General features: G+C 34.9%; 2 protein-coding genes and 1 long non-coding RNA gene across 7 annotated transcripts; 2 read left to right on the top strand and 1 right to left on the bottom strand.

Annotated features, from left to right (window-relative positions):
* The first annotated feature begins 22,160 nt into the window (after nt 1-22,160).
* LHCA4 (light-harvesting chlorophyll-protein complex I subunit A4) lies at nt 22,161-24,920 on the top strand. The gene is made up of 3 exons (XM_006827229.4): nt 22,161-22,447; nt 23,751-24,166; nt 24,512-24,920. The coding sequence occupies exons 1-3, from the start codon at nt 22,239-22,241 to the stop codon at nt 24,643-24,645; spliced, it is 759 nt and encodes a 252-aa protein (XP_006827292.1). The 5' UTR covers nt 22,161-22,238; the 3' UTR covers nt 24,646-24,920.
* Nucleotides 24,921-25,007: 87 nt separating this feature from the next.
* LOC18422009 (agamous-like MADS-box protein AGL65) lies at nt 25,008-32,491 on the bottom strand. 4 transcript variants are annotated; one of them, XM_088866158.1, is made up of 13 exons: nt 32,458-32,491; nt 31,780-31,839; nt 31,289-31,474; nt 29,375-29,434; nt 29,229-29,247; nt 29,029-29,093; nt 28,906-28,921; nt 28,728-28,789; nt 27,093-27,189; nt 26,700-26,750; nt 26,471-26,601; nt 25,724-26,069; nt 25,008-25,538 (listed from the first exon to the last, which is right to left on the bottom strand). In XM_088866158.1, the coding sequence occupies exons 3-13, from the start codon at nt 31,471-31,473 to the stop codon at nt 25,527-25,529; spliced, it is 1,044 nt and encodes a 347-aa protein (XP_088722284.1). In that variant the 5' UTR covers nt 31,474; nt 31,780-31,839; nt 32,458-32,491; the 3' UTR covers nt 25,008-25,526. The 4 variants fall into 4 exon arrangements, with proteins under 4 accessions (XP_088722284.1, XP_020521208.1, XP_088722283.1 ...); XM_020665549.2 differs by lacking the exon at nt 32,458-32,491 and adding an exon at nt 32,221-32,370; XM_088866157.1 differs by lacking the exon at nt 25,008-25,538 and having other exon boundaries at nt 25,647-26,069.
* Nucleotides 32,492-48,417: 15,926 nt separating this feature from the next.
* Nucleotides 48,418-49,526, top strand: LOC110006900 (uncharacterized). Of its 2 annotated transcripts, none has more exons than XR_002280272.2 (2): nt 48,418-48,622; nt 49,020-49,526. It is a non-coding gene; the product is annotated as an uncharacterized LOC110006900 (long non-coding RNA). The 2 variants fall into 2 exon arrangements; XR_002280271.2 differs by having other exon boundaries at nt 48,427-48,622; nt 49,135-49,526.
* Nucleotides 49,527-72,089: the final 22,563 nt, after the last annotated feature.

Here is a 72,089-nt window from a genome sequence, read left to right as displayed (position 1 = left end):
ATAAGCAAATATCATTCGCTTATTATGGTCTTCGAGGGACCACACTCCCACTGAGTTTATGTTTCACTATAATAAAAGAATTTCAATACACTCATAAGGCCTATAAAGGCCACATAAACCCAACAGTTGCAATCTTAAACAATCCAATTAAGGTGACTTGAGAATCTATTTTTCATCTCTAATTATAAAACTTTAAACTCTAAAAATGGTTCAAATCAAGTAAATCTAGAAGCACATGAAAATCTTCAAAATGGACGGTCTAGATAATGTGTTGCAATATACAATATTTCTCGGACTCGAAATATTTTTTTCTTTTCATATTCATACTTCTCTATATCGTAATTATAAATTCAAGGGTTTTCCAACATCAAAACAACCTTTTATGACATATTTTTGAGCTACACCTTTAGTTCTACATTTTAATGTTGCAACCTTATATAAACTTTTTTCTTAATTATTTGCCTCATGTATGACTACTATTACAGCTGCCAGATCTGAAAGCGGTCAGCTAGGAATATTCATTTTTGGACAACATTTGGAAAATATTTTTTCCAAACATCAAAGGCACAAAATGGTACACCCCCAATCGCCCAATTTCACATGTAGCTAGTGTTAAAAAATCAAACATGCCATGCTGGTTCCGAGTAATCGGTAAACTAGTCGATTCCACTAGCCTAACCGGTTTAAAAATAAGTGTTCAAATAATATAAAATATAAAAAATCTTAAAAATGGAAAAAACATATTTAATGCATGATTAAACAAAGCACAATCAAATGAAGTAGAAAATTAGTAAAAAAAAATTTTGATTTTTAAAAATTGATTTGTGTCTAGGGGTATTTTTGAAACTTTTTGAAAAAGATAGGAAAATGTAAAAACAAATAAATCTCTTAATTTTTGGGATGTCTTATATTTTTTTGACTTTTTTTTTTTAAAAACCTAGCCGAACCACCAAAACCGAATTGCAATTAGGTAGTTGTACGAGTATCATTAAACATAAAATTTAAATGAAAAATTCTTAAGCTTTGTGACTCATACTCAGCCATCTAATTGACATGTAATAAGTTTGGATAATTGTGAACTCTTTATATATAAAGTAAATTTATCAAATTCACTTCATTGTTTTTTTTTAGTTTGGGAGAAAAAAATGAAACAATTCATTGCTTTAGTTGATTCAGGGAGAAGATTTCAGTTTTTTTTTTTTAAAAAAAAAGTTAGTAGAAATAATTTAGATATTTATATATAAAAGTACATAAAAATAATAAAAAATTTAAAAACTCAAGAAAAGAAAACCTTTATATAGATATTTCTTTGTTTCAGCCAAAGAGGCTGAAGCTTCGGCTGCATCAACTCGAAGCTGGCCGAACGATCCTGAAGCTGATCGAAGCGACACCATAAGGCTTCTCTTTGCTTTGGTCTAAAATTCGAAGGCTTCGACATGTTTGACCGAATCAAAGGAAATCAGACAACACTACTTTGTATACAAACCCTATTATTATTTATTCATTTTAGTTGTCAAATTAAGATTAAATGAATGAATATCTTCATATTACAAATTCATTAATGTATAACATTATTCTCGGCTAAATAACACTTTTTCAACCATCTAATCAATATAAAACTATCATATTCATCATTGGAAATTTAATTAGTAAAAAGCGATGTTTTTAAAAGACTCAAGGTTGGATAAGAATCGTCCGACCCGACCTGAGGATTGGTGGAGCCGTCTTGGTTCCTTGAATAAATCACATGGTTCCGTTTAGGAACTAGTCGACTCTCTGACATAACAAGTCAGTTCTACCAAGGAGCCAGTCGATCCGGCCCCATATTATTTTTATTATTATTATAAGGGATTGTATACAATGTGACTATTTACCTTTGATACAAGATGGTCACAATTACTTACAACCATCCGATGTGAAATTTGATAGTTTGGATATGTCATAAAGTTTAAAAAAATTTGTTTCAAAGTTTGAGTTTGATCAATGAAATAATTGCAGCCACCCAATTTCATATCCAATGATCAAGATTAATGTGACTACCTTGTACCAAAAGTAAATAGTCTCATTATATACTTTCCCTTATTTTAGTTATCTATTTTGTTTTAAATTTTTAATTTTTTTGCTCAGCAAGATCGTCGATCCCAATTGGCAATTCGCCGACCTGAACCAGTTTTTTGGATGGCTGGTTCACCGAGCTGATCCGGATTTTTAAACATCGGTGAAAAAAGTATTCAACAGTTCGTATGATCATGTATCCCAATAGTAACTAGAGTTTAAATTGTAGTGAACATTAGTAACCCAAGTTAACATGCAAAAAGAGGCCGTACGCTTCTCTTCTGACCCACATTATTTTGACGTTCTCTATCTGACCCACTCTTTGACAGTCTAATCCTCAACGAGTTGTCGCTTTTGGTGCTAAAATCAAGAGGCTCTTTTTTCTCAAGTCTAGATTTGGAGGGTAGAGTCCTTTGAGTTAGAGACTTGAAGAGCCATTTAAATACCTCCATTTAATTTTGGAAATGTAGGTAAGGTTTTCCCTAACTACCACCGAAATCTCCCAAAGTTTCGGCAAATATTCCGCCGTTAATTCGTTGCCATGTCAGGGGTGCTTTGGTAATTATTTCAACCCAACCCCAAGTTCACTTTATCTTTATCAATCTTTGTAAAACATGGCTGAATGGGTAAGGGATGCCGTGGTAGCACCCACACACTCTAATCACCACATTATTGTGGTTTTTAGTTTTATTGACACTCTTACATTCTAGTCATCCCATTATTATGCTTTTTGGTCTCATTGACTGCACCCCCAAAGACTAACTACTAACTACTCGAAAAACACTGGTAGGAGCCTAATTTTCCTGAATAGTACCACAAGAGTTTGATCCCTTTGAGCATTGCCATCACCTCCCCACCTCCAAAGCCTAACTACTAAACTACTCGAAAAACATGGGTAGGGGCCTAATTTTCCTGAACAGTACCACAAGAGTTTGATCCCTTTGAGCATTGCCATTCGGACTCAGAATCATCTCACTCTGACCAAATTGGGAGGTTGGAGATACTGGGCCGAAAAACCAAAGAGCTGCATAGGTGTTCTATCATTTTTCTTATTTTCTTTTGTTAAATATAGCTGGGTCGAAGTTCGACACGCTCCAAAAAAAATAACCTAGAAAAACATGAGCAACTATCACACATGTGATAGTACAACAAGAGTGGGATCCCTCTAAGCTTTGCCGGTCGGACTCAAAATCATCTCACTCGGACCAAATTGGGAGGCTGCAATTTTTAGGCTGAAAAACCGAAGAGCCGCCAAGGTGTTCTATCATTTTCCTTATTTTCTTTTGTTAAATATAACTTGGTCCAACTTAGGCGGGCTCGACTTGGATAATCAGGGTCGGACCGGCCATTGAAATAGCAAAGGATTTGATCTAGTCAAAGTCAGTTTAATTATTAGTTAAATTAGTTGGATCAGATTTTTAAAAAAATGAAAAAAAAATAGATATAATAATTTAAAAATATAAAATTTAATTAACTTTATTTCATTGGTCGATAAAATTTAATTAACTTCATTTCGTTGGTCGAACCGATTTAAACCGGATGGTCCGACTCTACAAAAAACCAGCGGGTCAAGGTACCAAATGGAGGTCTGAATTGTCGGACAACTCAATTTGTTCGATCTTGATAACACTCATGCCGAGCTGGAGCCCGATTCCAATCTTTGTTTAAGCCAAAGATTGTGATCCATTAAGGGCAAAATTGTCACCAACTTTGATTAATTTATTGGATGAAATAATGGTCACTTGAAGCTTACAATTTTGAAGAGAAAACGAAAAAATTAAAAGAAGAGGGAAAGCCATGGTTCAAGTTTTTAAAAGAGAAAGGATAAAAGATTAAGAGAGAAGCCCATGGTGTACTTTTATATGGATCAAAAGCGTACATTTTTGCTTGGATTGTTTTTGCAACTATTGATTCCACTATTGGAATTCTTCATTTATGACGTACGGATCTGTAACATATTAAAACTTGTACAACCCACATCATTAAATTCAGGAAAAAGCTTATACGGGGATGTGACTTTAAACTACATCATTAATTACCCATAGATAAAAAAAAAAAAAGACTATAGCGTTAAAGCCCATCGCAAAAATCCATTGAAAAATTTATTTTAATATTATTTTTTTTTTAAATAAGTTATCTTGACATCGAAACGTGTGAAAAAGAAAAAACCAAAAAATACTGTATTTTGCAACATATTGTCTCGAATCTTCAATTTTTAAAATTTTTATGTGTGTATAGATCTATTTGTTTCATGTGTGTACAGATCTATTTGGTTTGAACATTTGGAGTTTAAAATTTTATAGTTAAAGATGAGAATAGATTAAAAATTTTTTCCGCTAAAATTATATCTTGTGATAAAATTTGAAGGTGTATCTTATTTTAATTGTTTAAGGTTGCAACCTTATGCAAACCATACCTTTGAATTAATTCATTTGATATAATTTTATTTTTATTACACTTTATTGTTAATTATGTAATTATTCTATTCATCCTTAGATGGTTATTTATGTAGGACAAAACTTCAAAATATTTGGTAAAGCTGCATCTCAAGTCCTCACGAGAAAATGTGGTCTCAACAATGTTCAAAAAGTCGGCTCAGGCCGATTACTTGGCCCATGCCCCAGCTGAGTGCTCGCCCGAGTTAACTCGGCTCGAGTAGGGCAGAGTACTGTAGCAGATGAAAACTATTAAAAAATAAAAAAATTACAAAAGTAAAAAAAATAGAAAAAATATATTTAAAATAAAATTTAACAAAACACAACTAATTGTGGTTAAAAAAATAGTGAAAAATAGATTTTAAAAAACAAGTTTGTTACCAGGGCTATTTTCAATTTTATTTAGAAAAGATGGAAAAATGTTAAAATAAGTATTCATAGCCAATATACTTTTCAATCTTTTCAAAAATTATGAAAATATAAATAAACATGTTACAAATATATTTCTTGGACCGAGCTCGAGTAACGCAGCCGAGTCGAAATAACACGACCGACATTTCGAACACTGGGTCTCAAGGCCACAAACCCTTGTTACGGCCAATAAGTCTATCCTAACCGTTGAGTAAAATAACTAAAGCTCTAAAATAGTGTAGATATGATACATTTGTGAGAAATCCATGATTCAAATAGATCCTTTATTGAGCTTGAAATCTTCTTTTTTTTTCTAGATCCATATCATCGAGGTCAAGATGATAGATTTGTAATATATTTCTTATTTTTTAGGAATTTTTATAATTTTTTTAAGATCCCTAAGTTGGACCTCCAACTCGGGACAACTCGGGCTCGGCAAGGACCCCGAGCTCGAGTAACGCAGCCAAGTCGAAATAACTCGGCTGACATTTCGAACACTGGGTCTCAAGGCCACAAACCCTTGTTACGGCCAACAAGTCCATTCTAACCCTTGAGGAAAATAACTAAAGCTCTAAAATAGTGCATATATGATAGATTTGTGAACTCTTGAAATCGATGATTCAAATATTATGCTAAAAGATAGATCATTTTAGGGTTTGAAATCTTTCTGTTTTTTTTTTCTAGATCCATATCATCAAGGTCAAGATGATAGATTTGTAGCTTTTTTATGCTAAAACTACATTTTTTTAGCCATATTTTTTTTTTATTTTTTTTAACCAGATTTGAATTGCTACCTTCTGGAACTATAGCCCTACGATTTTCTCTCTCACTCTTTTAATTTCACAAGGGCAATGTATGTATGGGTACATACTAGAATGGTATTTTGGCAAGAGGGTCATAATCATATAGATTGAAAAGAGTCGTGATATATATAGGAATTCTTTTGGTACAACAAGGAATTCTTTTAAAAAATGTCATAATCACATAGTCGTGATATATAAGAATTTTTTTGATACAAAAAGGTCATAATCATATAGATTAAAGTAGGTGGCTATCGGAAAATCATTGATTCTACAGAAAATTTGAGAATATTTTTCTTAAACTTTGGACAAAAAGATCACAACCTTGAGGAGTTGATTTCACATCTCACATCTAAAAGTAAGCATGAACTTTTCTCAATAAAAAAAGAAAGAAAAAAAAAAACAAATAACTTTAGACTATACAAACTCATTCTATATAAGTTGGGAGCATAGTGTACATCTACTCCCTCGATGAGAAGACCTACTTAGGTGGATTTTTTTCAGTATGAAATTTTGGCAACCACCTAAGAATCACTAGAGGATTTTTCTCAAAATGAAAATTTTAAATTTTGAGTTTTCTAGCACTAAGATCTAAGCCTCTAAATATTGGATGGTCTCTATTCAATATTGAAACATTAATTTTTTTTCACGTATACACCGGGGGCAAATATGAATTATTTTAGTTAACCTATTAGTTGAAGATGTTATATCTCTAAAATTTGAGATTCTAAAATTAATTTTAGATAGGGATTTACCGGAGGGAGTAGATACAGATAGGGATCTATCCGAGGGAGCATAATATCTTTTGGCATATATGTATGATGTTACAATAAATTATCAGTGTTCACGTTTCCTTTGGATTTGTGATAAGTTGGCTTTGGAGTACAGTCGACAGTAGTGGAAATTGGTTGCATGTGTTTCTCTGACTAGATGTGGCCCTCAAGGTATATGTTTCATGATCCTTGTCCTTATTTGTATACAAGAATAGACTCGTCACTGTTTTTTTTTGGGATAGTATGGGTTCTGACAGGGTTCCCCAGACAAACTATTTTATATATATATATATATATATATATATATATATATATATATATATATATATATATATATATATTTTTTTTTAAACTTATCTAATATCTTTTAATTTTCTTCTAAATCTCCACCCCATAAACCCCTAAAAAGCTAGGGACACGACTAGGCCAAGGTCGGGCAACCATGACTCGTGGGTAGGGCCGACCCTAAGCGAAGGCCTGTCGGATTATGCCTGGCCCTCTTTTTATTTGTTTTTTGTTTTGTTTTCTTGTCCCAATTTATTTGGCCCGGCCCAAACCCACCTCGCCCCAAACTTGACAGGGCTCCCAGGCTTGGGACACACGCTTTCTGGCCCGGTCAGGGCTGGGCCAGGCCTATGGGGAATAGGGCCAGGGGTGGCCCGACCCATTGCAACCACTACATGAAAGCATATATTGTGCTCTCATGGGAGCATACAGTACACTTACTCCCTCGGGTTAATGACTAACTTGGGAAGATTATTTTGATCCAAAAGTTTGGAAACCAACTGAAAATCCACTAGAAAATTATATTCAAAAGAAAAAAAAATTAGAGTTTGAGTTTTCACCCTTAAAAAATTGGACTATTCTCATTCAATCTTGAGGCATTATTTTGTCAACCCATAAAGAATTCAATTTGATAATTTAGCATATGGGTTGACGAGGTTACATTTCCAAAGTTTGGGGTCCTAAAAATACTCCTAGAACAACTTTTACCCAAAGAAGTAAATGGACAGTATGCTCCAAACGCAAGCACGAAATCTTTTGGCAACATTTGATCTAATGTGACCTTTTTATTGCTGATGCGCTTGAAAATGAATTTTCATGAGTTACTTCCTATTTAAATTATGAAACATGTTAACTTCTACCATTTGGCTATTTATACACACAATAACCTTGGCTCTGAAATCTTAATTGCATACCTTGGGAGCAAATCATAACTCTCGTGAATTTATTTGGGAAAGAGCTAAAAGAAAAAGGATTTGGTTTGTATAATGTTACAACCTTAAACAATCAAAGTAAAGCAAACATTTTAGTGTCAAACATTCGTAGGATGGCTTGAGAATTTATTTCAATTCTAATTATAAAATTTTAAACTCCAAATATGGATTAAATCAAGTAGATTTATAAATACTTGAAAATGGGCCATCCAGATAATATTTTGCAAGATACAAGTTTTAGGACTCAAATTTATTTTTTCATACGTATATAACTCGGTGTTGAGATGATCAATTAGAGAGGTTTTCGACATCAAAACAACCTTTTATGATGGATTTTGAGGTGCACTTTAAATCTACATTTTACAGTTGCAACTTTATATAAACTTTTTCTGAAAAAAAATGGGCAGCCATTTTTGGTGGGTGGGGAACATGGTAGTTGAGATTTGAATAGCGGAAGTGCATTTGGCCCTTGTGCCCTAACCACCAAACCAAGAGAGCAAACCCCAAGGAAGGCAAGTGAGCTACTAAAAGCTATGTGTCTTTTGAACGATGGACTATGTGATAATGTACGGAGTATATATTTAAATTTTTTTTTTTATTTCGCTAGCAAAATCACTCACAGTGACTAATTATAATTAAATTTCACTTGAAATAAATAAATAAAGAAAATAGGATATCATTGGCTACCATATAAAACAAAGCTTTTACCCAATAATAAAAAAGCTAGACTTTTTGCTTTAGGGGAAGAGGAGAACATAACATGAATAGACCTTAAAAAAAGTAAAATTGTTGTTGATTACTTCAACCGGGCTTAATACACCCCATGTCGAGTCTCGTCCTTCTGATGGTGCTCAGGATCTTTGATCGGTCTATAGATTTTTCCTTTTTATGGCATAACCCAATCAATGCACATGGATCTCAATTTAGAACCACCCACGTAAAGCCTCAATATTTTAGTCTAATTCAAGCCCTTTGGCTTGACTCTTATGAGAGATAGAAATCAAAGACATAAGAGAGAAAACTACTAGCTAAGGGAAGATTCCTTCGCTATCCAAAATCACAAACCAACTAGTGTCATCTAGAACCCATGAGAGAGAATCAAGCTAACCTAGGGTGAGACATGCTTCTTATAGAGGTTAGAGAGAGAGACAGCTTAATCTTAGAGAGAGAAGAGGTGTAAAGATCTTGAGAGAATGATCTCTTTTATAAATTTGTCATGCATTAGGGTTTGCCATAAAATCATAGGAGCAAATCTTGATCGTCGATCTAAGAAAACTTGTGAGGTGAGAGATGTGAGTCATCCATTCCCTAGATCCACCATCAAGATACTAAAGAAGGTGTAGATTCACCATCAAGATGCTAAAGAAAGTGCTAGAACCTTATCCTTCCCTTCCTAAACCTATTCCCATCAAATAAGTTAAATAAGAAAAATATTTCTTTACTTTCTCTAGTAGCAAATATTCATTCCTTATTCTTTAATCAAAACCTTCTTGTTCTATAAGACATTCTAAAACCATTTAATTTCATTCCTTTAATGCAAGTAGGTTTTATCCCACAAAAAGAATGCCAATTAGCATGAGATGTGTCTCACCATATTCAGTAAGAAGAAGCATCCCTTATGGGTGGGGCGTGCACCCTTTGGTGGCCACTCATGGGCTCAACCCTATTGTCCCATGTGTTAAAATGGGCCTCAAATAATTATGGAGGGTCTCACATATTTAAGAAAATATTATTTTTCATTTTAGGATTTTAAATCTCTTAGTTTATTGAAAACTTTAGAAATTGAATTTCTCTTGATTTATAAATCCAAATGACAAAATTAAAATATCAAAAAATTCACAAAATTCAAATAAACATTCTAAAATCAAATAACATACAATTAATTAAAATAAATCAATTTTAATGGGAATTAGATCTGAATAGGTCTAGGATTTAATCAACGTACATGAGCACTCCATCTTCAACTGTGGACCACGATCCACGCTAGCTTTCTTAAACTGGCCCAGTCATTCTCATGACCCACAGTCCACTGCAGGGGCATATGATTGGTCCACCAAAATCAATCAATGGGCTAAAAGATGTAATTCCAGTATGTGGATTTCATGTTCTCCCTTTGAGATAAACCATGATCCGCCAGACTATAATGCAAGCACGACTCTATGGTGCGTAGGGGTAATATATCGTGCATGTACACACTTCACCCTCAATGGTAGATTACTATCTCAGTACGACCATATATGTACATGTCATGTGATGATACAACGATGAAGTTTTGGTTTTGTCTTTATAGACTATTCATCACATACAAGGTCACACAGTCTCTCAACTCTCATCCGGGCATACTCCAACCTCATCAAGAGTAATCCACTAAACCCTCATCAGTTTTATCTCTATGCCCAGGTACCTCTTTTCCAACTTGGCTGGCCTAGCACGTCAAGCCAAGTTCGAGTATTAGCAAATTGCATTTGCCTAGTATGGTCCACGAGAGGATCACACTACCACTAAGTTTATGATTCATTTATTTAAGTGTTTATACAATTTGTCTTAAAGCCTTTAAAGGCCGCATATACCCAACATCCAGGCCCTAAGGACAAAAGTTGGAATATTCACTTCGTTTTTCCATCTTGATGGGCTGTGGCTAAGATAATTTAAATGCCCATAAGGTGGTCCAATAGTACCATATTGTACATTTGGTTTTGAGGGTGAAATATCTAGTTAGTGCGATTTTTATGATCTAAGTTTTTCAAAACGTCTTTGATTCAACTTGAGATTGGTTAAAAGAAGAAACAAACAATAAAATTTGAGACCTTAAAACCCTAGATATGGTTGACTATCAAGAATCGACCGTTCATTGTTCTTGCTTGTGGAACTCCAAAAAAAAGTTCACATTAGGTTTTAAAGATAGACCAATGCGTTATATATATATATATATATAAATTTCACCCTGTTTTTGTTATGACAAAGATCACTTACAAGTAGTCTTGTTACAATTGTAACAATTCTTGCTAAATAAACGTAAAACCAACAAATCCAAGGTCTTAAAACCTTGATGCAATTATACTAATTTTCTTTAAACAAAGAAAATAATCACAAATTCTCATGCTTGATAATGTAAAAACAATATAATTGGGAAGGCAAGAAATAAAAAGAAGAATGCGGGAGATTAACTAGACTTACTACACTCCATCCCGAGTCACCACTATCCGATGACACGGGATCAACGATCAACGATCAACGATCAACCTTCAATCTCAATGGGAAAGGAAGTTACAAGGCAAAACCCTCTAATAGAACCATGAACTCCCCTGAAATCACACAATTCAAACTTAGGTACAAACCCATAAAACCTAGTTCAAGCAAGATAGCATCTATTTACTACTACCCAACTCTTAGGTTCATCAAAGCAAGATGAGAGAGAGATGGAACACCATCTAGGTGGGGCGTGCCCCTAAGGTCAACCTAGAGAGAGATTTCTAGAGTTGGGCATGCCCTCTTTTTGCTATCAAAGGGAGACAAAATATTTAGAGAGGGGAGAAATTGGCGTGTTTTCAATTATGGGCCAGGGGTCCTCTTTTTATAGTGCAAAAAATCGAATAAGGGTTTCTTAGGATTTCTATGGCTTGCCTCTTCTTGTGGATTGAATATGAACAGTTAGTCATGAGTGACTTGTAGGGTGAGATATTTGAGCTCTTCATTCCATAAATGGGTCATTAACATGTTATGAAAGATGCTAGAATTTTTATTCCTCTTTTACTTTGACCATTATCGCATCAATATAAATTAAATAAGATAACATTAATCATAATATTTTGCTTTATCCAAAATATGCATGAACCTTATCAGGCCTTTTAAAGATTCATTCAAATCTTCGTCAAGATAAAAACACCTATCCAAATCTCATAATACCTTACACTCCAAGTCAAAGTTATTACTCTTATCAACTCAACCCTTCAAAATAGGAAAACCCTTTAAAAGTAGGCATGCCATCCATGGGAATAGGAAGCCCCTAAAATTGGGGCGTGCCACACATGTGGTGGCTTCGTTGGCCCACCAATTTAGGCCATGACGGGCCCATGTGCACAATGGCTCCTAATGTTATTTTTAAATATTTAAAAAAATAATAAAAGATTTTAAAATTAATTTGAATATTTAAAATATTGAAAAATCAATATCTCAGTTTTTATACATCCAAAATTTATAAATAAAATATCTAGAGATATAAAAAAAGTCAAATAATAATTCTAAAACCATATCATCATAAAATAAATACAATTAAATTCATTAGATGTGATAAGGATCCATATAGTTTGGAATAAACATTTTGGGGCACTCCACCTTCAACCATAGACTACGGACCACAATTACTTTATAAACCAACTCAGTGTTTCCCATGACCCACAGTCCATGCATGCGTTCATTAATAGGTAACCAAAGTTTGGTAGATGAGTCAATGGATCATAATCCCAGTTTGTAGATTTCAAGTTCTCCCCTAGAGACATATTAATGTCATCTAGACCTGATGGGATTACAACTCCAATGGTGCATAGGTGTATCTCTCGTATATGTATAAGCTTTATCCTAAAAGGTGATTTACTTTCCCGAAACGGCTATCATTATGCATGCCGTGTGATGGTACATAGATGAGGCTTTGGCACCTGTTGTTGAGGGCCACCATCACACACAAGCGTCACACAATCCATCGGCTTAATCATCCGCACATACTTCGACCTCATCAAGGATGACCTATCAGATAGTTTTCGATACCTATGTAATATAGGTTTTTCCCAACCGACTGGTCTAGATCGTCAAGCACAGTTCGGTATCAACATATGTTATTTGCTTAATATGGTCCATGAGGGACCACACTCCCATTGAGTTCATGTTCCTTTGACTATTATATCAAATGTTTCATTATAAACACTAATAAGGCCTTTAATGGCCACACTCACCCACCAAGGTTATCTTTGAAGAATTAAAACGAATGGTCCATAAAAAATTTCAAGATAGACCATATTTAAGGCTTAAATTCCTTCTTCTTATTTTATGTTTTGTATAAATAATAAAAATAACAATAGTAATCGTGCGTGTCAAGATGAGACCTATGAAATTTTGGATCAATCATGATTGTCGAGATGATATACTTGTGAAATTTTTGAGCGGTGGACTCACCGGATAGGTATGACCCGAGACTCAGCAAAACCTTCTTTAAATTGATCTTAGAGATTAAAATAAATTATTTAAGAGTTTTGGACCCCCTCTTAATTTGTATTTATCTATAATTATAAGGGGATTAAATGTGTCACATCCTAGAAATTCAATAGTATTATCTCTCTCTCTTTTGTTTGTGCGTGCGAGCGTCCAAATTATACCAAGGTAAAAAAAAAGAAAGAAAGAAGATCAAGCAATTAAGGAAGAAGACTAAGATTAAACAAGAAGCAATTGGAAGAAAACAAATATATGATCATCACGACCTCAAGATGCATGGACATGAGAAAAAATAGATTTCAAATCTTTGAAATAGTGCATCTTGTAATGCAATTTTAGACGGTCAATTTTCAAGATTTGCAAGTATTCATAAATCTGCTCGATCTACACCATTTTTTAAGCTTTAAATTTTATTATTAGAGAGGAAATAAATTTTCAGGCCATCACAAAAGATTTCTAGTATTGAAACAACATCTTTCGATACTATTTGAAGGTGTGCCTTACTTTAATTGTTTAAGGCCTCGGCCTTATACAAACCACACCTTTTATTTATTCATTTGAGTTTTTTTTTTTTAATTTTATTTTCAATATTTTCTTTTAATCATTTTTATTTATTTTTTATTTTTCCTCTTCGTAGGGTTCCATTTTTTTCTAAGCCTCTATTATCTTGTGCTTCTCTAGCTTTTGTCATTAGTTTTGCTAGTTTTTCTTTCTTTCCAGGGTTCTTGTTTTTATCTTCTTAAACTTCTTTTTATGAATTTGGTTTCATTTTCGCTTTTGATTGAATCATGGAAAGTTAAATTTACCTCCAACATAGGTAAAGGTATTCAAACTTCCACTACAACAAAAGTAGCTTTATAAATGATATTGGATCCATATATGTTCTTCTTTTTTTTTTAACCATATACTATATAGCAAAGGAAAATTCCCTCTCTAAAGTGATTGTGCATGGTTTGCTTTGTAGATTTTTCATCATTTAGGACTATTGAGAGTTCAGTGGTTTGCATATAGGAAGTAATGAAGTTGAAAAATATTTTATTTGATTGAGAAGATATCTATTTGGAGGGTTATATTATTGAGAGATGTGACAATAGATCTTTACATGCATAAATTTATCAAATTCCCTATAGAGATTAACTATTTAACACTTTACCCTTATATTTTGATTAAATTTTAAAAGAAAAAGTTTATATAAGGTTAAGGCTCTAAACAATCAAACTAAGGCGCACCTCAAAAATTCAATAGTAAGAAGTTGTTTCGATGCCACAAAAACTCTCAAATTCGATCATCTCGATCTTAAGATATATGGATATAAAAAAAATGGACTTTAAGTATTGGAAAGAATGCTTCTTGTAATGCATTATCTAAATTGTCAATTTTCAAGATTTTCAAGTGTTCATAGATCTGCTTGATCTACACTATTTTTTAAGCTTTAAATTTTATAATTAGATATGAAAATAAATTTCAGCCCATCATAAAGGTTTTCGGTACTGAACAGTGATTTTGTAACAATCATCACCATCCAAACTTCATCGCGTGGTCACAGTTGCTTGGTAGTGTTTTATTTTTCATTTTTTTATACAAATCCAAATTACTTGAAATTTGGAGTGTGTGTACATCTTAGTGAGACACACCTAATAAAAAATATGAAAAAATAAATTCACAAAATATAAATTGACCAAAATACACCATGAATTTATGGAAATATTTTGATCAATTTATATTTTACCAATTATTTTTTTCATATTTTTATTACGTGTGTCTTATTAAGATGTACATATGTTTCAAATTTCATATCATTCTGATTAGTGAAAAAAAACGAAACACTACCGGACAACTGTGACCGTGCGATGAAGTTGGATGGTGATGAAGGTAGGAGAAATCACTGTTCATTTTCACCGACAGGCATTCTGTAGTATATATATATATATATATATATGAAGCATCTACAAAGCGCTTATAGGTGAAGTTCTACAGTAATTCACCTACACCTCATCACCGTCCAAAGTTTATCACACGGTCACAGTTGTCTGATACTATTTAAATTTTTATAATTATTTTACTAATTAGATTTATCTAAAATTTAGGGCGTGTGTGTACATATGACCAATTCATACCAAATAAAATATTAAAAAAATAATAGACATAAAATAAAATGATGAAATTGCCCCTAAAACTTTATAGATATATTTTGCAAAATTTTTATCATTAAAATTATTTGTTTTATATTTTATTCATGTGCATCTCACTAAGGCGCACACACCTACAAAATTTCAGATCATTATGATTTGTAAACAAAATATTAAAATTCAAACACTATTAGACATCTATGACCATGTGATAAACTTTGAACGGTGATAAAACCATAGGTAAAGTACTGTAGAACTTCACCTATAGGCATTTTGTAGTGTTTTCCACATATATATATATATATATATATATATATATATATATATATATATATATATATATATATATATATATATATATATATATATATATATATAATGCGGTTTCTATAGAGCCGAGGCTCTAAATAATCAAATTAAAGCCCACCTTCAAATGGTGTCGAGAAATGTGGTTTCAATATGGGAAATATTTTTACTAGCCTTAAAATATATTAGCGCCATTAATTATAAAATTTAAATGTTAAAAAATAGTGTAGATCGAGCAGATCTATGAAAACTTGAATAACTTAATAATTGACGGTTCAAAAATGCATTACAAGATGCACTATTTCTAAAACTTGAAATCCATTGTTTTCTCAAGTCCATACATCTTGATGTCGAGATGATCAATTTGAGGATATTTGAGAATCAAAAGAACCTCTTCTAGTGAAATTTTTGCAGTAAGGTCAAATTTGATTGTTTAGAGCCCAGGCTCTATATAAACTTTTTCCATATATATATATATATATATATATATATAAAACCAACTTCGGCCAGGATCTACAGTACTGTCAGCTTGTCTCTTATATTTATTGTTTATAATTTTTGACTTAATATTTGTATCAAAATGTAAGTCTTATAATAAATAGGTAAATAGCAAACTGTTATATTTAATTATTTCTTGTAAAATCTTATAAAAGTTAAGGATGAATAAAACTATTCCTAGTAGAGGTAATGGTGAAATATCTATAACAATCCACTGAGCATAACTATGTTCTCCAATTTTAATATTGAACAAAATCTTAAATTGCATTATGACAGGTAAATATTATGACAGAAACACACATTGTATTAACAGAAACGTGTTACATAGAAACTTGATACAGAACTTTCACACTGTATTTTACAAAGATTACAGAAATAAAATATTACACCCTGATATTATGGCGATAGAAAGAAACTAATAGACAAAATAATAGTTCAAAAGTGGTTTGTCTATGTTAAAATAATTGTTGCTCCAGATTATAGTTTTGAAACAACAGCTTTAATAGATTCCGGAGCTGATTTAAACTGTATTAATGAAGGACTAGTACCTTCAAAATATTTCAGAATAGCCTATGGAAAATACTGGAAACCAATAACAGCTTTACCATATCATAAGAGACCTACACCTGTTGATATACAAATGGAAGAAGATGCCATACAACGGGCCGTATCATATTCAGGCAGATCAATAGTAAATTGGCAAATAGATGGATTATCTGAATTAAAAATATTGGATGTTATAAGACATATGACTATGTATGCTTCTGCAAATAAAATGGCAGGCAACCCTGATCAAGAGGTTACAAAAGCAATAGTAAATGGCTTTACTGGCTGGTTAAGAGGATGGTGGGATTTTTATGTAGATGATGACACCAAACAAAGAATCCTCAATAATACTAGGCAATGGACCGTCAGAAATGAACAAAACCAAGAAATAATATACACAGATAGTGATGCTGTCAACACTCTAATATATACCATTACACTTCATTTTGTAGGCAGTACAGCTTTACTAGCAGCAAGATCGGAAGATCTGTTATCTAATTTACGCTGTCCTACCTTATCACATTATAAATGGTATAAAGATGTATTTTTCTCAAGATTATTAATACGAAAAGATTGTCAGCTAGACCACTGGAAAGAAAAGTTTATAGCTGGTCTACCATATTTATTTGCTGAAAAAGTCAAAGAAAGACTAAGGAAAAAACATAATGGAATAATCGTCTATTCATCCTATACACTCGGAGAACTCTCCGCAGAAATATGTGCTGAAGGTCTAGCCTTGTGCACAGATATGAAATTAAAAAGACAATTAGATAAACAAAAGATCACTAAGCGAAAAGAGCTTGGTGACTTCTGTGAGCAATTTGGATATTACCTTGACAAAAATAATATGCCTGACAAGCCCTATAAGAAGAAGAAAAAATACAAAAAAGAAAAATACAAATCCAACAATAAGGCTAAAGACACAAAATATTATAAAAAATCTAAAAGAAAACTAATCAAAAAATTTTCTCCCAATACAAAGCGAAAAAAGAAATTACCAGTCTGTTATAAGTGTGGTAAAATAGGACATTATAAGTATAAGAGTTTTTTCAGGTGGATGTATACTAGTAGTGGTAGTACCATCTGTACTGATATAAGTTTTCTCTTCTATTGTTTGAATTTCATCAAAGGAGGAAGGAATATGAAGTTTTTGTTGGTAATTATCTATTGCCCATACAAAATATCCTTCTGTTTCCTTTTTCTTTTTAAGGAATTGATTATATTTAGCTTGTAATTTTTCTCTCAATGGTAATGGTATATTTGTAAGATACCATTGTCTGATATGTCTATTTTCAGGTGACATAAAGTCTTGCTTAATATAATTGTGATCAATTTTCTTCTTTTTTCTTTCTAATTTAGCGGCTAAGTATGCTGCTATATATTCTTCTTAATATTGATCATATTCTTCTACTTGTAAGGTTAATATTTGAAAATCTCGTAATTCTTCTATACTAGGTTCAGTAGTATTTGTAGTACTAGATTCAGGAGTATAAGTGGGAATAACAACATGATCTGTTGTTCTCCGTATTCCTTGAAATTGTAAGTCGGAACTAGGTATTGAAGATATCTGAGTAGGTGGTGGTAGTATTATCACATTTGGGTCAGCAGAGTAAGATTTTCTGCTTGGTATTTTATTTTTAATATTCCTTTTTCTATTTATATTAAGATCATCTTGAATTTGTATTTGTTGAAATTTAATTTCAATAAACATCAATGTAAATTAAAAAAGAAAATAGAATCATTAAATTTAGATGAATCAATAAAATCTAAATTATATAATATATTTGATTATGATTCTTCATTATCCACTCCCTCTGATTCTATTGATCAAATACAAGACGAAGATCTCATGTGGACAGACTCTTCTGACTCCACTGATGCTTCAGAAACACAATATATATATATATAATTCACATGAACATATGAGCCCAATAGTCTAGATTGAATATGTGCCGATCTGACGGTCATGACCTCATTTCGTTTTTGAATTTTAATTTTTTTTTTACTAATCCAAATCACTTGAAATTTTATATGTATGCTCTTCTCATCAAAGCACACATAATAAAAATATATATATAAATATATATTCACAAAAATGACCAAAATACCGGGGTATTTTGGTCAATTTATTTCATGTAAAATATTTTTTTGATATTTTTTCAAGATTTAACTATTTTTTATGAATACACTTCTAAAATTTCAAGTGATTTGAATTTGTAAAAAAAATAAAATAAAATTCAAGCACTACCGGACATCCGTGATCGTCAGATCGGCCCAGATTGAATATGAGCCGTTGGGCTCATATGTTCATATGAGCTAGTAGGCTAATCCCAACTTTATATATATATATATATATATATATATATATATCAATGATTTCATGCAACCGTTGTATAGTAATATGATGCAACAACCTTAAAAAATGATCTTATGTTGATTTGTTTGATTCAAAATTTAAAATATACACTCTTTTCATTCTAATGAACAATCTAAAAAATGATCTTATGTTGATTTGTTTGATTCAAAATTTAAAATATACACTCTTTTCATTCTAATGAACAATCACAAAGAAAGAAAAAATTGAAAACACAACCTATAAAGTATTTATTTAGCCCAATTAATATAGGTTATTCATTTTGGTGAGATGCTTAGATCTAAGCTTTAGAATGATCTTTTTCATTTCTAATTTTTTTGGATGGCTTTATTATCATTAGATGAACAATGTTAAAAAATAAAAAAATGATTTTGAGTTTATAAAGGTTAAGATCTTGAAATTCACAAAATAAATGGTCTAGATTCATTTTTGGAGGGGACTCATTTTGACCATATCTAGGGTTCAAATTGATTATTTTTTTTGGGGGGATTGATTATTGAGATGAAGAAAGTGTGTGTGGAAAATTTGAGGTCATACTAATACCACAAGCATGATTTTCTAGAAGTGTCGTTACATTATATTATGATACAACCGTTACATTGGATCATTGCTCATATATATATATATATATATAGGAAAAAGCTGAGATTAGCCCACTAGCTCATATGAACATATGAGCCCAATGGCCCAGATTGAATCTGGGGCCGATCTGACGATCATGGATGTCTATTAGTGCTTGAATTTTATTTTTTCTCTACAAATCCAAGTCACTTGAAATTTTAGGTGTGTGTTCTTCTCATATATATAATTTGGATTTTTTACAACTATTCGTGGGTTTATCTCCAACTATAAATCATTTTGCCTAAATTCACATTGTATATAAATTTTTGAAGTGCGTCTTAATTTCATTGTTTTGTGCCTCACCTTTATATAAACTTTATATATATATATATATATATATATATATATATATATATATATATATATATATATATATATATATATATATATATATATATATATATATATATATATATATAGGAAAAGTTTATATAATGTTGCAACCTTAAAATGTAGAATCACATATGCACCTCAAAAATCAATCATAAATGTTGTTTTAATGTTGAACAAGCCATCTAATCAATCATCTCGACATTGATATCTATAAATATGAAAAAAAAAAAGTTTTTGAATATCGGAAATAGTTCATCTTGGAACATATTATCTTAAACCGTCCAGTTTCAAGATTTTCATATATTTATAGATCTACTTGTTTTTAACCATTTTTGGAATAAAAATTTTCTAATTAGGAATCAAAATAGATTTTAAGATAACACTAAGATTTTTTTACAACAAAATTACATGTTATGATAAAATTTTAAGGTGCGCCTTAATTGGATTGTTTATGGTTGCAACCTTATAGAAACCGCACCCTATATATATATATATATATATATATATATATATATATATATGAAAAAGTTTATGTAGGGTTGCAACCTTCAAATGTAGAATTAAGGATGCACCTCAAAAATCCATCGAAAAAGGTTATTTTCACGTTCAAAAACCCTCTAATTGATCATCTCGACATCGAAATATATGAATATGGAAAGAAAAATAAATTTGTGTCCTAGAAATAGTGCATCTTGCAACACAATATATAAACTGTCCATTTTCAATATTTTCATTTGTTAATAGATCTAGTTGATTTTAACCATTTTTGGAGTTTAAAAATTTTATAATTAGATATGAAAATAGATTTTAAATAATCCTAATAATTTTTTACATCAAAATTATATGTTATGTTGAAATTTAGAGGTACGCATTAAATGGACTGTTTAATTTGCAGCCTTATAGAAACCACACCCATGGGTGAAAATGATCAATATTTTCATCGATAGGCTCGCTGTCTTTCGATTCTTTCGGACAGCATGGATTAAAAGATCACCACATACATAACATGTCTATTTGTAGGGTCTTTTCACGTAAAAAAACACGGGATTCCGCCACGACTGTCGTAGAGCCGCTGCGGTTTTTCAGTATAAACTGTAATGGACATGTTATATCCGGTGAACACTATTCAATACATATATATATATATATATATATATATGGGAAAAGATAGGATTAGCTCACTAGCTCATATGAACATATGAGCCCAACGGCCCAGATTGAATCTTGGCCGATCTGACGATCACAAATATCTGGTAGTGTTTGAATTTTATTTTATTTCTACAAATCTAAATCACTTAAAATTTTAGGTGTGTGTTCTTCTCATCAAGGGGCACCTAATAAAAATAAAAAAAAATTATTCAAAAAAATTAAATGACCAAAATACCTCCAAAACTTTTTGGGGGTATTTTGATCAATTTATTTCATATAAAATATCTTTTTGATATTTTTCAAAGATTCATGTATTTTTGATGAACACAGGTCTAAAATTTCAAATGATTTTGATTTCTTGAAAAAAAAATAAAATTGAAATACTACCAGATATCCGTGATTATCAGATCTGTCCAAAATCAATTTGGGACGTTAGGCTCATATGTCCATATGAGCTAGGTGGGCTAATCTCATCTTTTCCATATATATATATATATATATATATATATATATATATATATATATATCAAATAGTTTCGAGAAATGTGATTTTGTATAAAGTGCACCTTCAAATAGTGTCAAGAAATGTGATTTCAAACCTGAAAATCTTTATGCCAGCCTTAAGATATATTTCCATCTCTAATTATAAAATTTAAAGATTAAAAAATAGTGTAGATCGAGTAGATCTATGAAAACTTGAAAACCTTGAAAATTGTTGGTCCAAAAAAATGTTACAAGATGCAATATTTCTAGAACTTGAAATCAATTTTTTTTTCTCATGTCCGTGCATCTTGATATCGAGATAATCAATTTGAGGATATTTGGACGTCAAATCAACCTCTTTCTAATGGAATTTTTGAGGTCAGCTCTAATTTGATTGTTTAGAGCCTCGGCTCTATATAAACTTTTTCCACATTTATATATGCACTGGTGGCTAATATTTTTTTCGTCGTGCTTGCAATCTCGGCCGTATATCCCTTGCTATATAATCCGAAACCGTCCAAAAGAAAATCTCTTATTCCATGTGGCAAACACTTAGAAGAAAATCATCCGACATGGCAACCCCCATGGATTAAAGATTTTCCCTGTCCACATGGCCACAGGAGGCTAACTGTCCCCATTCTTACAAAGAAAATCTATGATCCAGATAAGAAGGGATAAACACCCGCTCTTCTGATTGGCCAATTCGGATGCTCCCCTATTTCAAGCCGTCCGATCTCCAAAACCCAATCCCAGGCCTCCATTCCATACACAAACCTCAACCACAAATGAACCCACAAAACCATATACAAAGAGTCTCAGTATCTCAATCACAAAAAACTCTAACCCCTCCAAAAATTTTACCAAATCTGCCATTCTCAACTGCATCAAAACTTCATCAATAGAATGGCAACAGTTACGATGCAGGCTTCTTTGGGGGCATTGAGACCATCCATTACCAAGTCAAGGTTCCTTAGTGGCTCCAATCCAAACAGGCTCACAGCCAGGGACATTTCGAGTCGGACCGCTTCTGCGCCTGGCAATTCTTTCAAAGTCGTCGCGAAGAAGGGTGAGTGGCTTCCGGGCTTGGCCTCTCCAGGGTATCTCACTGGAAGGTAAAATTTGACATTACACCCCACTTTTGTATCGTATACTGTGCTTCCTCCCAACCATACTTTTACTTCTACTCCATCGGTTAGAAGAAGATTTTTTCGATTAGAAATTTTGGGAACTACGTAAGAATTACTAGATGGATTGTTCTCCAAAAGAAAATTGAAATTTAAGTCTTTTAACACCTAGATCTCACCATCGATCGAAAAATTGGATGGTCTCTATTCAATTTTGAAATGTTATATTTTTCAAGTGCATAAAAGGTGCAATTAGGAAATTTTTTTTTACTAAGGTTAGCCTATGAGTTGAAAAAATAACCCCGAGAGTAAACCACCCCCACCCAAGTAGAATATCTTTTGGCTTTAATGAATTTTATGTTTTAGTGTACCATATGCCATCTGTGTGTATGCTAGTTATGGGCAATTTAGAATTCATCAACCATTGAGACTTAGTTTATATGGATACATCCAGCTCATATGTCAATTTGAAGGTGTTCTTTGTTATGATCTTTAGTCTTTTAGCTTTGGGTATAAACTAGAATAATCTATTTTTTTATTTATAAAACGACATATAGCTTAATCCGTACAACGTGAAAAAAGACCACACAAAAAGAAAAAAATGCTTAGAAGTAACTCAAACTCATGCACAAGGAATTATGGACCTCAAAACATGCATAAATTGTGCAAGTACTCTCAGGAGTTGGAATCTTGAAATAGTTCATGTTGTTTCTCTAAAGGAAAACTTATCAAACTACAAGAATTGAGTTATTTAGTATCTTATCCATATTTTTTACATAATTTCAAGTAACTAATCAAATGATACCTCAAAATGGGCTTTGAAATTTATCAAATTAAAATCAAGCTTGAGATATAGCATTGTAAATCTCAACTGATATCCGCTCAAGCCCAGGCCCAATTCCTAAATTTGTTTTTTCTAGTTGACAATTTATCACAGTTATTTAACTAAAAGGGAACCATCAGTAAATGATGTGGAAAATACCAAACTGAGGCTAAATTAGAAATGTAACGTTCCAAATACTTCATTAAGATAAAAAAATAAAAATAAAAAAATGAACCACTGGAGCAATTTCGGCTGGTGTGCTAGACACCAGCTTACTATTTTCTCAACCATTTTATTGGAATTTTTTTTGTTTAGTTAAGCTGGCTTGTAAAAAGCAACCTCAAGTTTGCAACAAGCACCTTCAAGTTGATCAATGGGCCTCATAGCCACCCATTCCCTTCACTTTCTATTGAGATTTCAATATTCTGGCAAATTCGATAATAGAGTCTCATCTCATGGAATCCACAGCCTCCCAGGAGACAACGGATTTGACCCACTTGGTCTTGCCGAGGACCCCGAGAACCTCAAGTGGTTTATCCAAGCCGAGCTGGTGAATAGTCGATGGGCCATGCTTGGAGTAGCTGGAATGATATTACCTGAAGTGTTCACTAAGATCGGTATCATCAATGTCCCCCAGTGGTATGATGCAGGAAAATCGGAGTACTTCGCCTCTTCTTCGACACTGTTTGTGATAGAGTTCATATTGTTTCACTATGTTGAAATAAGGAGATGGCAGGACATTAAGAACCCAGGGAGTGTGAACCAAGACCCCATCTTCAAGAACTACAGCCTTCCCCCCAACGAGGTCGGCTACCCAGGAGGCCCCTTCAACCCCCTCAATTTTGACCCGACTGAAGAGGCCAAGGAGAAGGAGCTTGCCAATGGTGAGAGAGAGAGAGAGAAAGAGAGAGATGCATGGGTGTGTGTCCATTTGAAGTTCTTTAGCTTCTTTTGCTGATACTACTGATGTCAATTTAGACTATAAAAACCATACTCCATTAGGGTCATGAAGGTCCAATGAAATGGAGAGAGAGGGGTCGACAACAACAGGACATGAACCCAATGATGGGTCCCTCTCTCTCTCTTCAGCACCATCGATCATTTCATAAGACAAATGAGACACCAGTAGACTGTTGTTTTCCATAGTCCTTAAGAATACAGTACAATCTCTACTTATCACTGATATATATTGTAGTTCACTCACTTGAGGCCTTTTGTGTTGTATGCAGGGAGACTAGCTATGCTTGCATTCTTGGGGTTCATTGTCCAATACAATGTTACTGGAAAGGGTCCATTTGAGAATCTACTCCAGCACCTATCAGACCCATGGCACAACACCATAGTCCAGACACTCAGGGGATAATGCAATAGTATTGATGGGTTAAGGGATTTATCTCTCTTGTTTTCTTTTTGTGTATGTGTGTGTGCGTGCGTGCGTGTGTGTGCCTGTTTGTGTGTGTGTGTTTGTATTCATGGGATAAATGGGCATAGAGAGCAATGAGCTTCAATCTTCCTTTCACACCTTGAATGTACAGGGCAACCACCAACCTCCATGGAATTGTATCAGTTTCATTGCACTCATGTTGTATAACTACCAAGTACAACAGCATTATTATCCTAATCCTGTTTATTTTTCAAGTTTCTTGTATATAAGATAAACCACACATACACACACACACACAATGAGAGAGAGAGAGAGAGAGAGAGAGAGAGATAGAGGCCTAATCCTTGAAAGTCTTGGAACTTCATTAAAGCTATAGTAAACTATCAAAACTATATGGAAACAATGGAGATACATGGATTTATTGACCTATGTATGTATAGTTTTACACATCAAGTCACAAACGAATTGCAGGAAACCCTTCTCCTATAAATCATTTCAATACATGCATGTGTATAGATCTGTATACCCCGAACCTCCATAATTTACACAAGTCTTGATGACGACTAATGGGAAGATGCATCGAAGCCTCATGCAGCTGATGCACTCCTCCCTCTAGGACACAAACAACAATCTTCAAATTTACCATCTATGAATATTGATGCAGCTCACTGTAAACTTAAAACCATAGTAACTGATACTTGAATGAAAGAGGAGGTTGACTTTTGTAGAACCACTCCTATTTAAATACTGCGAAGGTAAAAGGGGCTTGTCCATCTTAAGCTTGAAGCACATAACCTCCATTCTAAACTAGAGATGAAAACACTGAAAACACCACTTCTGAACACCACTTCCTCTCGAAATCAATTTGGTTGCTGCATATTTGAAACTTAAGTTAGAATAATTAATTAAACATCCAAAACAAAGTATTTCTAAAACCAATTTCACTGGGGTGGGGTGGGGTGGGGTGGGGTGGGGTGGGGGGAGAGAGAGAGAGAGAGAGAGAGAGAGAGGTAGGTGATATTCCAACCAATTACTGAGATAGTTCGCAAGGACAAACCTGAGGAAATGGGTGCTCATTGAACAAGGGTATGGCGCCATGGCCAGAGGTTGAAGCCCAATTATGAGGGTCCCCATTATAGCCAATTCGAGAACCCTCAAATCCATGAACTTGATAGTCCACAGGTGATCCCTGTAAATTCAATTCCATCTTCTTCTCTCCAAGAAAATTGTGATTGTAAGGCTGGTATGGAAACTGCCCACCAAGCTGAAGTCGTAAGCATGCATTCCTACTAAGCTCATTCAACGTCTCCTCCTGCCTTGAACTACCGATCTCCATCTGCCTGCCACTTCCAAAGAAACTTGAGAGAGATGAGATAGTGCCATCCTGGGGGCATTCCATATCCCTACACAACAAGGAAGCAATACACATGAGAATCCAATTCACCAATCAAGCTACAAAATGGTTTTTCACCTTTGGGGTGGGTAATCTGGGTTCAAGGGAATGAATGCTACAGAGCAATCGATGTGGAAAACCATAGTATTGTTGCAGTTATCACCATCAGATGCAATGCACAGCGAAGGGAAGAATGTAACCTGCCTGAACAGGAAATGACCCCATTGGCAGGCACCACTCTCTCCCCCATCGATATCCATTTCATTCAATAGTGATGACCCTGGTGGACTATGGTTTGTGCACTCAACATGCAGACAATTAGTGATTGTTGTTAAGCATAACTTGAGTGATATCTCTATGTATTGCTTGAATCAAACCATACAAGAACAAACATTGTTTTAAGAAAGCTACCTCTGAGATAGTGCCAAATTTGGATCCTCTTGTAGCATCAGATGGTGGCCATCATGATTGGGAACCCAAGAAAGGGGTTGAGTTTGCTGATCACCACTGATACCTAAGGGCAAATTAATCCCATTTTGATACTGCAAAATCAAAGATAAAGCGACCTTGTTTTGTAAATCACATAAAATATCAATCCAGGGAAGAGAAGTAATTAAGAGAAGATGACCAATCTGCTTACCTGGTGACTGCTGCAGGGCAACGTCAAGAACTGGTGCTTTGCAAAGCTTTCCTGTTAAAGGGGGATCATGTAAATATATGTAGGTCAAAGAAACATTCAGGAAAATAAATTCTCATCTCAAAATTAGCTCAAAACTAATTCAACATTCATTTTTCCATGAGATTGGAACATAAGCCTAGTTATGATATCTTTTGTAAATTTTATGACTGTAATTGTGAATTGTGAAGTGATGAAAGTCTGTTTCAATGAATGTGAATGAAGTGTTTGCTTAAGTAAAATGAAGAACACATCTCCGCCAACATCTCTGCCAACAAATTAACTATCCAAATCAAAACCATGCCACAAATGCAATGTACGGCAAATGTGAAGCTTCTAAAGTGAGAGCAGTACTACCTTTAGGGCTCGAACCCGAGTAAGAGATTCTTTGAGTGTCTCTGCCATAGCTATGATGCGGTCTGCATTATCAATCCTTTCTGGATCTGTCCAATAGCTGAGAACAATAAAATAAAGAAATATGAATTTTTTTAGCAGTAGAAGCCATAAGCAAATGCAACCATGCAAGAATATTCAAGCCATTCTGGTAAACAATGTAAACAAAGAATTTGGACTTCAAGTCCTCAAAGAATTTAAAGATGATATACCACCAACATTGACAGACACAGGATATCTCTAAGGAGGATCAGAACAAGTTACCTATTACATTCTTAGTTATGAAAGAGAATACAACAAAACTTTATCATGTGAAGTAAAACAGGCACTAGAAAAATGCTAAACATGGCATATATAAATATAGAAGACAACCACTGAGAAATTTCACCAGTATCTAATTGTTTCAAGTAGCATGATTTATTTCCAAATACAATGAAACTACAAAGTGTGAAGAAAAAATATCAAAAGAAATTTTCATTATACAATGTTCTAAACATCTCAGAAGGCCAGAGCAATCCTACTTGAGAAATGCATCTAAGCCAACCAAATTTAGTCCATCTAATTTATCTTAATTCACAGTGTCCTACATGGTTAACATACCAAAAAGATGACAAGTTCTCATAAAGTTGTTGAAATAAACCCCTAGATAAAGATTGACATTTGGTTTCTTTTCTAGGAAGGACTCTTCTTAGTCTTTTGCCTGCTCTTTCCTTCAAATAGCGTCACTTCACTACACCAGAAATCTCTCAAGAACGGGGCAACCAACACAACAAAAATCTTTCTACATTGGGGTTCTCAGAGAAGGATATGGCTAGGATTTGGTGTCCTAGTCTTATGGCAAGGACATGAGGGCCACAGCACAATGTTCCAACTTACCCCACACCCCATGAGAGTAAGCGAGGCAGGGTGGCTATTGACTACCATAATGACTTCTTTCCAATGAAATGCCACAAATTTCCAGTTAATCAAAATGGAACAAGTTCTAGATTATCAAAAAGAGAAAACGCAACAAGTTATAGCCATGTCAGTAACATGGTTGTCAAAAGCATGAGGTGCTAAAACTATACCTAACTACTTGGCTCAATAGAGCACCTGAGATACAGGCCCCACCCCATCCCAATGGAGAGAGATGCACATATCCAATGTCCAAGGCATAAGCCTCCAACCAAGTGACACACCGTCATTCCACTTATCCTTAGTAAATATGATAAGGCCTATAAGAATGAATTTAAAGTATTCTTCCCTTTTCTTGAAGACATGTGCACATGTGATTTCATGGTTGATCCACCATTCTATATGCAATTTTTTGGGGATTCTTCCATTCACAAGGCTATGCCTGTGGAGGTGCAAATTTTGTGTAGTCTCTACCCAAAAATTCTCTACACATGCTTACTTTTCCTAGACACGTAAATATGGGTTTTGCTGGCTCTTAAAGCTCCCAAAATAAGCTGCAAGAATGTTTAATACTGCAAAAGTTCAAGAGTGTTTTCCGTATAACTGGGAAAATGGGTTCAACAAATGTTACATTTTATGCTCATGACTGTGTGGATATAACAGACTAATGGTATCAAAACGCATTAAGGTTTCTTGAACTGATACCTCAGTCTCTTGTGTACTTCAGACAACTGTGCTTGTAGTTGCCTTATTTGGTTTTCAAGATCCTGTGAAGAAATTTAAGTCAACGTAGGTGGCTGAAAACATTTAGCTGAAAGTTAAATGCATAATTACAGACAATTATGAACAATATTTGAAAATAAATAAGTCCTCTGATGAATACCTCAACTATATGGGTGCTGCAATGGGAAAAAGAAAAAAGATATACAAAGTCAAATATTTTTCTCAAAAAAGATAATATACTAGAAAACTGAAAACAAACCATCCCAAAAAACGTTCCACATACCTTGAACCTAAAAATTCCTGTATATTGATTTCATGGTCCAATTTCTTGAATGTCTTCTTTAATGCCTAATATCCAAATTGAGAAAAAAAAGTCAAGATTTTTTTATGAACATTAAATAAGGAGTGACTGCCTGTCAATGTTGCCAATATATGAAATATTTTTTAGAGCAATATTTTTAAATGCAATCATAATTAACTTACTTCAAGGCTCTCAAGCTTCCTGTTTCAAAAGAAAAAGAGGTCATCTTTAGAACTAATGTCCATAATTATAATGAAAAATGAAAGAAAGTAATAACCGAATGTGAATGTTAAAGCAAACAACACTACGGAATACATGATTTCTGTACCTCTTAGCTCTCTCTTGAGGAGTCAACGATGCAAACCTATGAATAACATCCTCAATGTTGCTGCAAACATGAAAATGGAGAGCATTAGAGTATTGAGAGAAACACAATATAACTTCGGAAAAAAGAAATCCAGGGACAGCCTCATGCATTTCAAGCAAGAGTGAGCATGTAATAGTAATTATTTTGCATGCTTTCATGTTACAAAATCACATAGGAAGTAAGACAGCATCAGCTAGTATGATAAATGAATATAATTTTTATTTGTCTGGGTAGAACTAGTATTAGTAGTAGTAACAATAACAAAATAATAATAATGGATATAACGAAAATAAGAATTTTAGCAGAACTTGAAATCAAACTTGCTTCAAATTCACCAAGTAAAATACAAGAGAGAGAGAGAGAGAAGAAAAGCAATGTCAGCTAGATCCACTTTTGCCAGACATTGAAAAAAGAACTACAATCAGAGACTCTTCAAGCAAATTCAAATACAAGATGAAACCCTGTACAAAAAATAAGAGATGTAGAGCAAGAATTAACATGGCATCCTTTATCTCCAGTAATGATTTGATACTCTTACAAGGCGCTTCACCAAAGCCCTGTAACCTTTGATATATTCTAAATATTGCAAGATAAGAAGAGTAGCCAAGGGAACCTCATTACAATCACACAATAGGGCTTTTGAACATTTACATTAGATCTAAAGTTCCATAAGAAAAATTAAAATAATACAGCTTGAAATGAGCAACTAAAGGGGCTTACATGCAAGGAATACATAAAACATCTAAAAAACATGCATCTATACACTGCATATTGACTAAAAAATAAATACAAGAAATAGTATCACTGGGCTTCTATAAGTGTTCCTTCCAATTTCCTCTCATGACAAAAATGTTTCAAAGAACCAACTTCAAGAAGCTCATATTCTTCACTTAGACATCTTAAAGGACTTAAATTTAACAATTAATCACCCAAAATATTTCCAAATACAACCAGTATCTGGAGTTATTAATTCCCTTTGCTGGCAAATAATTGCGTGCATGCAAGATCATGAGCATAGCTGTAAAAAAAAAACAGAGGAACCTGGTCCCGAAGTTTTTCTCTTTGAAATCTTTTTGGGAACATAAAACTAAAATCAAGAGTACAAGAGGTCAAACAAATACGTAAAAAAACCTTTATTTATTGTATAAAGTAATAGGTAAATAAGAATCATGTAAGATAACAAATGAGGAGCCATACCAACCCAAAAATAGAAAAAAAAAATCCAGAGACTCTTTTTTTTCTTTTTCTTTTTTTAACAACTGGAAGATGAAAAAGCTTTCTAGGGGGTAAGAAAACTTTATAAAACACAATTTATAAAACACAATAGCCAAGAGCAAAATAAGCATACAAAATAATAATAATAATAAAATCCTTCTTCATGCACTGGTTAACCGGTACATGCCTTACAAGGCACATATTCTCTTTATATCCCAAACCGTGCATAACAATAATGAAAAGCTAAACCTACCCGAAAAGAGCAAAAAACAAATGAAGAGTACAAACTTCTCCTTTTCTGAATATTCCTTGAGCCCACTTGTTTTATCCTTGAGAAAAATGAATGCACATAATAACAAATGGGGAGGCACAAATATCTTATTACCATCACACTAATTATGCAACAATAACGAAAACCATGGACCCACTAATGCCTTTCAATACAGGTATGTGAGAGAGAGAGATACAGAGGGAGAGAGTATAATTACATAAGAGAGAGAGACAGAGAATAAATAAATACATAACAGAGAGAGAGACAGAGGGAGAGAGAAAGAGAGAGAGGGAGCGAGCATAAATACATAAAAGACAGAATAAATAAATACATGAGAGAGAGAGAGAGAGAACAAATAAGTACATAAAAAACAGAGAATGAATTTATACCTGCGTTCCCCTAAGCATAAGGTGGGCTTCCCAGTTGGTGAAAACATGAGCAATGCAATATCTATGTCACATAAAATGGAGAGCTCCCTTGCCTTCTTTAGAATGCCGGCCCTCCTCTTAGAGTATGTAACCTGTCTACCATTAGTGTTCTCTAACTTCTTGATCTTCAGCTTAACCCTCCCCATTCTGCAAACCCAACAAACAAACTTCTTTTGCAGTAACTCAAGAGATAAAACAAGCCTCTGCAATCTCTCTTTCTCTCTCTCCACAATAAATAAAAATAGTGAAATTAGCTCCATTTCCTCAAAAAAAAGAGAAAATGGACGCATATTTTCATTACTCAACAAATTTGATGTTTATTTTCCTCTCCTCCCCACTTTATACAATGAATCAAATAATAGAAAACTTGCAAAAAAAAAAAAAAATCTCCAACAGAATTGATTAATATGCTCAAAAACCAATGACCCAATGGCCAAAACTTATCAACCAACCTTAAAAAAGAGAAACACCCACTTCAGTGTTGGCGCTTACAGGACCCACCTCTTCAATCACTGTAAAAAAGAAAAAGAAAAGAAAAAAAAAGAATTATAAATCTTATGAGAGAAAGCCAAAAAGAAAAAATAATAATAAAAAAGCAAGAGAAATACTAAAATAAAAATGAGCCAAAAAAAAGTGAGAACTCTAAATTAACAACTCGAAATAGAACCCAGAAAAAAAGAAAGTCAACTACCATTAAAATAAGAAAAACAAAAAACAGAGACAATAAAAATCCAAATACAGAAAAACCAAAACCAAAACCAACAAAATCACAAAGATTTTCCAGGCCCACGGAAAACCAACAAGCAAGCAATGATAAAAAGAGAGGTGAGGACCCCAGTAACAAGGTAGAGAGCGAAAGCTGAGAGAGAGAGAGAGAGAGAGAGAGAGGAAACCTAAAGAAAGAGACAGGGCACGGAGAAATGGACTACAAACACCCAACAGGGGGGGCAATTGGACACAGAGGAGACCCCCACTTGAAGCTTATATAAACCCACAGGCCCCAATGGATAAGCACGACAATAATCAAAATTTCAGAGAGAGGCAGAGGAGAGAGAAAGACAAAAAGGGGAAATTAATGGGATTCCTGTCAACTAAGGAGGAGCAAGGGGGAAAGACAGAGAGAGGAATACGTGACTGGAGAAGCTGAAGCATCGGACTCGGCAAAAGACGGGCTAAAAGAAAATAAGAACGAGAACATTTTAGAGAGAGAAAGTGTAGAGAGAGAGAGAGAGTCCCAAAGATTACGTCAATAGATTGCGCCACCGTGGGTTGAGGAGAGAAAGGCCCACTCCACCAAAAGATTTGAACAGACTCAATGAACTGTGGCTCTCCGACAATACATTAATCTCTCTCTCTCTCTCTCTCTCTCTAGATTTTCATACTCACGCCACCGCATGCATTACCATGCAAAAATATTTGAGTCATTACTTTTCTCTCTCTACCAGTATCTTTCTCTCTCTCTCTCTATCAGAATCCACCATCTTTCTCTCTCTTCTTAAAAACCTAATGATAGTTTGCTCCTATAACTTTGGCCATTTATTAAGACATTAAACACCTTTCTTTATACTTATTTCCCTCCCTACCCCTCCTCTTTTTTTATTACTTTTCTCCCCTAACTTGCCTTAAACAAATCTATTTTTGACAAAAAATTATGAATTTATAAATATTTTTTCTTTCCAAATTTGAAACAAACCTTTTGGCCCCTTAGGCACTCCAAGGATAACAAACTACGAAGCTATTTCTTTGCAAAGTTGAATGTGAAATATGCAAATTCAAGTGGTGTATGAATCATTAACAGTTGAAGCAACTACACAAGATTTTTGTTTTTAGTATATCCTAATTTTGATAGAATTAAGGTTTGTATTGGAAGATAAATGTCAAATATAATGAGAAGTAGACTTCATCTCCCACCCTTATTTTCCTTTTTTTTTTTTTTTTTTTGTTGAATCAAGCTTTGCTTTCTAAGTAAGAGACCATTTAACGACTAATATGCAAATAAGTATATTAATCCTTGTCTCACTTGCTTCAAGGTAGAGATCAGTCAGCTACATGTACATCCTAAACAGTCATCATAAGAAAAGAAAGCAAAGATTTTTCTCAATTATCATAAATTTATTTATTTTTTATTTTATATGTAGATTTCACGAATAGAAATGCCATGTCGGATATATTAACAATTAAAGAAAGGACATTTTAGACATTTTTCCGGGCCATCGTATCTATCGGAAAGCGGTCAACGCGCATGCTCCCTCACGAGCATGCACGTGTCCTTGCACGATATATGTCTCAATCCATTTCTTGTCACTTCCTGCCGGGTATATTAAATGGACCGGAGGTGTATATTTCATTCATAACTCAAAATTAATTACAATATAAACTCTTTAATTTTACTAAGAAATTACTGCAGTCATTTTTTAACTAAGCAATTCCTACACGATGATTTTTGCTGTTTTCTCTAAGCAATTACTATGTCAAACTGGGGAGAAATGGCGGTATCCGAAGTACAACAAGTGTCAAAGAGCGACAGTGCTCTATGATGTGTGCATCTTCGGGGTTCAATCTTTGGCAATTGACAGTTGCCTGATGCCGATATAGCTAGCAATAAAGGTGTTTGATTTCATGACCATGGCTCGGTAACTCCATAATGCGGCCTCTATGTGGGCTTAAGCGCTACAAGGAAGAATGAGATTTTTCCAGTATGCGTGGTGAGGGCTCATATTAGGCCTTGCCAGTTGCTAGCTACTCGACACAAGTTCGAGGGGTGTTTGATGTAGCAATTCAGTCCCATTTACTTCAAAAAGTGGGCTAATGTGGGCTCGTCATAAGCGGAATGAGGATGACTAACTTTTTTAGGGCATGCACGATAAGGCCGTTAGGCCACCTCCACTTGCTTGCTACCGAACACATTACTCAAGAGGTGTTATATTTAGTAACCATGCCCAATTCCTTCATAAGCTGCAAGTAATATGGCCATAAAGTATGTTGCGACGAACACTCTTTAGGGCATTACAAATGCCATACCTTAGGCCCTAGCTAGTTGCTCACTGCTAACTGATCCACTAGTTAAAGTGGTTGTTGTATTTAGTAACTCTCGACTCGAATAGCTTTGTAGTGCGACATGGCCTGTTTTGCGAGTACAGTGAAGTAGAACCCTCATCAAGGAGTGCTTGATGAGGGCTCAACTTTAGCCACTGCCAGTTGCTTGCTGGCCTTTATACTAGTTTGAGGGGGGTCTTCTACTTAGTGACCATTGCTTAATTGTTTCAATAAGTGATTAGGGAGAAAGAGGGAGAAACAGCATTGTGAGGACAATCTTGAGCCCCTAGCAGTTGCTTGGAAGCTGGTGCACTGAGAGGAACAAGTTGATTTTACGAGTAAATGCGCTTAAATTCTAGGAGGAACAAGTTGATTTACTAGTAAATGTGCTTGAATTTCTCAAGTAAGATTAGGCCGAATACTCTTTGAAGTGTGCATAGATTAGCCCTAGCGATGGCTCATTCTTTAGCCATTGCTAGTTGATCCCTAACTGATGCACCAGTAAAGGGGATATTGATTTAGAGAAACTCTTAAAACACTTTGCAAAGTGGTATTTAGATATGCCTGGTTAGGAGTTAGGCCTCCCTCTCAACCATAGCTAGTTAATTGTTTCTTGAGTTGGTGACCCCGATCGGCCTCCCCAAAAACTTTCTCCAATTCACTTGAATGACTAGAGGGTTACTTTAATAATTATTCCTTATTTATTTGGAAGTTAGTTACGGTCTTCCTATTACATTGAAGGAAACTAAGCATATACAGCTTTTCAAGGGCATTTTGAGCATTACGGGAAATAGTGAGACCAGTCTAAGTAATTCGGTGACTTTGGGTGGAATGGCCATTTGATGAAAAAGGTTGGGATACTTTTTGCCTTTGAAATACAGGGGTAAAATGGGAACTTTTTTTTCTCATTGCAAAAAATTTGGAGCTGTTAAGATAAGCTTTGGGGCTTTTAATTGCATTTAAAGCTTTCTTACATATCTTTAATTACATTGTCAGTCTTCTAGTGTGCATGTCTGCCTCTCTGTCTTTTTTCCTATATTCACAGTAGCATGCATAGGATAGAGAAGCATATATTCCATTATTTTTACAAGAGCGTAGATGCCAAGTGTATTACATGCCTAAGCTCTGTTTTATAACACTGTGGGATCCCATGAGGCAAATATCATCGAGATTTTCTTATGCAAAAATGAAAGAGAAGCAAGAAAAGGAAGGTCATATTATGCATAAAATCTTTCCCCACAAGATATATATTAAAATTGACGTTAAGGATGATTGTAAATGTTTTGCACAAATTAATAGATGCATCTATCTTCCGAGAGTGGATGATTTATGTAAGGAATTAGTGAAGAAACACAATCCAATGAGAATACAGCAACTACACAATGTACATTACGCCATGACAATTTAAAAAAATTACCTTAGAGTTTATGAAGCCACCCACAGTTATAGATATTCAATGAATTGTTATTATGGACTGTGCACTCAATTTACTGCATTGCCTATAGATAGCATCTGTGCGTGCCAATAATTCATAAATAAATTTATATAATTAACAATTTAATATCTCTGGTAATATTTCTTGTTTCCTCCACCTTTTGCTAATGGTTAAGAGGCATTTGTGAGTTATAACAACCATGGGTTATGGATTGGTGTTAATAAATCTCTTTGCTTTTTGATAGCCTCTTTTTTCAAAAGAAAAAGTTTATTGAAGGTTGTAACCTTATTTGTAGAAATAAAATGGCAATAATCTATACCGTCTATTTTATTTGGGTTTTGTAGATTGGGCATTATTTTAAAAAAAATGCCATATATTGATATTGTATTAAGAAATGTGTCAAATTGTACCACTCAAATAAAATAGATGGTATAGAATATCACAACCTCTTTTCCACAAATAAAGTTACAACCTCATAACAACCACACCTTTTTTAAAGAAACAACTTTGTGACAACCTTTTTCATTGTTTGACAAAAGAACATCATAATTTTCATCCCAAATTCAAATTTCCCAATAAGCTACCCAATCGCGCTACAACACTTATAATTACCATTACAATGTCTAGCCAAAATGAGGTTGACAGCTTGGCCAAAAATTAAGTGTTCGTATCACGAGACTCTCGAGAGGATCTACTTAGGAAGATTTTCTCGATTTTAAATTATGAGATCTTTTTTAGAATCATTAGATGATTATTTTCTTTCAAAACATAAATACTTACGAGAAAAAAAACGTATAACCCCTCTCTAAAATCATAATCCGAAATAAGCCCCCAAGTTCATGGAAAGCCTATGAACCTCTTCCAAGTTAAATGAAACGGCCCCTCCATACTTTTTTATTATCCAAGTGGCAATATTTGTCCTCCATGTTTTTTCTAATAATTCTATCAAAACTATAGAAAAGCTCTCCCTTTCTTTTTCTTCTTTCTGTCCCTCCCTCCCTCCTCTCTCTCTCTCTTTCTCTTTCTCAGCCTCCCTTGAACCTTCACATCTCTCTCATCTTTTGAACTCCACATTAGATTAAAAGAGGCGTATCAAATTCCCACTTTATATGATGGGGTTATTACAAAAGAGAAAAAAGATAAATATTGTAATTTGGATAATAAAAAAGATCATAAAGGAGTTAAACATATTTTTCTTTTAACTTGAAACGGTTCTATGGGCCTTTCATGGCAGGGAGTAATTTTGGGATTATAATCTTAAAGAAGAGGCATGCATCTTTTTTCCAATGTTTATTACTAAACACAAAGGTCTGACCATACAAAATTTGGACAACCTCTATTCAATCGAGCACATATAGAGTGCATGTGGATTTTTTTTTCCCAGAGATTGTTCACTAGGTTGAGGAGGTTACATCCTCAAAATATTGGGTCCTAAGATATTCCGAGATAGTGTTTTACTCGAGGGAGTGAATGTAGAATGTGCCCCTATAAGATAATATGACCTTTTAAGAAAAAATAATTACCATGACTGAGGGGTTTCTATGACTTGATTATTGGGCCTAACTTTAAAGTCAGTAAAAACCAATCCGCACTTTTGTTCATCAAATTCAAACCTCTCAGTGGGTCGGGGTCTTGACCCGAACACAACCAGATGGGCTCCTGTCACACCCCAAGAATTTACAATACAAATATTATTGAGATGTGACAGTCCAAAACATATATACAACTCTTGATAGGACAAATTTACACTGGTGAAGTCTTACAAAGTAAATAAAGAAAGCTAGCACAACAACAATATCTTCCAAGGTTGATCTTGACTAGCAATCAAAATGAATCCGCAGTTATCCTGAAAAAATGTTTATCATAGTTTGATGAGTTTGGCTACTCAGTAAGTGATCATCATAATCCTAAAAATAATCATGATTGAAAGATATCAATATTTTCCAAAATGAGATCTATTAACAGAAATGCATCAACAGTTTCACTTTCAATAAATGCATAATTAAGTATAATCCGAGTAATTGAAATGCTTATAACACTTTTAACGGCAGTACATAATTCAAAGGATTTCACAAAATACCCTACTGGCGTCCCAAGTAGGTCACCTATATACCCCATCAGCGTCCTGATGGGTCCACTTAATCCCTATCGGCGTCCCAGATAGGTCCACTTAATCCCTGCAGGTCCACTTATACCTCACCGGGGTACTGGATGAGTCCACTTAATCCCTACCGGCGTCCCAGATAGGTCTACTTATACCTCACCGACAAACCGGATGAGTCCACTTGCATACTTAAATTATTTCTAAATCTCTTTAAACATTCGAAAGCAGCAATATCATGTACTCAACATATCACTGAAATCATTAATATGAATTTCACTTAAACCATTAATAACAGTCACTCTCTATAACATTTTAAAAACAACCAATCAAATATTTTGGGCTCAAATTTAGAAAGGTAGCAGTTTGTAAAGGCATTCTAGCATAATTGCCAATTTAATATGTATAGAAAAACTCTTATAAAAATTCAAGAATACGGAATTATCACAATTTATGGGATATCAATTCACAAATAAACATTTCACAACAATACTATAATCAATTGCAAAAATGTCAATTTTTTTAAATAAGAAGGCAGTCATTTGCACATGAATTTTACAATGTCTAAATATTCAAAACAGTAGAAAGAAATATTACAATTTTACTAAAAGCAGAAATATCACATTTATTTCTAACAATAAACAAGAAAAATAAATAAATTTATTTTTCTAATTTACAGCCTTTAAAATTTCTAACATAGATAAAATATCACAATTTTTATTAAAAAGATTATTTTTCAAGATAATGAGGTCACGTGCGCATAAAATTTATCGCGCCTAAAATTCATGATAATAAGTAGAAATAATTATTTCATTTCATTTTTAAAAAGAATGGATTATTTTTTGAGACAATGGGGTCACTTACACACAAAACTTATAAAATAAAGATCCTGAATGGAAATATCACTATTTATTAAAAACAGACTATTTTTCAGGAAGACGATGTCACTTACTCACAAATATTTGAGAGGGAGCTTCCGATAAAAATTCAGTTCGAGAGAGGAGTTCACTGTGTTTCGACCAGAGAGAGAGAGAGAGATCTCAAAATTTTCTAGGGTGAGAGTGCTCACCTCCCCTATTTAAATTCTTATAACGTATTATTATATTATTTTATTACACTCTACCTCATACCTGAGGTGTCGCGTTAAGAGGCTGCTTTTAACCTACGAAAACCACGTCCACTAAAGGACGTGGCAAGCAGCAAGCAGCAGCAGGCAAAAGCAGCAGCAAGCAAAAGCAGGCAAAAGCAGCAGGCAAAAGCAGCAAGCAAAAGTTTAAATCAAGTAAAAACTTTTGAAAATAGTGATGGTCCCCAAGGACCATCATACTCAAACAGACTATCACTTATTTAAAAGCATCTTTTCTCCTTTTTTTTTTTTTTTGAAATTTTAGCATTGTTACATTCTTTCCCCCTTAAAGAAATTTAGTCCTCTAAATTTGTGTACCTGATTACTGAAAAAGATAGGGGTATTTTTCTCTGATTTCGTCTTCTCGTTCTCAAGTCGACTCTTCTCTTGAATGGTACTGCCATAATACACGGACTAAAGGAATCTCCTTTTTGCGCAACACTTGTACCCTTTTATCCAGTATCAAAATTGGCTGCTCAATGAAGGATAGGTCATTCCTGATCGGTAAAGGTTCATATTTCAAGATATGAGATGGGCCGGGCTGATATTTTCGTAGTGAAGATACATGAAAGACATTATGGACATTTGCCAATTCGGGTGGTCAGGCAAGTCTATAAGCGACACCTTCGATTCTTTTCAGGATTTCAAATGGTCCGATGTAACGTGGGCTCAGCTTTCCTTTCTTGCCGAATCTCATAATGCCTTTTATTGGTGAGATTTTTAGGAAAACTCGATCACCTTCCTCAAATTCAAGATCTCTCCGTTGGTTATCGACATAACTCTTTTACCGACTCTGAGCTGTCTTGAGCTTTTCACGAATTAATGCTATTTTATCTGTGGTTATCTGAACAATTTCTGGCCCCAAAAACTTTCTTTCACCAACCTCGTCCCAACATATGGGTGACCTGCATTTCCTTCCATACAGGGCTTCATATGGTGCCATCTGAATACTGGCTTGGAAGCTATTATTATAAGCAAATTCAATCAGGGGTAAATGGTCATCCCAGCCTCCTGTAAGGTCAATAACACAGGCCCTCAGCATATCTTCCAAGGTTTGGATGGTCCTCTCCGATTGTCCATCAGTTTGGGGGTAAAAGGCAGTACTAAAGGTGAGTCTCGTCCCCATGGCTGACTGTAGTCTAGCCCAAAATTTAAAAGTAAACCGAGTATCCCTGTCCGATACAATACTGACAGGAACTCCATGCAACCGCACTATTTCCTAATGTACAACTGAGCCAGTCGATCCAAAGTGTACATCGTGCGAATCGGTAGAAAGTGGGCAGCTTTGGTTAACCGGTCCACAATGACCCAAATGCTATCATGTCCTGAATTTGTTCTAGGCAAGCCAGAGATAAAATCCATAGAGATGTGCTCCCACTTCCATTCTGGCACCGGTAAAGGCTGCAACAACCCAACGGGCCTTTGATGTTCAGCTTTTACTTGCTGGCATGTTAGGCATTTAGACACAAATAGTGCTACTTCTTTTTTCATATTATTCCACTAAAGGTTTTCTTCAGGTCCTGATACATTTTAATACTTTCGGGATGTATTGTATAACGAGAATGATGTGCTTCTTCTAAGATAGCTTTCTTTACACTCTCATCATTCGGGACACAAACCCGACCTTTGAATCTTAGCAAATCCTCACTACATATAGAGAATTCATCTCTCTTTCCTTGCTTCACCTCTTCTATAATTGTTATAAGCTGAGGGTCTTTCTTTTATGCCAATCGAATCTGTTGGATTAATTGGGGTTCCGCCTTAATATTGGCAATCATACTTACCACACTATTAATGGACGGAGTTGGATTTCAATCCACTATTTCATCTAACAATCGCATTTCTTGGATCATTAGATGAGCTAAGACTCCCGTAGATTTTCTACTTAGAGCGTCGGCCACAACGTTAGCTTTTCCTGAATGATAATGGATTGTACAATCATAATCTTTTAAGAAATCCATCAATCTTATCTACCGCATATTTAAATCCTTTTGAGAGAAAAGGTATTTCAAACTCTTATGATCCGTGTATATTACGAATTGCTCACCATATAGATAATGCCTCCATATTTTCAAAGCGAATACTATTGCAGCTAGCTCCAATTCATGAATTGGATATTTTTTCTCATATTCTTTCAACTGTCTGGATGCATATGCCACTACTTTCCCATATTGCATTAATACACTGCCCAAACCTTTAAGTGAAGCATCACTATAAATCACAAATCCCCCACTCCCCTCAGGAATACTTAAAATAAGTGCTGAAGTTAATCGAACTTTTAGTTCTTGAAAAATCTCCCCACATTCACTTGTCCACTCAAATTTGACATTTGTCTGTGTCAATCGAGTCAATGGGGTTGCGATTCGAGAAAATCCTTCTATAAATTTTCTGTAATATCCTATCAATCCCAAAAAGCTTAGAACTTTAGTCACATTACTTGGTTGTTTTCAATTAACAACGGCTTCAACCTTTGAAGGATCAACTGATAGACCTTCTTTTGATATGACATGTCCTAAAAATGTCACTTGTTCAAGCCAAAATTCACATTTACTAAGTTTGGCATACAATTTCTTCTCTCTTAATATTTGCAATACCATTATTACATGCTGCTCCTGTTCCTTCTGATTCTTGGAATAAATTAAAATATCATCGATGAATACCACAATAAATTTATTCAAAAATGGCTTAAAGATCCGATTCATCAAATCCATAAATGCAGCTGGTGCATTGGTTATTCCAAAAGGCATGACTAAAAATTCATAATGGCCATACCTTATTCTGAAAGCTGTCTTGAGTACATCTTCACTTTTAATCTTAAGCTGATGGTATCCAAATCTAAGATCAATTTTTGAAAACACTTGTGATCCTTATAATTGATCAAATAAATCATCAATTCTAGGTAATGGATACTTATTTTTCATTGTCACTTGGTTCAACTGTCTATAATCAATATACAATCTCATAGTCCCATCTCTCTTTTTGACAAACAGTACTGGAGCACCCCAAGGTGACACACTGGGTCTGATAAAACCTTTATCTAATAATTCTTCCAATTGTTGTTTCAGTTCTTTTAGTTCTGTAGGCGCCATTATGTAAGGTGCCTTAGAAATTGGTGCTACCCCTGGCAATAATTCAATGGAGAATTCAATTTCCCTGTCAGGCAGTAATCCTGGCAATTCTTCAGGAAAAACGTCGGGAAATTCTTGGATAACCGGAGTGGTATCCAAATTTATTTCTTCCTTCCTATCTTCTTTGATATATGCAAGAAAACCTTGACACCCTTTTCGAAGGAAGCGATTAGCTCGAATACAAGAGATTAAATATGATGAGGAGTCTTCTTTGACACCATTGAAGTAAAATACTGGTTGATTCGGAATACTAAAGGTAACAATTTTCTTATAACAATCAATACTTGTATGGTATGCAGAAAGCCAACCCATGCTTAAGATTACATCAAAATCTTGAACTTTCAGGAGTATTAAATCAACCAACAGTTTATTTTCTTCTATCTTTATTACACATGGTTTGTACATTATATTGGTGTTAATTGAATCTCCCATCGGTGTGGCTACCTCTAGAATGTATTCTAATTGTTCTGGTTCTACCTTTAAGTGGCATGCAAAGTGTTGTGACACAAATGAATGAGTAGATCCAAAATCAATCAAAACATGAGCTACTTTTTGGAAGATAGTAAGAGTACTTTGGATCACTGATTTTGAGGCCTGAGCGTCTTGCTCGGTAATCGCAAATACTCTTCCCTTCATCTGAGGCTTTGGAGCTATCTCTCCCTGCTTTGGAAGCTGTTGTGTCTGTAAGCTAGGACATTGTTTAATCTGGTGTCTCAATTTTCCACATTTAAAACAGGCTCCGATATTCCAATAACAAGGGCTTGATCCATGATTTTTCCCACATTTTCTATATGGTTCTATTGGGTTTTGAAATGGCGAGGGCCTTGGCTTTTTGTTTGGCCTTTCAAACTGTTGTCGATTAGATGATGTAGGTCTAACATGACTATTCTGATTTTTTGTCTTTTAGTAATCTTCAAAATGTTTTTCGATAATTTGGGCACGATCCACTATTTCAGCATAAGTTCTTAATTTCAAGATTGATATTCTGCTTCTAATAGTTGGCCTGAGACTCCTTTCAAATTTATTCACCTTTCTTGCCTCATTGTTAATCATATGTGGTGCAAACCTGGCCAATTCAGTAAACTTGGCCTCGTACTATGCTACTGTCATATTTCCGTGGATTAATTCTAGAAATTCCATTTCTTTTTGGTCTCGAATAAAATCTGGGAAATATTTTTCATTAAATGCCTCTAGAAATATTTCCCAAGTCAAGGTTTTATTTTCTTTGACCAATACTCCTTTTGCCATTCGCCACCAGTGTTGTGCCTCACCTTCTAACATAAAAACTGCCAAGGCCACCTTCCTATCATCAGGACATTCCATAACCTCGAATATTTTTTCCAATTGCATAATCCATCCCTCGGCTTCCAGTGGGTTTACAACACCCTTAAAAGAAGGTGGGTTTAATTTCTTAAATTGTTCGATATTACTCCCACCATTTCCTGTAACTGACTGCCTGGGTGGATTGTTGTTTTCCATCTGATGTTGCATTAGAGTAACCATATTTTCCAAGGCTTTGTGAATTTCTTCCATATCAGCCTCAGCTATTCTGGATCTTGACTTTGTCCCAGTCTGTACACACAATAAATGTGATTTTAAGTACATTCTTTTTAAATTTCCTAAGAGTCTTAAACCTATTGCTTTGATACCATAATTGTCACACCCCAAGAATTTACAATACAGATATTCTTGAGATATGACAGTCCAAAACATATATACAACTCTTGATAGGACAAATTTAGCGTGGCGAGGTCTTACAAAGTAAATAAAGAAAGCTAGCACAACAATAATATCTTCCAAGGTTGATCTTGACTAGCACTTAAAATGAATCCGCAGTTATCCTGAAAAAATGTTTACCATAGTTTGATGAGTTTGGCTACTCAGTAAGTGATCATCATAATCCTAAAAATAATCATAATTGAAAGATATCAATATTTTCCAAAATGAGATCTATTAACAGAAATGCGTCAACAGTTTCACTTTCAATAAATGCATAATTAAGTATAATCCGAGTAATTGAAATGCTTATAACACTTTTAACGGCAGTACATAATTCAAAGGATTTCACAAAATACCCTACTGGCATCCCAAGTAGGTCGCCTATATACCCCATCAGCGTCCTGATGGGTCCACTTAATCCCTATCGGCGTCCCAGATAGGTCCACTTAATCCCTACAGGTCCACTTATACCTCACTGGCGTACCGGATGAGTCCACTTAATCCCTACTGGCATCCCAGATAGGTCCACTTATACCTCACCGGCAAACCGGATGAGTCCACTTGCATACTTAAATTATTTCTAAATCTCTTTAAACATTCGAAAGCAGCAACATCATGTACTCAACATATCACTGAAATCATTAATATGAATTTCACTTAAACCATTAATAACAGTCACTCTCTATAACATTTAAAAAATAACCAATCAAATATTTTGGGCTCAAATTTAGAAAGGTAGCAGTTTGTAAAGGCATTTTAGCATAATTGCCAATTTAATATGTATAGAAAAACTCTTATAAAAATTCAAGAATACGGAATTATCACAATTTATGGGATATCAATCCACAAATAAACATTTCACAACAATACTATAATCAATTACAAAAATGTCAATTTTTAAAAATAATAAGGCAGTCATTTGCACATGAATTTTACAATGTCTAAATATTCAAAACAGTAGAAAGAAATATCACAATTTTACTAAAAGCAGAAATATCACATTTATTTCTAACAATAAACAAGAAAAATAAATAGATTTATTTTTCTAATTTACAACTTTCAAAATTTCTAACATAGATAAAATATCACAATTTTTATTAAAAAGATTATTTTTCAAGATAATGAGGTCACGTGCGTATAAAATTTATCGCGCCTAAAATTCATGATAATAAGCAGAAATAATTATTTCATTTCATTTTTAAAAGGAATGGATTATTTTTCGAAACAATGAGGTCACTTACACACAAAACTTATAAAATAAAGATCCTGGATGGAAATATCACTATTTATTAAAAACAGACTATTTTGCAGGAAGACGATGTCACTTACTCACAAATATTTGAGAGGGAGCTTACGATAAAAATTTAGTTCGAGAGAGGAGTTCACTGTGTTTCGACCAGAGAGAGAGAGAGATCTCAAAATTTTCTAGGGTGGGAGTGCTCACCTCCCCTATTTAAATTCTTATAACGTATTATTGTATTATTTTATTACTCTCTACCTCATACCTGAGGTGTCGCGTTAAGAGGCTGCTTTTAACATACGAAAACCACGTCCACTAAAGGACGTGGCAAGCAGCAAGCAGCAGCAGGCAAAAGCAGCAGCAAGCAAAAGCAGGCAAAAGCAGCAAGCAAAAGTTTAAACCGAGTAAATACTTTTGAAAATAGTGATGGTCCCTAAGGACCATCATACTCAAACAGACCATCACCTATTTAAAAGCATCTTTTCTCCTTTTATTTTTATTTATTTATTTTTTTTTTGAAATTTTAGAATTGTTACAGCTCCAGATTTGAGTGTGACCCAACTAGGTAGGGTCCCAAACCAACAGACTTGGACTCGGAGGTCCATCGGAACTTGATCGAGTCGAGCCGATCCATTTGGCATCCCTAGCTGAAAACCATGTATGGTTTCAAGATTGTAAAGTTTAGGGGTGTTTGATCAAGAAAACTTATCTAATTTAATAATCCACAGGTACCATGTGACTTCATGTAGTTTTATAAAAAGGGCGAGGTTTATATAAGGCGTTTTACTTTCAAAATCACAATAAGGTGCACTTTCAAACTCTACTAAAAGATGTAGTTTTGGTGCCTAGAATCTTATGAATAGAAAATCTATTTTTGCCCCTAATCATAAAAATTAAATCCCAAAAACGGGTGCAAATCAATGAGATGAACACATGAAATGAATGGTCAGGATAATTCGTAAAAGGATGCACTAGTTTGGGACTTTCAATTTTATCTTTTTTTTTTAATATTCATACATGTCAAGGTCAACATGATCCATTGAAACGATTTCTAATATTGAAATAACCTTTTCTTTTGAGTGGATTTTTTAGGTGTACTTTGCTTATGTAGTAAAAGGTAAAAACCTTATATAACCATTTTCCTTAGTTAAATACCAAATGAAAATTCTTGTCCAGCACCAGTTTTGAGTTTTGAGTTCTTAGAACACCTACATGTCTTATTTATGTAAAGGGCACGTTCCTGGCTAACCAATTACACGGCTATGATGTTTGCACTCTTGTTTTTAAAACTCACATCTTTGGTTTTTAATTAAGAGTAATTATACTGCATATTTTACTTCTACTCCCTTGGTTAGATGACCTATTGGGAGGATTTTTTCGATCTAAAATTTTGGTAACCACCTTACAATCACTTAGAATTACTAGATGATTATTCTAAAAAAAAAACAAAATTGAAATTTGAGTTTCCTAACACTTACATCTCACCCTCTAAAAATTTGAAGGTTTCTATTGAACCTTAAGAAATTATTTTTTCAAATGCTTAGAGGGTGCAATTTGATTTATTTATTGTGGTTAATTTATGTGTTAAATATGTTATATCTCCAATTTTTGGGGTCCTAAAATTAATTCTAGTTGGGGTTTTATCCGAAGGAGTAAAAAGACAATATACTCCTAAGGGAGTTGAAATATTTTGGGTTTATCCATAAGTGGAAAAGTATACAAAGAGACAAAAAGACTAATCACTTTTGGTACGATGTCACAATTACTCTTATTTGTTAGATTTTAAATTAGGTGGTTGTAAGAATGACATTGATTGGCTCGAAGTCACAAAAAAAAATTCTTATACTTCGTAACTAACATCAAGTCATCCAATTTGATATCTAATGACTATAAGTAATTATGACCTCATTGCTATAAAGATAAAGGTAATGGTTTGTATAAGGTTGCAACTTTAAACAATCTAATTAAGGCACATCTCCAAATTTTTTTATTATAAGATGTAATTTTGGTTTCAAGATTCTTGGGATTGCATGAAAATCTATTTCCATCAATAGTTATAAAATTTTAAGCTCCAAAAATAGTTCAAATCAAATAGATCTATAAACATATGAAAATCTTGAAAATAGGCCGTTTAGATAAGGGAAAGTTGTTCGTGAGTCAATGGGTGCAGGAGCCCATTGACTCAGCAATGTCCATCTTTAAAATGGACGATGTGAAAAACTCATAAGGCTTATATAGGGTAGAAATAGTTTTCAAGAAAATCACATCTTAAATATAAAATATTTTATTTATTTTTCATATTCATGATCATCTTAAACTAGATTAAGAATCCCTAAAATTTTAGATGAAACATTCACCTTTAAGATGCCCACATATATTACAGCGTCACTCATGGTAACCCCATTCTTTAGATAATGTGTTGCAAGTGCATTATTTTTAGAACTTGAAATCTTTTTTTATTATTCATAATTAGAGGGTTTTTCAACATTAAACAATCTTCTTCAATGGATTTTTGAGGTGCACTTTAATTGTACATTTCAAGTTTGCAACCTTATATAAACATTTTTCCTCTTTAATGATATCTTATTTTACAAAGTAAAGTATATAATAAGACCATTTATTTTTGATACAAGGTGGTCACAATTAATCTTGAACTGGATATGAATTAGATGGCTGAATTTATTCCATTTACCAAACTCAAACTTCAAAAGAAACTTTTTCGAAGTTTTTGACATACCCAAGCTATAAAATTTCATATCGGATAGTGGTAAGTAATTGTGATCATATAAAAGTTTCATTGTGTACAGTCCCATAATAAATTCCCACTTCAAGGAATTCCCACTTATTTTCTAGATGACATTTTGTTTTTGTTCAAGCCCATGGTAAACCAGATTGAGAGTGGCTATATGGAAAGGGTGTAGTTTGCATATGGATGCATCTGGAGGTGTAGAGGTAAGGTGCATCTTCAAATTTTATCATGGTATGCAATTTTGATGTAAAATACTGAATTATCTTAAATTTGATTTTTATATTTAATTATAAAATTTGAAAATTTAAAAATAGTTAAAATCATGTAGATGTATAAATATATGAAAATCTTAAAAATAGATAATATGTTGTTAAATACACTAATTTTAACACTTAAAACTTTTTATTTTTAATAGTTCAATCGAAGATATTTTTATTTTTAATAGTTCAATGGAAGGCTTTTCAACATTAAAACTAACTTTTTTTTTTTCGATGGATATTTGTGGGGCATCCGTAGTTCTACATTATAATGAAGCATCCTTATATAAACTTTTTCCGTATGGAAAAGACCATTATGGAAAAATGCGTTTTCACGACTGAGAGCAGCCGGTTTTCCGTCATCAATGAATTTTCTGAGGTTTACAGGAAAATCTATTTCAGAGCAACTCCATTTGGTGGAGAGGCTTCTTATTACCTCTTCCGAGAATTGGTGAATCATCACTAATGGCACAAACTCACCCACTATCGTCATGGGTGTATCAGGTTGTCTCTCTCTCACCCCAGTAGTTGTTTTTGCCTATGGATTGTGATCCACGCATCTTGCTTGCTTTCATTGCTGATAATATCTGATAGTTGCGATTATCACATGTGAAATCCCATTTCTTGTAAGAAACTTCGCTACATGGTTTGTGGAATTTCATTACTTATGTATACAACTCTATTTAGCGGTTTAGGAAAAGACCCAGATTTCCTGATTAAATAGGGAACCGAGAAAGTTGTTCTATATTGGGGTATTCGGAAATAACCTTTTTCTTTTTTTTTCCTGAATGTGGGTCCTGGTAATAACCATTTAGTAGTTTAGTGGAAAAACAACCCATTCGTTTTATTAAACAGAGGAAACCCAGAAATTTGGTAGACTTATGCATGTTCATTATACCAGGAAGCCATCACAGCTTATTCAAATTGAATCAATGATTCATGATCACATATGTGTAATCAGGAAGAGGGGAAGGAACTGTAATTGTCGATAATGAACCATTTTTTGTTACATACAGTTGTTATGGACTGCTGCTCATTTATACTCCACTGTGTTTCAAGGGATTCCTGATTCTCAGCTCCATGAAAATGGTATTATTGACGTAAAGCTCTAAACTTTCCTTTGTCGAAAACCCACGTCTAGTTAAGTTGGATAGAAGAAAAGGGATGCAAATCCTATGTCAACTTATCTACCAGAAATACAACAGTTGCGCCACCTCATTGGATTGAGATTGGATTGTTGTGTGTTTTATAATCCATGACAGGGATGTTTATTGTGATATGTGAGAAAAATTAAAGGCCTCTGCCTCTCTGGTTTGTTCGATTCTTGAGGCAGGAACTTGTTTGGTTGTAGTTTATTTCATGGTGCGTGCAAAGGCTTAGTGAATAATGGAAAAACTGATTGATGCTAGCCCATTGAAGCATTTCTGTCTTGTAGTTACCAACCAATGCATCAAATAGTCCTTCATATTTCAATGCATTATGATTTTGATACAATGTGAAATCTGTGTTAAATCAGGTAGAGTTCAAACTCTGAGTCCCTCATAGCAAATTCACCTGGTAATGTTTGGCCATTTTACTTCTTTAATTCTTAGTAAAAGCTAAGGCATAACTTTTTTCAGTTGAAAATTCTTTCACTCGTTCAATCATAACCTCATCATATGACCTTCACTTTTTGAACTATTTGTATTTTCACAAGGTTATAAAAGAAAATAAACTTATTAGAAGTTACCGAAATGTGAAGCACCTAGGATGGCATAAATTCACTTTTTGAACTTGTATTGAGTAAAAGAAAGAGGGCAAATACACAGCTGTATGCAACAATGCAAAACAAATTTGTACATTGTGTCCCCTGCTTCATCCTCAAGAGTGGGAAGTGGGGGTTATAATAAATGCATGTATACCAAAAAGCCTGTGGGCTGGGTGATGCAGCAGCTAGCATCATGCATGTGGCACATCTAGCTGAACTAGAATCAGGCTTATTCAGCACCAAGGTGGCACCCCCAGTTAGCACTTTTAATGTTGTTTCATTAGAGAATGATATTGCCTCAAAATGTCTTGTATCTTGCATATGAAAAGATTATGTGGGGGTTAGGATTGCATTGGAATAGTTGTTGCATGAGTGATGGGTTTAGTTTGACAACAATGATGAATTTTGAATCAAAAAGTTTGTTTTTTTGACAAACAACATGTGTGCTGCATTTGGGGTTGAGTGAGTCCTCCTAACTAGAGTTAAGTGATTCCTCCTACCCGGTGTCTAGTGATTCCACTATAAGCTGGCCGAGTGACTCCCAATAATGCTTTGCAGTTCCTAGCCTGCATCATTTGGTATTAGCGCTGAGGTTGTGGGATTCCTGTCGATTGCGATGGCTAGTCGTGGTGGTAGATGTAGCTGTAGGTATGGTGTCTATAACCTAGATCGAATGGTTGAAAGTTGAAAATCCAGAAGTAGTTGGTAGGTTTGCTGATATGTGATTGGTTGGCTTAAAAATTGGAGTACCAAAAGGTGTGAGTAACCTTGCTGATGCGTGATCGGGATTAGCACATGCATGCCATAGGTGAGATAAGGTTTATAGTGATGAGACCAATATCTGTAGGTTTCTTTGGCAAGCAACATGAATCAATCGTAGACCAAGTTGCTGTTGGAGGGATTGGATTCAGGGTCTGATTGCAGTGAAGGCCTGTGCGTGAAGCTCTCAACCAGTGCAAGTCAGATGATTCAAGCTAACAGACTGTGTGGGGTAAACACACTCAATACTGGGATGACAATTCAGGTGTTGACATTGATTTTCCTGAAGCTCATGGAGCTCTGTTTGAGGATAATAATAAAGAGATGTTGCTCTTAAATGGATCCCAAAAGTAGCAACTCATAAAGTGGGATTCTCTGCCAATCTTTGACGTCTATCCTAATGAAGGTGTAGCTGTCATGGTTTGTCTCTCACAAAAGTCTCCAAGAGTTTGCTAAAAGGCTGCCTACTTATAGCTCCCTTGATGAATTAGTCGATGTCAATAAACATTCGCTATCCATTGGTTGATATTGTGTTGTTCATCACTTAATCGAAAAATTTCTATTGCATCAGTTGAGATTTTGTGGGTTGAAGCTCATCCAATTCATATCAAACTTATCCAAGTTCAAATTTTAATTATTCCACTTTTCACTGCGGTTTCTTCAATCCAAAGCTTTTTGCTTGAATCACTTTCCAATGGTTGTTTGGCTGATCTAAATCCTTTTGTGGGATGAAAGATCAGGCCAACACGGATCATTCTTATCATTTTTTATTGTTTTGGACCACCTTGGGTGAGTTTTTTTCTCTTGAAGTTTCATCGTGGTCTTGCAGTTGTAATATTATCCATACTATTTTATCTGCTTTTCTTCCATCGAGTATTCCATGTTATCCTCAAACCATGGTGGTTGAAGAGCTAGATATGGAATTTCCACTTTGAAAACCTGATCCATGGATTTCATGCATTCAAATTCAAATTTTTGGGATAAATCCTCGTCCATATGATATCCCCTAGGCAGCAGACCGGCATGAACCAGGATTCATACATCAATTTTGTGTTGTGGACTTGTTGTCTTTTGGAACACTGCGACAAATTAAATATCACCTCACCCGATAAGCAAAATTTTACAGTGTTGATTTTATGAACTATTTTTACCCTAAACAAGTTCTGGAGAGAGTTTTGTAATTATCTGAGCAAGATTTCTTATAGTCCCTGCTTTTGTCAGCCTGTTTCCTTTGGCTTAACCAGTACGCAAGTGGGTACAGCCCTCTTCCCCTTATCTGATTTCCATGAAAATTTATTAGAACTATTCTATGATCCCTTTTCATTCATTCTACTTCAGTTCAGGCCCTTGTAAACTATCCCAGGCATCCTTAAGTTTTGAGAACTAGTACTCATAGGTGGTGCATATCTGGACTTCGTATGGACTCTTCTGGGATGTTGTGTTACAAAGCACACCCAAACAGCAGGCCAGGGCATATAAGGTCTTGCTAAGAGTCACTCGAGCAACTTCTAGCAGAACCACTAGACTCGGGTAGGAGAAAACAATCGACTCCAATTAGTAGGACTCACTTGACTTCAAATGCAGCAGAGAAGTTTCTTGCAAACACTTAAAAATTTTTATTCGAAATTTGTCATTACATTTTCAACCACGATATTAGACTCTTACAGACTTAAACCTAAGTCTAGATGCTTCTAAAGACCCTCACCATGCTCCCATGCATTGGAAGACCAACTCTCCTTGAGACCTTCAAAACATTGACTAAAGATAGACACTACATAGGAAATATACAAAACTAAATCCATCACTCATGCAAGAACCATTCTACCGCAATCCTTGTTTCCATGCAATCTTGCCCTATGAAAAATGCAATAGATTTTTGTGCAATAGCATCCACTCATACAACAACATTGTATATGCTGACTTGATGTGCCCCCTTGGTGCTGAATAGGCGTGTCTAGACATGCCACATGAATGATGCTAGTTATGCATCACAGGGTATTGGGGGGAATTTACTTGTCAAAACCCTTATACAAAATTCTGGAGGTGGGAGGAGCTGAGGAAAAGAGGAGGGGTGGGAGAAGAAAGGAAATAGTTAAGTGACTGTGAGCATTGGGAGAAGAAAGGTCAGGCTTGGATCCTACTGTTGAGGTCTTGGAACCTCCAAGGAGGAGCCTAGTACTCCTTGTTCGACCAGAGCATCTGATTGTGAATTTACTTCCCTCCAAGTATGTCTGAAGAAGATGTTCAGCCTCCTGGAGAGCTCCCTTATTTGGCAGAAATTGGTTGCAGCCTCCATTGGAACTATTGCTGCTGTCGTTGCCCAAGAAAATCACACTTTGGAAATCACCCTCTACTAGGAAGGAAGATCCCTAAGTGTTGGCAAAGAGTTTTAAACCTTCTGAGAGAGTCCTGGCATCGGCGGTGGCTGAGTTTGCAACAAAGATGGGGCCTGAGAATGTGAGAAGAACCTGTGAGCTATCTCTGAACATCCCTCTGATACCTGTGGGGCTGGGATCGGTGATGGCAGAACCATCGATGTTCAATTTGATAATCCCCTGCTCTGGGTGGGATCTGTTGACTTGTTCACTTTGTACATGAAGGTTTTGTGAAGAGAATGACCCCTCCAATTTGTCAACAAGGTGGTTTGTTGCCGGGAAAAAAACAAAAAACACTAGCAACATTTTATCATGGACTTTCTCTATTCTCGATGGATGGATGTAAAAAATGCAACTATTTCATTCTATCCTAATGCACCTAATTGTACCCAGGATACTGGTCTGTTTAAGCAAAACACCAAGATTGGAAAGGTGGGAGAAGAAAGCTTCTAATAGCTATCCTACAAACCCAGTGATGACCCACTCCCAACCTAATAGACTGATTAAGGAGGACTGAATTTTGGCTGTTTCCAGGCAGTGCAAGACCAATAACCCATGGAATCTTCTCCTTCTTTTCACGACCTTGTCACATGTGAGGACTCTTTTGAAGAGATCTACCCAATTAAAGGCTTGAAAATTTGGTGGTAAAGGGGTCAGGCTTTGCAAACTACTGATGGGATGGCATTGGGATTCCGTGCAAGGGAAAGGAAGAAAGAGGCCACTGTGATTAGGGAGACCAGATCATTCTGTAACTGCCTTGGCGTAATAGGTACGTGGAGTTCAGCAATTCCAGTAACCCAACAAGGTTCGGAAATCCTTCATCCCTTATGTTACTAAACTGTGAGGACTAGATCAAATTCTCCCCAATGAAGTCATAGCAGTGGGCCCCAGAAGACTTTTGGTTTAGTGCCAGTAATCACAGCCTTGGGTATAAAAGGCTGAGTCCTGAACCACAAATCCTTCCAAAACCTTGCTCTGTTCCCTTTGTTACGACATATCTAGAATTTAGTACTGATGCCATTCCTCTCCAGGCCTCTGAAGCATTGGCATTGGATGAACCCTGTGGAAACCACCCTGTTTATGTGAGACAACACCTGCGTTGGACCTTTCCACTATTGGAAAATGGTTGGGTGAAATAGGGGAAAAAATTAGTACAAATTCAGAAAAGTAAAGGTGGATTCCTTCTTGTTTTTTGGCACATAGGAGCGCTATCTCAAGACGATGTTTGCCCCCCTTTACTATTGTAATAGATGTGAATAAGAAGAACAATTTATCCTTGGGATATAGGAAAACAAAGAGGCCTCTTTTGATGTTCTAAAGCTCAACGCACCCGAGCTTGAAAACCCACATTAAACACTAGAGTCTTAAGCTCCCTAGATTTTCATAGAGAAAGGTGTGTTGAGAGAGAGTTACAAAAGTGTTGTTCAAGTGTCTATCTCGTATGGGAAGTAGGACCCTTATTATAGAGCTACAAGGAGGCTGCACATTTATTGTAGTGGTGGTTACATGCACCACCAACAACTACAAGTTACATGTACCCCCTTAAGGCTGCTGTTACAAGCCTCCATTCATCAAGGACTAGATGACTGTTGGATGTGCTGTTACAAGGCTCCATTTCATCAACGGCTAGATGACTGTTGGATATTCCATACGAGCCATGCTCACAAAAAGATAATGAGCCTCGAGCCGACCCGTACACATGCTCGAGCGAGGGGCACCTCTCGCTTCGATGCAAGTATGCGAAATGCAAAGTGTGCCATCAAGTGCCCACACCCTCACCCTCGCAAACGCACGCGTACGCTCGTGTGCAATGTCACACACTTTGCGTGCTCCGTACATGCACCATCATTCTCTCACCTTGTACTAAGAGTATAAGGCATGGGAATACCTACTCTTAAATACTGCTCAATTAACTCTCTCCTCTTCAATGTGGGACTAAAAACCCACAACTTTCTTTCTCTACAAAATACAGCTTAGGAAAAACCACAAAAACCCATATTATTATTTTGAAATACACACAAGTATTTTTCAAAACAAAAAATACTAACAGTTTCCTCTATTATTTCAAAATAACACGAAAAACATAAGAAACATATTATTTGTATTCCATGAAGGTATCTTTTGATTTAAACCTTCACTTTGAGTGTACACTACAAAGTCCAGCAAGTACCGTTGTAGCATATAGCTTTGAACCAGGTTGCTTATCTAATGGACCAGCAGTATGACTCATAAACAATATGCAATTCTGATGTCTTTTAGCTGCCAGCACATTTTGGGCCTTATGCTTACATCCCAATTTCGTAAGTGCTCTAGAGACGAGTCCCATCTCATAGGAAGCAGCCTCACTTCCACACTTATATAGGTATATCTATCAAGAGCACCACTGTATATAAGACACTCCGACTTACATATAGTCCATAGACAACATTAGGAGTATAACTCAACCTACTAACATATAGGCCATCACTAAATTTATCCATCGTTTGGATTTTCTAAGAATGGGTGCTAATAATATTTTGTCTTCTAGTGACCAAACTAGTCATACGCACAAATTTTTTTTACCACATTGAACCTAGAATTTTGAGGTTACAGAAGACTAGGTTGGATTTCCACTGTAGATGATTACTCAATGGACTCTAGCCCCATTCGTTTTGACATCTTACTAATGTCATCCCTTGCAAGGCCTTTTGTCAAAGGATGAGCCAAATTTTCCTTTTGATCTTTACATATTCACTCCATCTCCAATTAATATTTTAATGGAGTTATGCTTTCTCGCAATATGTGTAGATTTTTTATTATACACATCATTATAAGCTCTCGCAATAGTAGTTTGATTATCACAATATATTATTATCTCATGTATTGGTTTTGGTCGGAATGTCATATAACAAGTTCTTTAGCCATTCTGCCTCTTTACAGGTAGAGTCTAAAGCAACAATTTTGGACTCCATAGTAGAGAGCGAAATACATGTTTATTTATTTGACTCCCAAGATATCGCACTATCCACTAGTGTAAAAATCTATCCGGATGTTGATAGTGAATATTGAATTTCTTTGTTCCAATTAGCATCACAATACCCTTCCGACACTTTAGGATAACCTACATATTGTATGTCATAATTGATAGTTCCTTTCAAGTGTCTTAGTACTCGAGATACCGCATTTCAATGCTCTCTACTTGGGCAATTTGTATATCTATTAAGTTTGCCCACCACATATGTAATGTCAGGCCTTGTGGCAACTTGTATATCTTCGAAGTTTGCCTACTGCATATGCAATGTCAAGTCTCGTGCTGGTCATTGCATATATTAAACGATGCAATTTGAGATATACATCTCTCATCATTTTTCTTGCCTTAGTATATTCAAACTCGTTAAGGACTTTCTCAATGTAGTGAGATTGAGTCAAGATTAATTTATTTTCTTTTCTCACTATTTTGATACAAGTATCATATCAGCCTCTCCTTAGTCCTTCATATCGAAGTTAGATGTGAGGAATCTTTTAGTTTCCCTCAACAATATCTAGATTAAAACTAGGGCTGCCAATGGGCAGGGCCATGGCCAGAGCCTGAAAAAGCCCAAGATTGCCTGGGCTAGACCCGATATGACCTGGCCCGTAAATAGACTCGTTAAGGCCCGGACCGTAAAAGCCCAAAAAATGAACATAAGCCCAGGCCAGCATGATAAGGCCCATTAGGCCCGAAATCATTATATGGAGCCCAACCCAACCCAAAAAAGACCCATTAGGTCTGACCGGGCCCAAACCAGGCTCGACCCTTTTTTTTCTTTTTTTTTTTAAATCTTTCTTTTCTAACTTTCCTTGTAAGGAAAAAAATTGATAATTATTTTTAAGAAAATATAAAACCCCGGTTGACAAATAAGGCTTGGCCAAGGAAGGCCCATTAAGCCTATTGGGCCTGGCAAGGCCCATTAATCCTATTGGGCCTGGCAAGGCCCAACATTTTTTTAAATCTTTCTCTTGACTTTTAAGGAAAAAAAATTGCTCATTTTTTTTTTTAGAAAATTTAAAACCCTCATTGAGATTTTAGAGAGAGAGATTGGGTTTTTAGAGAGAGAAAGAGAGAATGAGTTTTTAGAGAGAGAAAGAGAGAATGAGTTTCTAGAGAGAAAAAGAGAGATTGAGTTTCTAGAGAGAGAGAGTTGTTGGAGAGAGAGAAAGAAAGATTGAGTTTCTAAACAATGAAAGAGTTTTTAGAGAGGGATTGGGTTTCTAGAGAGTTTTTAGTGAGAAAAGAGAGATTGAATTTCTAAAGAACGAGAGAGTTTTTAGAGAGACATCAAGGGTTACCCAAATGGCATGCAAATGCTTGGATGATGGCACCCAGCGGGTCTCTCTCTCTCCATTTGAAATAGAAATCTTTCTCTCCATTTGAAACGGGTCTCCATCTCTCTACAAGTGAAATGGTCTCTCTCTCACTATTTGAAAGGGTTCTCTCTCCATTTGAAATGGGTCTCAATGGAGAGGAAATAGAAGGCCGACACTTTCCCAATGCTGCGTTTGTTTCTCTCTCTAGGTTGCAAAATATAGGAAGGGGATAACCAAAATAAATGGGTTTCCTTTTTAGGCAAAGAAAGGCTGACCGTTTCTTCATGCTGCGTTTCTTTTTCTCTCTAGGTTGTAAAATATAGGAAGGAGAACCAAAATAAATGGGTTTCCTTTTTGGGCAAAATCTCAACATGCACCCATAAAGAAACAGTCCTATTTCATAGCAGTGACACTATAACATGTATTTATTTTATTTTATTTTTACCTTACAACAAGTACTAAAATTTTGAACAGTGAACAAAAAAAAAAACGTGTTAAATAGGTCGGGCCTTATTTGGGCCATAGCTTATTGGGCCTAGGTGAGGCACTCTGGGCTTATTGGGCCATCATGGCCCGTTGGGCATTTTTGGGCTTTCTATGGCCCAGCCAGGATCGAGGCCCGTTTCTATCCCGAAAATTGACCGTTAGTGGCCCAGAACCAGGCCCAGCCCAAAAGCCTGAGGCTCGGCCTTGTCCATTGGCAGTCCTAATTAAAACCAAAGATAAGCGTGTAGTCTACGTATAGAGAAATTATGACACAAACAATTTTTTTTCTTACTGTATACACATTTATCAGCCTCATTTCTCTTAAATTTATTTGATATCATTACATTGTCAAATCTCTTATGCCATTGTTTAGGTGCTTGTTTAAGTCCATAAACAGATTTAACTAATTTACAAACTTTGTTCGTATGATTTGGCATCGCAAACCCTTTGGGTTGTTTCATATAGATTTTTTCATCTAAGTCAATGTTTAAGAAAGTGGTTTTTACATCCATTTGATGTACGACTAGATGGTTGATGGAGGCTATTGCTAAGAGCAATCTAATAGTAGCAATTCTTGCCACAGATGCATGTGTCAAAATGATCGATGCTTTCTTTTTTTTTAGATTTTTTAGCAACTAATCTTGCTATATATTTATTAATAAAATCATCAAAATTCTTTTTTCGTTTAAATATCTATTTACAACCTATGGGTTTAGAACTAGGTGGAAGATCTACTAATTTTCAAGTTTTATTTGCCATTATGGAATCCATTTCATTATTTATAGCTTCTCTCCAAAAAATTGCATCTTGGGATGCCAAGGCTTCATTTGGTGATGTTGGATCTTCCTCCACATTTTAGACTATAAGTAATGAATTTAATATTTTATTTTGATTAGCCTCAACTAGATAAATATAAAATCTGATCCACAGTTGTAAGATGAATTACCTCTAAGTCTTTTACTTCTTCTTGGTTCTATTTTTTCATTATCATTATTTCTACATATTCTTCATCAACATTATGATTTTTTTTTTATGATTATTTTCATTTGGTATGCTACTTGTTTTATCTAATTCACTTTTACAAGTAAGATTTTAAAAAAATTCAGCATCTCTAGATTCCATTATTGTGTTATAATTTAGATCCAAAAATCTATATGTTTTACTATTTTGTGGATATTCCACAAACACACATTTAGAGGTTCTAGGACGTAATTTGTTTCTTTTAGGATATAGAAGTCTAATAAATGCAACGCAACCCTATATTTTACAAAAGTTTAAAGAAGGTTTTCTATTAAACCAAAGTTCATTAGGGATCTTATCAATCTTTTTATATTGAATTTTATTCAAAATAAAACATGCAGGTAATAAAGCTTCACCGCATAATTTTTTTTCGATAAAGCTTCACCCCATAAATTTAGTAGCAAAGAGGAAGAAATAAGCATAGCATTCATCATTTATATTAAAGTTCTACTTTTCCTGTTTACTAGTCCATTTTGTTGAGGGGTATAAGGAGCAGTAGCTTGATGAACAATGCCATTATTTTCACAAAATTCATTAAAATCATTTGATAAATTCTCTCTTCCCCCTATAACTTCTTATGATTTTAATCTTCTTACTAAGTTGACTTTCCACTTTTGCTTTGAAAACTTTAAATTTTTCAAAATCGTCATCTTTATGTCTAAGCAAATAAACATAAACATATCTCGAAAAGTCATCAATAAGTGTAATGAAATATCTTTTATTACCTCTAGTTAGAACATTTTTTAAATCACATATATCACTATGTTTAAGTCCTAACAAATCACTATTTTTTTATTGAAGGAAATGGTTTTCTAGTTATTTCAGTTTGTGCACATACTTCACATTTTTCTTTAGATAAATCATCACAATTTGATATTAATCATAACTTAACCAAATATTTAATAGAAGCATAATTAACATGTCCTCATCTACCATGCTACACATTACAAGAAGTAACAATATAAACAGAAGACTTATTTATTCCATTAAACTAAATCAAATTTGTACATCCAATCAGAAGAGTAAACCTTGCCAACAACATTATTTATGGTTAAAATGAATTTATCAGACCCAATGACCATTTTAAAGCCTTTATTGCTCAAGATACATCTTGAGACAAGGTTTTTTTTCATATCTTGTATGTAATATATATTTTCTAATGTTAGAACCTTACCAGAACTAAATTTTAGTTCCATCGTACCCTTTTCAAGCATCTTTGCCATAACTTGGGTTCTAAGTTGAACCGAATTTCCATCATTCATTGGTTCAAAAGTCTTAAACATGTCTCTATTGTTAGATACATGACTGGTAGTGCTAGTAGACCATCCATTATCTTTATCGATCATGTTTACCTCAGTGACCATTGCTACAAATTGTTCATTAGTGGTCATGTTCACTTGGTCTCTAAGCCCTTTCTGGTGTTGGCATTCTCTTGAATAGTGCCACGGTTTTCCACATATACAACATGAGGATTTCTTTTATTTTTGTTGGCATTAGACTTTTGGTCTTTAGAATAATCATTATGGACCTTATGAAAGAAAGGCTTCTTGTTTTATTGAGCACTTGATTTTTTCTCAACAAGGTTTGCCTTAGTATAAAAATTCATTGTTTCAGCTTTCTTTCCCGAAGTATATTCTCTTCTACAATACGAAGAGATCTTTTAAGTTGAACTAAATCAAGGTCCACATTCTTCTGTTTCATTTTCTTTGATACTCTTTCCAAGATGGGAGTAGCTTGTAAATAATAGAGCTTACTAGAAAAAAATCATCTAATTGAATTCCACAAGCTCATCAAGGAGTAGCTTGTGGAGAGACTCTGATGCGGCATGCGTCCGTTGAGAGTGAGATGCTAAATGCGAAATAAGTTCATTCACTACAACTTGCAACTCATTTACTTTAGAAAGAATTGGCTTGTTTTCAATGAATTTAAAGTCTAGAAAATTAGAAATAAGAAACCTTTTGATACCAGATTCAATGAGGCATTTGGTTTCAAGAAGCTTCCACAACTCTCTTGCGTGGCAACTGATGCATACATATCATATAACGGATCTGCCAAAGCATTGAGGATGTGACCTTTGCAACTGTAGTCATCCTCCATCCATCTTTTGTAGGCTTGAGCTTGCTCCTCGGTAGAGTTATTAGATGGAGGCGGAGGTGCAGGCATAAATTCATTGACTATGTAAGCTACTTTGAGAGTAATAAGCAAGAAAAGGACCTTTTGTTGCTCTCTCTTAAAATTAAATCCATTGAAGCATTCGAGTCTCGTTAACACATGGTTCATGACTTTCAAAGAAGTTATGGTAGTCTCTTTGTTTTTACCTATAAAAATATCGTCTTGAATTGTTGGAAAATAGTTGGGTGAAATAGGGGCAAAAATTAGTACAAATTCAGAAAAATAAAGGTTGATTCCTTCTTGTTTTAGTTTTTTGGTTTTGAAAAATACTTGTGTATTTCAAAATAACAATGGGGTTTTTTGTGGTTTTTTCTAAGCTGTATTTTATAGAGAGATAAAACTGTGGGTTTTTAATCCCATATTGAAGAGGAGAGTTAATTGAGTAGTATTTAAGAGTAGGCATTCTCATGCTTTATACTCTTGGTACAAGGTGAGAGAATGAAAGTGCATATGCGGAGCACGCAAAGCTGCGACGTGCACGTGCGTGTGTGTGTATGAGGGCAAGAGCGTGGGGCAAGGGCGCTTGATGGTGCACTTTGCACTTCGCACGCTCCCAGCAGCGCTAGAGGCGCCTCTGGCCCGAGCATGTGTACGAGTCGGGCTCGAGGCTAGATATCTTTTTGTGAGCATGGCTTGGGTGGGATATCCAACGGTCATCAAGCCGTTGACGAAATGGAGGCTTGTAACAGCAGGTCCAACTGTTATATAGCTGTTAATGAATGGAGGCTTGTAACAACAGCCTTAAGGGGTTGCATGTAATTTGTAGCTGTTGGTGGTGCATGTAACCATCACTACAGTAAATATGTAGTTTCCTTGGAGCTCTATAATAAGGGCCTTCCTTCCCATACGAGATTGACACTTTTGCAACTCTCTCTGGACACCTTTCCTTGTGAAAATCCAGGGAGCATAAAAATGGACTTTTCTCTCTCTCTCTTCTCGTTTTTTCTCTTTTTCTCTCTAACACTTCATAAAACTTTGGTGTCTATTGTGGATTTCCAAGCTCAGGTGCATAGAGTTTTGGAACATTAAAAGAGACCTCTCTATTTTCTTGTATCCCGAGGACAAATTGCCCTTCTTATGCACACCAAATACAATATCAAAGGGGAAAAAATATCGTCTTGAGATAGCGCTCATGCGTACTCGAAAACAAGAAGGAATTAACCTTTTATTTTTTCGTAGTAGGCACTATTCAAGAAAGTGTCGACACAAGAAAGGGTCAAAAGGCTTAGAAACTAAGTGAACATGACCACTAATGAACAATTTGTAGCAATGGTCACTGAGGTAAACATGATCGATAAAGATAATGAATGGTGGGTGGATACTAGTGCTACCATTCATGTATCTAACAATAAAGACATGTTTAAGACCTTTGAACCAGTAGGTGATGGAATTTGGTTCAACTTGGAACCCAAGTTATGGTAAAGATACTTGAAAAGGGTACATTGGAATTAAAATTTAGTTCGAGTAAGGTTTTAACCTTAAAAAATGTGTATTACACACTGGATATGAGAAGAAACATTGTCTCGGAATGTATCTTGAACAAAAAGGGCTTTAAAATGGTCATTGAGCTTGATAAACTCATTTTAACCACAAATGGTGTATTTGTTGGCAAGGGTTACTCTTGTGATGAGATGTTTAAATTTGATTTGGTTAATGGAATAAATAATCTTGTGCTTATATTGTGACTTCTGGTAATGTGTGGCATTGTAGATTAGGACATGTTAATTATGCTTTTATTAAATTTTTGGTTAAGTTGGGATTGATATCTAATTGTGATGATTTATCTAAAGAAAAATGTGAAGTATGTGCCCAAGCTAAAATAACCAGAAACCATTTCCTTCAATAGAAAAAAATAATGATTTATTAGGATTTATACATAGTGATATATGTGATTTAAAAATGTTCTAACTAGAGGTGGTAAAAGATATTTCATTACATTTATTGATGATTTTTCGAAATATGCTTACGTTTATTTGCTTCGACATAAAGATGAGACTTTTGAAAATTTTGAAGTTTTCAAAGTAGAAGTGGAAAGTCCACTTAGTAAGAAAATTAAAATCATAAGAAGTGATAGGGGTGGAGAGTATTTATCAAATGATTTTAATGAATTTTGCGAAAACAATGGCATTGTTCATCAAGTTACTGCTCCTTATACCCCTTAACAAAATGGACTAGCAAAAAGTAAAAATAGAACTTTAGTAGAAATTATGGCATTTTTCCTTTAAAAAGTTTGAGCATACTGATAGTAAGTCAGTCTCTACGTCGATAGATCCTCATATTAAGTTACAGAAAAATGATGGGAGATGTATATCTCAAATTGAATATGCTAGTGTAATTGGTAGTTTAATGTATGCAATGTGCAGCATGAGGCATGACAATGCATATGTGGTGGGCAAACTTAGTAGCTATACAAGTTGCCTAGGTAGAGAGAATTGGGATGCTATATCTTAAGATACTTGAAAGGAACTATCAATTATGGTATATAATATGTGTGTTTTCTCGGAGTGTTGGAAGGGTATAGTGATGCTAATTGGAACAAAGAAATCCAAGCTTCACTACAACATCCGAATGAATTTTTACACTAGCGAGTCATGTGATATCATGGGGGTCAAATAAACAAACGTTTATTTCACGCTCTATATGGAGTCTGAAATTATTGCTTTAGTCTTTGCCCGTTATGAGGCAGAATGGCTAAAGATTTTGTTATATGACATTCCCATATGGCCAAAATCAATACTTGTAATGATAATATATTGTGATAATCAAGTTATTATTGCAAGAGCTTGTAATGACATATATAATAGGAAATCTACATATATTGCGAGAAGGCATAACTCCACTAAAATGTTAATTGAAAATGATGGAGTGATTAGTGTAGATTAATTTGGCTGATCCTTTAACAAAAGGCCTTGCAAAGGATGACATTAGTAAGATATCAAAACGAATGGGGCTAGAGTTTATTGAGTAATCATTTATAATGGGAACCCAACCTAGTCTTTTGTAACCTCAAAATTCTAGGTTCAATGTGGTAAAAACAAATTGCACGTATGATTAATTTGGTCACTAGGCGACAAAATATTATTAGCACCCATTCTTAGAAAATCCATACGGTAGATAAATCTAGTGATGGCCTATATATTAGTAGGTTAAGTTATACTGCTAATATTGTCTATGGACTATATATAAGTCAGAATTGTTTTATATATAAGGGCGCTCTTGATAGACACACTTATTTAAGTGTAGAAGTGAGGCTGTTTCCTATGAGATGGGGCTTGTCTCTAGAGCACTTATAAAATCAGGATGTAAGCACAAGGCCAAAATGTGTTGGCAGCTAAAAGACACCAGAGTTGAATATTATTTGTGTGTTATACTACCACTCTGTTAGATAAGCAACTTGGGTTCAAAGCTATATGCTACCATGGTACTTGATGGACTTTGTAGTGTACACTCTAAGTAAAGGTTAAAATAAAAAGATATCTTCATGGTATGCGAATAATATATTTGCTATGGTTTTCTTGTTATTTGAAATATTAGTATTTTTTGTTTTGAAAAATACTTCGGTGTATTTTAAAATAATAATATGGGTTTTTGTGGTTTTACTTAAGCTCCATTTTGTAGAGAGATAAAGATGTTGGTTTTTAGTCCCATGTTGAAGAGGAGAGAGTTAATTGAGCAATATTTAAGAGTAGGCATTCCCATGCCTTATATTCTTAATACAAGGTGAAAGAATGATGCTGCATGTGCGGAGCATACATAGTGTACGACGCGCACGTAGGGCGTGGGCATAAGGGCACTTGATGGCGCACTTTGCACTTTGCGCAGGAGGGGCGAACCTCGCCCAAGCATGTGTACGGATCGGGCTCGAGGCTCAATATCTTTTTGTGAGTATAGCTCGTGTGGGATATCCAACAGTCATCTAGCCATATTGATAACATGAAGGCCTGTAACAACACATCCAATGATCATCTAGCTATTGATGTAGAGGCTTGTAATAGCTGCCTTAAGCATGTAACATGTGGCTATTAGTGGTGCATGTGCCATCACTACAGTAAATGTGCACCCTCCTTGTAGCTCTATAATAAGGTCCCTCCTTCCCATACAAGATAAACACTTTTGCAACTCTCTCAACACACCTTTCTCTATAAAATCCAGGGAGCACAACAGTGGGCTCATCTCTCTCTCTCTCTTGCTCTACTCGTTTTTTCTCATTTTCTCTCTCTAACACTTCATAAGACACTGGGGTCTATTGTGGGTTTTCAAGCTCGGGTGCATAGTGCTTTGGAACATTAAAAGAGACCCCTTAGTATTCTTGTATTCAGAGGACGAGTTGCCCTTCTTATGCACATCTGTTACAGTATCAAAGGGGGGCAATATCATCTTGAGATAGCACTCCTACGTGCCCGAAAACAAAAAGGAGCCAACCTTTATTTTTTAAAATTTGTACTAATCATTGCCCCTATTTCACCCAATCATTTTCCAACAATATCGTCTTGCCTCAGGGGGTGCATGAACTTGTAGCTGTTGGTGGTACATATAACCATCACTACAGTAAATGTGCAGCCTCCTTGTAGCTTTATAATAAGGGCTTTCCTTCCCACACAAGATAGACACTTGTACAACACTTTTACAACTTTCTGTCAACGCACTTTTCTCTGTGAAAATCCAAGGAGCATAACAGTGGACTTTTCTCTCTCTTTCTACTTGTTTTTCCTCTTTTCTTTCTCTAACAGTTCATAAGACTCTGGTGTCTACTGTGGGTTTCCAAGCTCGGATGTATAGAGCTTTGGAAGCTCAAAAGAGACCTCTATGTTTTCATGTATCTCGAGGATAAGTTGCATTTCTTATTCATACCAAATACAATATCAAAGAGGAGCCTTCGTGCCTGAAAACACGAAGGAATCAACCTTTAGTTTTCTGAATTTGTACTCAATTTTTGCCCCTATTTCACCCAACCATTTTCCAACATGCACACGTACGTGTCACATGCTTTACATGCTCTGCACATGCACCATCATTCTCTCACCTTGTATTAAGAGTATAAGACATGGGAATACCTACTGTTAAATCCTGTTCAATTAACTCTCTCCTCTTCAATATGGGACTAAAAACTCACAGCTTTCTCTCTCTACAAAATACAGCTTAGGAAAAATCACAAAAATCCATATTGTTATTTTGAAATACACAAGTATTTTTCAAAACCAAAAATACTAACATCCACTAGCAGCCACTCTATGTTGCTGACCTTGACCCCCTCTAGCTGAGCAAGATGGTATTCATTTCTTTTTTAGCCTGCGAATTTCAATTGTTCATTCTTCTTCAATTTTTTTTTTTCTCTTATAAAAGTGACTTTATATTACCTTCTATATGATATACAAAAAGGACTCACAAGATATGAGTCTAGGCATCCTATTCTGGGTGCACAGTTCAAGATAACTAGAAGAGAACACAGTTGCTGTAAATTACATAGTTGGATGAGATGCCAAATAACATAGTCGTAGTGTAGTGAGAGACGGAGAAAATAAGAGTGGGGAAGAAGGGCCAGACAGGTTGAGAGGTGCTTGAGAGGAGTTTCTTCAAGGTTGAGGGCTGGTCAGGACTTCTTGTGCTCCCAGTTTAGGAAGGCGACCGGCCTCATGGATTCTTTTTTTATTTATAGATCTGTTCCCACTTGATAATATGAAACTTATGAACTCCACCAGCACCCGACCACAGAAGAGCCCTCTTCAAATGTTTGAGGCGATTTGCCACAGCTATCTGTTGGCATTCTGAAAAGTGACAAATGGCCAGTCCCGAAGGATAAAAACATGCATCTCTGGGCAGCAATTCTCTGACTGAGCCATCCAAGCTTCATTTCATCACATTTAGCGAGAAGCCAACAACATTGTGGACAACCTCCAAACAGGGGCTTCCAATCCTCACTAGTCATGGTCCACCCTTTTAGTGTTTCACTGAATCTTTGTACATGTCCCCCTCTTGCATGAAGGCTTTTTACCCAAATTTTGTTTGTACCCCGCATTTTTGTATGAAAACGACTTCCAGTGGCTATCACAGTTTGTGAGTACTATGTAGCCTTTTATTATTATCATACATAAATGTGGTCAACTTTATCCCCTAAGAAAAAAAGAAGTCTCAAATTGAAGCATGACTCACCTAGTGGCTGTGAAACCTTTGAGGATATTTTCTTTGTAAACCAAAGTGATTGATTTACTGAAGGTCTCGGCCATAATAATGAATAGGAACAGCCAAGTTTCTTTCTAGTAGCATTTTGGAAATTCGAAAACTATTGCAACGATCATATAACCCATGAAAGCGTAGGTATTTTTGTTTTAGAGTACCTAACCCAACTCATCAGTTGAAGTACAGAGTGTATCAAATCTTTAGGACATTGATTCTGAGCTTCAAGGGAGCTATGTCGAATCCATAGCCCACACTTTGTATGCATGTGTGTGTGTGCGCACGTGTCTCTGAAAAGAATTTTAAAAAAGATGATACCTTTTCAACTTTTTGGGTTAAGTTAATAGGGACCACGTACATGCATTGATATAAAGAACTGTATACAATTTGATAAAGGCCTAAAGATCTAAATATAAGAATTAAATATCTGTGATATGGTTTTCAACCACTAAAAGAAAAATTTAGAGAGCTGGGAGCCGGAAGTACAAGTTTTTGGAGCCAAATTGGACTTACTCCAAACCCATGATAAACTTGATGTTGGCTTAGTGAGCAGGCATCTTTCACAATCTTAAGTTATAACCCAAACTCCAGTTAAAGTAACTTTCCACCCTCTATAGCCACTAGTATGTTTTTACATGTACTAGGAAGGGGCATAGAACCTCTTTTACTATATTCTCACTTGTAGTTACTGGTGATTATCCCTGGGTTGTGATCATATACTAAGCAAATATAATTGGAACCAATATTTGGCCTTGCATTCTCTTAATTGTGTTAGGAAACCATCATTGACACAAAACTGGCCTATGATTTGATCCAGTCTAGTTCTTCTCTTAGAAAATACCTTACACTTCATTTATGTTGAGGTATCAATTTTTCACTGTAGCCTAGTCATATGTTGTTTAACTTTCAATGGCAGATTGCGACCTATGAGGCTTGAGTCCCAAGCAAGTTTCTCACCCAGGAAATTGGCTCTGTCTCTCTTCATTCTTGATGGGCATATCCATTTTCTCGCTTTGCCTCTTCAGTTTCTTCATTTGCAACGAACGAAACTATTAATGATTGGATTAAAAATTTAACAATTCCTTTTTTTTAATGTGAGCCTCTTCTTTTCCTCATTGCTGCAAAAATAAGCTTTCCTCCTTGAATGTTTCTAGACTGGGAACTTTGTGGTCTTATGATTGTCAGGAGAGACACCTTGCCGAATTTCTTTGTCGATAGGACTTTCAAATGTTAAGATTGGGTTTTTCTTGAGAAGACAATTTCTTCTATTGGACGCTGTTTCTTAGTGAAACCCATGAAGTTGGGAAGACATTTCCACTTCATCAGATGGAGTTTATCCCATACAAAGAAACTCATTACACTATATGAGTTGGAGTCATTTTCTCCTCATCTAACTTTAACATTTTTTGTTCTTGTAGTTGCAGTAATTTTCAGGTAATTATTCACATTTTCATCTTTCTATGAGTATTGAATTGTAGCATGGAGATTTGCATAAAAGAAATTGTACCATTGAAATAGTGCTAACTATCAAAACAGATGCATTCAATGTCTTAGAATTCTCATATTTTGGGATTGAATCTCTTGTAAACTTGGCCGAAATATATCACTCAAAAGCTTTTTAGCTAAAAGATTATATACTCATGCAGGGGCATGTCATCCATTCATTCCCATAGGAAAAATCCTATCTAATAGTAATTTGTAATTTTAAGACCCCAAAATTTCGGGATGGCAGAACTTAAAAGAAAAAAAAAAAAAAATGTATGCCTCTAATATGCGCTTGGAAAAAAAATAATGTCATGTTTTTTTATCAATACTGTCCCTAAATCGAAAGATCAGATTTAAGTGTCTATAAACTCAAAATTCACTCTTTTTCTTTTTTTTTTTCTTTTTGAATGTATTCGCCGGGTGATTCTAATGTGTATCTGGATTTGAGATGGAAGAAATTATTCTAAGAAATTATCCTAAGTTAATCGTTTGCCCGAGGGAGTTAGTGTACAGCATGGTCCAGTGGGGTTAGCTATACGTGCTTACTCTTTAAATAGTGAAATTGTGACTCAAGTAATAGAAGACTTGAGGAAAATTAGATTTGTTGTTCCTGTCTCTATTGGATTGAAATCCCAACCCTTGGCTTCGTATGGTTTGTAATTCATTAGAAGTAAAAGCTGAAATTTTGAGGAGACAAATGAATTTTTGAGGAGACAAATGAAGATTTTGGAGAACATGGTGGCCCATAAAGGGGTGAGTGGGTGCCCAAGTGGAATGTTAGGCACTAGTAGTGGTCAAACAATTCGGTGGTCATGAATGCCGACAATGAGAGAGAGAGAGAGAGAGAGAGAGAGGACACTAGACGGCCAAGGTCCGAACCAATGTAGGAAAGCATGAACTAAGAACGGAGCTGGCCCTGGGCCTGGCCGAGTAACCCAGCCCTAAAAACAGTATTTTTTTAAAAAATAAAATATCCCAAAAGACATGAAAAATATGTTTAAAATAAAATTAAAGAAAACATATTTAAATCATAATCATTATCAAAGTCTTTTACCAACTAATTGGGGTCGTCTATATGAATCACGGTCTGTCACGGGCCATACTTTTAGGGGCCGTTTGGTTACTTGGAAATATATTCTCTGTGAAATATATTACTGGCATAATACATTATGTGCAAATGGATTATTACTGTTTGGGTAGTATTTAAATATAACCTGGGAAATACATGGCTATTGTTTGGCTATGTTTGGAAGAAATATGAGAAATGTATTATCAACATTTTACCAGCACTTGCCTATAAACTATCATTTTTTTTTTTCCTTTTTTTTATCACAAAATTCTATTAAAATGTAGAATTAAAGTCATCATCACATCATTCCAAAAAGATTTTCTAATAAGAACATCATCACCATTTCAAAAAGATTTTATAATAATAACTTGTACCATTCTAAAGTCATCATCACACAATTTCTTACTTATTTTGTATGCCTTTGTTACTTACATGGAATCACATGAATCACATGTCTTCTAACATGATTAGACTTTGGTTTCAACATGATCAGTCATTAGAATAATATGATTGGAATAACATGTTTTTATTGTTATAAGCCTTATGTTTATTTATTTTTTTATAGAAGTTTTTCAAATGTCTATCTATATAATTTCAAATAAGCAATAAATTTATAATACGAAATTAAAAATCTTTATGGTACAAGTTAAAGAATGGGAAGAATTAATAAACTAGAAGGTTTGGTAATTGCAATAGAAAATTTTGAGATATTGGAAGAAACTAAAGGGTATCTTATTTTAATTGAGCTTTTACTAATATCTTATAAGGATTATGTTGGGTGAAATTTTTTATTATAATTGTGTTGTGTAATTTCTTATGCTGGGTGAAATTTTTTATTATAATTGTGATGTGTAATTTATCATTGATTAGATATTCTAAGGAGAATAGATATGCCAAGGAGAGAGGGAGAGTAAGCTTAAAAATAAAAAAAAATATAAAAAGGAAAAAGTCGAGATGAGAGGAAGGGGCTTAAAGATAAAGGGGGTTTTAAAAAAAAAAAAAAATACAGATGAGAAGAAGGGGCTTAAAGAGGGACGGAGCCAAACCAGTTATTAGAGTTAAAGAGAGAGTGGACAGGCTTTGAGAGGGAGGTTTGAGAGGGAGGGAGCACCTATGCAAACCAAGTAGGCGGGTTGACATTTTATTAAGCTGGGATAGGGGCGGGTTGGCATTTTATTAAGCTCGGATAGGCAGAAGAGAGACACACGAGATGATAGGATAGGGGCGGGTTGGCATTTTATTAAGCTGGGATAGGAAAGAGAGACGCACAAGAGGATGAGCTTTAAGAAGGAAGGAGCACCTATGCAAACCAAGTAGGCGGGTTGGCATTTTATTCACACGGCGAAAAATTTCTAAAGATTACCTGTCGAGCACTATTTTTCACATTTCACCGCGGGTAATGTAATGTGTTTCATGATTTTTGAGAAAATCTCGGGTAATCTCTTTCTATTTCCTTATTACAAAGGGTACCCAACCGTCATATTTCCTCGTAATTGATTCACATGTAATAGATTTCCAGGTATCCAAACGGCACCAATCCAGGTATCCAAACTTCCCTTTAGGGAAGTTATAAGCCCATATATCCTTTCTCATTATTTTCAATTATATCCTTTGGGGCGACCTTTGCCCTTTCGTAGCTTTCTACTTGAATTAACTCACACTTTTTAATAGGTGTTGTATTGGTTGCACATGGCCAGTCCATTGAGGTCTTCCTCTCATTTTATTGTCTATTGGTGCCACACTTAAATTCTCTTGAATGTTTTCATTTTGAATTCTATTCCTTCTTATCTTGCTACTCATCAATCTCAACATCGTCGTCTCAACTACATTCATTCTATGGGTATGTTATTTCTTTACTGCCTAACATTCGGCGACATAAAGTAATGATGATCACAACTGTCCTATAAAACTTACCCTTGAGCTTTATTGGTATGTAGCTATCATACAAAACTCCAGTTGTACATTTCCACTTCATTCGTCAACTCTAATTCGATGTGTGACATCTTCTTTAGTCTCTCTATTTTTTTAGATTATCGACTCAACATATCAAAAGTGCGCTCTTTTTGGTGTTTTTTAATCGTCGATTTTAACTATTTTTTCAATTGTACTCCTATTATTATGAAACCTACATTTCATATATTGTCTTAATCCAACTAATTTTAAAACGTTTAGATTCTAGGTAATCCTTTCAAAGTTATAACTTTGTGTTGATGTTGTTTCTAGTCTCATCGATAAAAACTATGTTATCCGCAAACAATATGCCCCACATTATGCCATATTGTAAGAGAAAATACATCTAAATGAGGGTAAAAAAAGTAATGAAAAAATGGATTTTTAAAAATCAACCTACAATTAGGG

This window comes from Amborella trichopoda, chromosome 4 (assembly GCF_054954075.1).
Source record: "Amborella trichopoda isolate Santa Cruz 75 chromosome 4, AtrichopodaSantaCruz75HAP2 v2.0, whole genome shotgun sequence".
NCBI classification, from domain to species: domain Eukaryota; kingdom Viridiplantae; phylum Streptophyta; class Magnoliopsida; order Amborellales; family Amborellaceae; genus Amborella; species Amborella trichopoda.
Note: the sequence above shows the minus strand (reverse complement) of the source record. Positions and strands in the feature narration are given on the sequence as shown.

Coding starts and splice junctions, on each gene's coding strand:
- LHCA4 (XM_006827229.4), top strand. CDS start 22,239: ATGGCAACAGTTACGATGCAGGCTTCTTTGGGGGCATTGAGACCATCC. Junction 22,448..23,750: donor CCAGGGTATCTCACTGGAAG/GTAAAATTTGAC, acceptor TGGAATCCACAG/CCTCCCAGGAGACAACGGAT. Junction 24,167..24,511: donor GGAGAAGGAGCTTGCCAATG/GTGAGAGAGAGA, acceptor TGTTGTATGCAG/GGAGACTAGCTATGCTTGCA.
- LOC18422009 (XM_088866157.1), bottom strand. CDS start 31,473: ATGGGGAGGGTTAAGCTGAAGATCAAGAAGTTAGAGAACACTAATGGT. Junction 27,190..28,727: donor GAAGTACACAAGAGACTGAG/GTATCAGTTCAA, acceptor TATTGTTCTCAG/CTATTGGACAGATCCAGAAA. Junction 26,602..26,699: donor TGCCCTGCAGCAGTCACCAG/GTAAGCAGATTG, acceptor TTGATTTTGCAG/TATCAAAATGGGATTAATTT.